General features: G+C 41.6%; 2 protein-coding genes across 2 annotated transcripts; both read left to right on the forward strand.

The window, feature by feature from the left end:
• The first annotated feature begins 15,162 nt into the window (after positions 1–15,162).
• LOC135504090 (insulin-like growth factor-binding protein 5) lies at positions 15,163–19,736 on the forward strand. Its single transcript, XM_064922374.1, has 4 exons — positions 15,163–15,761; positions 16,798–16,832; positions 17,836–17,955; positions 18,229–19,736. The coding sequence occupies exons 1-4, from the start codon at positions 15,431–15,433 to the stop codon at positions 18,340–18,342; spliced, it is 600 nt and encodes a 199-aa protein (XP_064778446.1). The 5' UTR covers positions 15,163–15,430; the 3' UTR covers positions 18,343–19,736.
• A 2,989-nt stretch (positions 19,737–22,725) lies between these two features.
• On the forward strand, positions 22,726–46,531 carry LOC135504062 (phosphatidylinositol 5-phosphate 4-kinase type-2 gamma-like). The gene is made up of 10 exons (XM_064922329.1): positions 22,726–23,100; positions 27,365–27,462; positions 27,671–27,767; positions 30,710–30,859; positions 36,414–36,560; positions 36,886–36,924; positions 40,718–40,831; positions 41,023–41,287; positions 41,491–41,594; positions 45,186–46,531. Exons 1-10 carry the CDS (start codon positions 22,948–22,950, stop codon positions 45,264–45,266), a joined length of 1,248 nt encoding a protein of 415 aa, XP_064778401.1. The 5' UTR covers positions 22,726–22,947; the 3' UTR covers positions 45,267–46,531.
• The last annotated feature ends 6,013 nt before the right edge of the window (positions 46,532–52,544 follow it).

Here is a 52,544-nt window from a genome sequence, read left to right on the forward strand (position 1 = left end):
TCAGTTTCCCAGCAGTGTTTAGGTAAGTTAAGAGTAACATCCTGGGCTGTGTTTGGTTGTGGGTACGGAGATCAGACCACCGTCATCTATAATACAGAGAGATTCAAATAATCCAGGTTACAGATGTTGGCACTAGAGACTGAGACGCACACACACACACACGCACGCACACACACACACACGCACGCACGCACGCACGCACGCACGCACGCACGCACGCACGCACACGCACACACACACACACACACACACACACACACACACACACACACACACACACACACACACACACACACACACACACACACACACACACACGCATCACTTATCTGAAGTTAAGCCCACATTTATTGATGCGTGGAATGTGGCCAAAAGCTATGAGCAACTCTCCTCTTAGTGAAAAAGACTGTTCAACGCTGCCTCAGTGGTCTCACAGTACACTGAGTAACAATGTTTTGTACACTCAGTGTATATTCCACAGCCAATCCTGTCACTACAGTTGCATTTGGGTCCAAATTGCTGGCCCACAGGGTTTTCATTGTACAACCTATAGATAGGGAAGAGGGCATCATCACAGTGGACATAATCACAGTGGAAGATACTGTCAGAAAACAAAATCAAATCAAATTGTATTGGTTGCATACAGATATTTATGCTATTGCGGGTGTAGCGAACTGCTTGTGTTCCTAGCTCCAACACTGCAGTAATATCTAACAAAACAATAACCACAAATCTAAAAGTAAAATAATGGAATTATTCAAATGAGTAATGTTGGAGTCCGGAGTACATACAGCGCATTCAAACTCCTTGACTTTTTCAACATTTTGTTAAATTTCAGCCTTATGCCAAAACGGATAAAAATAATTCTCATCAATCTAAACACAGTACCCCATAATGACAAAGCAAAAACAAGTTCAGATTTTTTTGCAAATGTATTAGAAATAAAAGACATAAATATTAAATGTACATAAGTATTCAGATCCTATACTCGGTACTAACTAGGCTGGATGGGGAGCGTCGCTGCACAGCTATTTTCAGGTCTCTCCAGTGATGTCTGATCGGGTTCAAGTTCTGGCTCTGGTTGGGCCACTCAAGGACATTCAGAGACTTGACCCGAAGACACTCCTGTGTTGTCTTGGCAGTAAAATGGTTAAGGTGTCAGAATATTTTCAGAATGCACTGTATATACTATATAAATGAGATGTTCGACGAGCAGGTACACACACACACTCACACACACACACACACACACACACACACACACACACACACACACACACACACACACACACACACACACACACACACACACACACACACACACACACACACACACACACACACACACACACACAATACCAGTCAGAAGTTTGGACACACCTACTCATTCCGCTGTTTCTTTATTTTTACTATTTTCTACATTGTAGAATAATAGTGAAGACATCAAAACTATCAAATAACACATGTGGAATAATGTAGTCAGTAAAAAAATAAAAAGCTTTGCCTTGATGACAGCTTTGCACACTCTTGTCATTCTCTCAACCAGCTTCATGAGGTAGTCACCTGGATTGCGTTTCAATTACCAGGTGTGCCATGTCAAAAGTTAATTTGTGGAATTTCTTTCCTTCTTAATGCATTTGAACCAATCAGTTATGTTGTGAAATGGTAGGGGTGGTATACAGAAAATAGCCTATTTGGTAAAGACCAAGTCCATATTATGGCAAGAACAGCTCAAAAAAGCAAAGAGAAACGACATTCCGTCATTACTTTAAGACATAAAGGTCAGTCAATCCGAAACATTCCAAGAACTTTGAGAGCTTCTTCAAGTGCAGTCGCAAAAACCATCAAGTGCTATGATGAAATTGGCTCTCATGAGGACCGCCACTGGAAAGGAGGAGTTACTTGTGCTGCAGAGGATAAGTTCACTAGAGTTACCAGTCTCAGAAATTGCTGCCCAAAAAATGCTTCACGGAGTTCAGGTAACAGACATCTCAACATCAACTGTTCAGGAGGAGACTGAAACAATGGAGCAATGGACAGTAGACCGGTGGAAATCTGTCCTTTGGTCTGATGAGTCCAAATGTGTGATTTTTGGTTGCCTTATCTTTGTGAGACACAGAGGAGGTGAACGGATGATCTCTGCATGTGCGGTTCCAACTTTGAAGAATGGAGGAGTTGTGATGGTGTGGGGGTACTTTGCTGGTGACACTGTTAGTGATTTATTTAGAATTCAAGGCACACTTAACAAGCATGGATACCAGAGCATTCTGCAGCAATATGCCATCCCATCTGGTTTGCACTTAGTGGGACTATCATTTGTTTTCAACAGGACAATCACCCAACACACCTCCAGGCTGTGTAAGGACTATTTGACCAAGAAGGAGAGTGATGGAGTGCTACATCAGATGACCTGACCTCTACAATCACCTGACCTCAACCCAATTGAGATGGTTTTGAATGAGTTGGACCACAGAGTGAAGCAAAAGCTGCCAACAAGTGCTCAGCATATGTGGGACCTCCTTCAAGACTGTTGGAAAAGCATTCCTCGCGAAGCTGGTTGAAAGAATGCCAAGTTTGTGCAAAGCTGTCAAGGCAAAGGGTGGCTACTTTGAAGAAGCTCAAATATATTTTGATTTGTTTTACACTTTTTTGGTTACTACATGATTTCATATGTGTTATTTCATAGTTTTGATGTCTTCACTATTAGTTGGAGTGGCAGGTAGCCTAGTGGTTAGAGCGTTGGACTAGTAACCGAAAGGTTGCAAGATTGAATCCCCAAGCTGACAATGTAAAAATCCTTTGTTCTGCCCCTGAACAAGGCAGTTAACACACTGTTCCTAGGCTGTCATTGAAAATAAGAAGTTGTTCTTAACTGACTTGCCTAGTTAAATAAAATATTGAAAATAAAGAAAAACCTACTCATTCAAGAGTTTGTCCTAACTTTTGACTGGTACTTACTATATATAAATAAATATAAATAACACACACACACACACCTGGACACCTGCTTGTCAAACATCTCATTCCAAAATCATGGGCATTAACATGGAATTGGTCCCACCTTTGCTGCTATAACAGCCTCCACTCTTCTGGGAAGGCTTTCAACTAGGTGTTGGAACATTGCTGTGGGGACTTGCTTAAATTCAGCCACAAGAGCATTAGTGAGGTTGGGCACTGATGTTGGGCGATTAGGCCTGGCTCGCAGTCAACGTTCCAATTCATCACAAAGGTGTTCGATGAGGTTGAGGTCAGGGCTCTGTGCAGACCAGTCATGTTCTTCCACACCGAACTCGACAAACTTTTTCTGTATGTACCTCACTTTGTGCATTGTCATGTTGAAACAGGAAAGGGCCTTCCCGATTTTGTGGAAGCACAGAATCTAGAATGTCATTGTACATTGTAGTGGTAAGATTTCCTTTCACTGGAATTAAAGGTCCAACCCGAACCATGAAAAACAGCCCCAGACAATTACTCCTCCTCCACCAAACATTACAGTTGGCACTAGTGTTCTTCTGGCATCCGCCAAACCCAGATTTGTCTGTCGGACTGCCAGATGGTGAAGCGTCATTCAGCACTCCAGAGAACGCATTTCCACTGCTCCAGAGTTCAATGGCGGAGAGCTTTATACCACTCCAACTGACGCTAGGCATTGCGCATGGTGAGCTTAGGCTTGTGTGCGGCTGCTTGGCCACGGAAAACCATTTCATGAATTTCTTGAAGCTCCCCACAAACAGTTATTGTGCTGACAATGTTTTCAGAGGCAGTTTGGAACTCGGTATTGAGTGTTGCAACCGAGGACAGACGATTTTCACGCGCTACACGCTTCAGCACTCAATGGTCCAGTTCTGTGAGCTTGTGTGGCCTACCACGTCGCGGCTGAGCTGTTGTTGCTCCTAGATGTTTCCACTTCAGGATAACAGCCCTCATAGGTGACTGGGGCAGCAATTTGACAAACTGACTTGTTGGAAAGGTGGCATCCTATGACGGTGCCATTTTGAAAGTCATTGAACTCTTCAGTATGGTCCATTCTACTGCCAATGTTTATCTATGGAGATAGCGTCGCTGTGTGCCTAACTTTATACACCTGTCATCAACAGGTGTAGCGAAATAGTCGAATCCACTAATTTGAATGGGTGTCCACATACAGTGTGTGTGTATACACACACACACACACACACACACACACACACACACACACACACACACACACACACACACACACACACACACACACACACACACACACACACACACACACACACACACACACACACACATAAAAGTATGTGACAGGATGTATATACATTATCGACAGTATGTGGATAGAATATGTAGTATATCTGAAGAATACGTAGATAGTATATGTACAGCAATAGTTGAATAGCATGGCCTTGACTGGAATACAGGATATACATATGTAATGGGTAAAACAGTATGTAAAGTGACCAGTGTTCTATCATTAAAATGACCAGTGCTCCATGTCAATGTACATAGGGCAGCAGCTGCTAAGGTGCAGGGTTGAGTAACCAAGCGGTAGCCGGCTAGTGACGGGGACTAAGTTCAGGACATGATACTGATGGGAGACCGGCTAGTAATGGCTATTTAACAGTTTGATGGACCTGAGATAGAAGCTGTTTTTCAGTCTCTCGTCACAACTGTGATACACCTGTACTGACCTAAACAGGCCGTGGCTCGGGTGGCTGACATCCTTGATGATTTTTTTGGACTTCCTGTGACACAGAGTTCTGTAGATGTCTTGAAGGGCTGTCAGTGGGTCCCCGGTGATGCGTTGAGCAGACCGCACCACGCTCTGGAGAGCTCTGCTGTTGTGGACGGTGCAGTTGCCTTGACAGGATGCTCTCAATTGTGCATCTGTAAAAGTTTGTGAGGTTCTTAGGGGCCAAGCCAAATTTCTTCAGCCTCCTGTGGTTGAAGAGGAGCTGTTGCGCCTTCTTCACCACATTGTATGGAACACTTCAGATTGTCAGTGGTATGTACTCTGAAGAACTTGAAGCTTTTCTCGTTCTCTACTGTGGCAGTGGGTCTAGGGTGTTGGATAATGTGGAGGTGATATGATCCTTAGCTAGCCTCTCAAAGCACTTCACGATGACAGAAGTGAGTGCTACGGGGCAATGGTAATTTAGTTCAGTTACCTACGCCTTCTTGGGGACAGGAACAATGGTGGACATCCTGAAGAAAATGGGGACCGACTGGGATAGGAAGAGATTGAATATGTCCGTAAACACGCAAGCTAGCTGGTCTGAGCATGCTCTGAGGATGCAGGACGGGATGCCGGCAGCCTTGGACCGGCAGCCTTGGACCGGCAGCCTTGGACCGGCAGCCTTGTGAGGGTTAACACGTTTAAATGTCTTACTCACGTTGGCCACGGAGAACGAGATCTCACAGTCCTCGGGAGCCGCCCAGGTGTGTGCCACAATGCTGATGTTTCACAATTAGATTGTGAAGTAATGAGATGTACAGGCCTAACAGAAAATCAAACAGTCAACAGTTACTGTGAGAGTTTCACTGAGTCACAATTTTAAATGGAAAACTACTGTCAGGAGCTGCTATTAAATCATTGACTTTCCAACCCCAGCCTCTCTCTCTCTCACACACACACCCTGGCTGGCCCTACCTAGCTGTCTACAGCTGGACAGCCCGACCGCCTCCCCAGCGTCCCCACTGCCCTGGGTAACCACCCCACTCTGCCCTCTCAGCCAGCCAGCCAGCCAGGGAGAGCCAGAACCACAGCTACAGTTAGAGCCAGTGGCCGGCAGGACAAAGCCAAGCAGAATTAGGTGAAAGGTGATCCAGCCCATACAGGAGGGGGTAGTCCTCCTGCGTCTCTGGCTGCTAACCTGTGCAACTATTTCCCCCTCTCAGGCACACATACAGTAACATCTCTTCCACACAGACCTACCTGGGTTCAAATAATGCTTCAGTTGTGATGGATTGAGCTTGCATCCCACAACGGAACCAACACGATAGTCCCAAAAGTGCAAATCCCGCACTTTAGGCAAGCTCAAACACATGTTTAAAACAATTACTATTTCAACCAAGATTCTGGCCTGGATCCCGCATGAGTATTCACAGTTTGAAACTGAACACCTTGGGTTATTCACAGTCTGAAACTAAACTCCTTGGGTTTCCCTGAGTGAAAGTCCAGGGCTCATTCTCCTTCTTTCCTACGTACTCCCAGTTCAGTTCAATCTGTAGGCTTTTACTGTACTGGCTGTATTTCACTTGACAGGTTCTACTGACTACATTAGTAGAAGGTACTTTAAAAGATTATACATGTCTGAATGAAAGATTCACAGATGCACCTGGGCTTCGATAGGCTGATGAAATAGGAATGGAGTTTCAATCGATTGGAATGGAATTCAAATACATCTGTTGAAATAAGTGGAATGCCACAGATCAAAGATGTTCTTCTGCTAGAATCGCAGAGGACAGATAAGCCTAGATTTGAGTACACAGGGGCAGTGTCTGACGGAGGTGAAATGAATCACTTGTGAAAGCGTAATGAGGAAACATGAAGATTCCAGTGACGCATATTCTGACAGGAACATGACCTTTACGGGGAAAGAAAGCTCCCGTACTGTCCATATCTGGGGGAATTTTATAGGATGTGCGTCATGACAACGGAGAATTGATAACGACATCACAAAGTATGGATGTGGAGTTCTTTATTGGTCACTCTAAACTTCTAATGTCAAACTAATTGAATCTTACCTGCAGATAGCTATCAGACTCGCATGTGAGAATTATTGTGTTACCCTTTGATGAAGGGGATTCAGGTTCTGAAAAACTTGCTTGGAAAATGGCCTCCATCTCGCACAAGTACACATCTCACATTGGTCAGGAATATGAGAAACATCACCTTCAACAAACTGTCAGCCCTGACGCTACTGAGAAAGGCTTTCTGCATAAATTGTGCATATAATTACAGTACACTGCACTGTTAATATTCTCATAGTAGGCTTAGTTGCAAATCAGTTGTGAATACTTGCAGGCGTCGCAAATCCTTGCAGGAGGCTATAGGACTATTATGGTAACACTTGACATACTTAAAAGGATTTATAAAGAGGTTATATGTAGGCCTAACATATAAACTTTCCATAATTATCAACTACATATAAAACCTTTATCCTTAAAGTATACCTAATTTTAAGTGTTACCACAAGTTTGAGCTGCTGTGTTGCTCTTTTCCACTAAACCGGAATGAAAAGAAACCAGTGTCTACCCATTCCTTGAGATCTTGGTAGAGGTTTGTGTGCACAGCCTAGGGCCAGGCAGGATAATGTTTAGTTTCCAACTCTAAAACCCAGGAGAGGAAGTCCATCAAGCTTGCCCAACTTGCCACTAGAAGAATACATGCCACTACTCCTCCTGCCTGCCTCACTTTCACTTCCACATTCAGTCTCATAAATTACCGTGCTGCAACCCTTCTCCCATCCTCTAATTTACAACAGAATGCTAGCAGGCTTTCCTGTGCTAAATCACCAGGATACTTTGTGCAAACTGGGTTGTATGACAGAGAGGAGGGAGCTGTTGGTCAGGCTAGGTTATAGCCCTAGCCTACATATGAGCACATCAGCTAAATAAATGCAGAGCAATATTCTCTGACTCAATTGAATAACAACTGCATCTCAAGCAGCAGAGACCTTCAGCGAGCGATGCCCGCCACTAACCCTCCCTCACACACACACACACAGAGTGGGACATTTTTGAGGTAGTGGCTTCACATTGATGAACAGAGACAGCAGGGGGCTCTCAGAGGGAATTTAATATGACTTTTAGAAAATTGTCAGCAATAAGATTCCAGGAGGATAAGATTACTGAGGATGGATGGAAAAGCAATCTTGGGCATGACCATGAATGATGGTATGTAGAGAGAACCCTCTCTCATATTGTGTGTAATCCCCAACATTTCAAAATGAATGATCGGGAGAACCAACATTTTTACTGTTTAAATGCACATAATATTGAAATTCCCTTTAAACGTGAAAAAGATCTGGTTGAGTGGTCGTTGGCTAAATCTTTGGATGCACGAATGACACATCATGGAAAAATACAAAATATGTTATATTTTACACATACTCCAGGTAGACCATACAATAGATTATTTAATGTTTTTAAATGCAGCAAGGCAGACACACAAAGTTAAGATGATGCCTTTCACTTGTCAGTCTGGTACACACACACATGATGCTGCCAGTCTAGTACACACACACATGATGCTGCCAGTCTAGTAGACACATGATGCTGCCGGTCTGGTACACACAGGATGCCATTTACTAGTCAGTCTAGTACATACACATGATGCTGCCAGTCTAGTACACACGATGCCCTTCACTCACCAGTCTAGTACACACATGATGCTGCCAGTCTAGTAGACACATGATGCTGCCAGTCTAGTAGACACACACGGTGTCAGTCTAGTACACACGATGCCCTTCACTCACCAGTCTGGTACACACATGATGCTGCCAGTCTAGTAGACACATGATGCTGCCAGTCTAGTACACACACACGATGTCAGTCTAGTACACACACGATGCCCTTCACTCACCAGTCTAGTACACACATGATGCTGCCAGTCTAGTAGACACATGATGCTGCCAGTCTAGTACACACACACGATGTCAGTCTAGTACACACGATGCCCTTCACTCACCAGTCTGGTACACACATGATGCTGCCAGTCTAGTACACACACACATGATGCTGCCAGTCTAGTACACACACACATGATGCTGCCAGTCTAGTACACACACACATGATGCTGCCAGTCTAGTAGACACATGATGCTGCCGGTCTGGTACACACAGGATGCCATTTACTAGTCAGTCTAGTACATACACATGATGCTGCCAGTCTAGTACACACGATGCCCTTCACTCACCAGTCTAGTACACACATGATGCCGCCAGTCTAGTAGACACATGATGCTGCCAGTCTAGTAGACACATGATGCTGCCAGTCTAGTAGACACATGATGCCGCCAGTCTAGTACACACACACACGATGCCAGTCTAGTACACACACACGATGCCAGTCTAGTACACACACACACGATGCCAGTCTAGTACACACATGATGCTGCCAGTCTAGTAGACACATGATGCCGCCAGTCTAGTACACACGATGCCCTTCACTCACCAGTCTAGTACAGTCTACCTCCCTGTCATAAGACAGTTTAAGACATGGGCCCTAAACTATGTCCCAAATGGAACCGAATTTACCTACTTTATTGAGCAAAATGTACTTACTACAACTGTGAAATGTGGTTGTCTCACCTAGCTATCGTAAGATGAATGCACTAACTTTGGGGTGGCAGGTAGCCTAGTGGTTAGAGCATTGGGCCAGTAACCACAAAGGTTGCAAGATCGAATACCCGAGCTGACAAAGTAAAAATCTGTCATTCTGCCCCTGACCAAGGCAGTTAACTCACTGTTCCCAGGTAGGCTGTCATCATTGTAAGTAAGAATTTGTTCTTAACTGACTTGCTTAGTAAAAATAAATATTTAAGTCGCTGAGAGCTAAATTACTAAAAATGTGTATAGAAAAATAGGGTGCCATTTGGGTAGCAGTCTCCAAAAAGCTACAGTAGAAAAACTTTGCAGAAGTATAGCGCTTCCTAGTGACTGTTACGTACAACAATGGAAGTCAGGAAGCAGGTGCAGAAGGTGAGTTTAAAAATGAATAAATGCAGAACAAGAAAAGCATACAGAACGTGAAACAAAACAGTACTACCTAGTGAACCATGGCTACTGAGGGCTAAATAAATGGAGAGAAATCAAGGAAATAATGATGTCCAGGTGTGGGTAATGATGGTTGCCAGGGCCGGTGGTCAGTTGACCGGCGACGTTGAGCACTACAGTGAGTCATTCAAAGCAAGCCATGAGAGAGACTGACAATGTGTTAAACCAATTCCATATCAAAAACATAAAATGTGATCTATAATGAAATAGAATAGGTCAGTCGGTCTGTCTGTGTACAGAGACCTGTTTCCAGAGGAAAAATGAGTAATCCAGGGAGTGTGGAAAAAGAGAGCCCCCATTGGTCTGGCATGTCTCTTGGATTCTCCTGACAAAACATGTGGAAATAGACTAGCTAGGGCTGTAGCTGTTGTAGCTCACTGATGGGAACATAAGACTGCAGGTGATTTCTGCTCTTAGTGCCAAGATCAATCATCCCTAATAAGAACACCAGGCGGCTGACGACTAAACAGGTTTTCACGAAGTGGGGTTCCGGAACTATTGACATCTTTCTAAATCCTGTTTTATGCTCTCTGAAATGATGTCATAATGTTCATGTTGCCTCGTGACAACAGTATATAAACACAGAATCTTGTCCTTACAGGAGTCTCCTCCATGGTAGTGGTGGAAATGTACCCAATTATCATAAAGGTAAAGATACCTTAATAGAAAATGACTCAAGTTAAAGTGAAAGTAACCTACTAAAATACTACTTTAGTAAAAGTCTAAAAGTACAGTGCCTTGCGAAAGTATTCGGCCCCCTTGAACTTTGCGACCTTTTGCCACATTTCAGGCTTCAAACATAAAGATATAAAACTGTATTTTTTTGTGAAGAATCAACAACAAGTGGGACACAATCATGAAGTGGAACGACATTTATTGGATATTTCAAACTTTTTTAACAAATCAAAAACTGAAAAATTGGGGTGTAAAATTATTCAGCCCCTTTTACTTTCAGTGCAGCAAACTCTCTCCAGAAGTTCAGTGAGGATCTCTGAATGATCCAATGTTGACCTAAATGACTAATGATGATAAATACAATCCACCTGTGTGTAATCAAGTCTCCGTATAAATGCACCTGCACTGTGATAGTCTCAGAGGTCCGTTAAAAGCGCAGAGAGCATCATGAGAACACACCAGGCAGGTCCGAGATACTGTTGTGAAGAAGTTTAAAGCCGGATTTGGACACAAAAAGATTTCCCAAGCTTTAAACATCCCAAGGAGCACTGTGCAAGCGATAATATTGAAATGGAAGGAGTATCAGACCACTGCAAATCTACCAAGACCTGGCCGTCCCTCTAAACTTTCAGCTCATACAAGGAGAAAACTGATCAGAAATGCAGCCAAGAGGCCCATGATCACTCTGGATGAACTGCAGAGATCTACAGCTGAGGTGGGAGACTCTGTCCATAGGACAACAATCAGTCGCATATTGCACAAATCTGGCCTTTATGGAAGAGTGGCAAGAAGAAAGCCATTTCTTAAAGATATCCATACAAAGTGTCGTTTAAAATTTGCCACAAGCCACCTGGGAGACACACCAAACATGTGGAAGAAGGTGCTCTGGTCAGATGAAACCAAAATTGAACTTTTTGGCAACAATGCAAAACGTTATGTTTGGCGTAAAAGCAACACAGCTCATCACCCTGAACACACCATACCCACTGTCAAACATGGTGGTAGCAGCATCATGGTTTGGGCCTGCTTTTCTTCAGCAGGGACAGGGAAGATGGTTAAAATTGATGGGAAGATGGATGGAGCCAAATACAGGACCATTCTGGAAGAAAACCTGATGGAGTCTGCAAAAGACCTGAGACTGGGACGGAGATTTGTCTTCCAACAAGACAATGATCCAAAACATAAAGCAAAATCTACAATGGAATGGTTCAAAAATAAACATATCCAGGTGTTAGAATGGCCAAGTCAAAGTCCAGACCTGAATCCAATCGAGAATCTGTGGAAAGAACTGAAAACTGCTGTTCACAAATGCTCTCCATCCAACCTCACTGAGCTCGAGCTGTTTTGCAAGGAGGAATGGGAAAAAATGTCAGTCTCTCGATGTGCAAAACTGATAGAGACATACCCCAAGCGACTTACAGCTGTAATCGCAGCAAAAGGTGGCGCTACAAAGTATTAACTTAAGGGGGCGGAATAATTTTGCATGCCCAATTTTTCATTTTTTGATTTGTTAAAAAAGTTTGAAATATCCAATAAATGTCGTTCCACTTCATGATTGTGTCCCACTTGTTGTTGATTCTTCACAAAAAAATACAGTTTTATATCTTTATGTTTGAAGCCTGAAATGTGGCAAAAGCTCGCAAAGTTCAAGGGGGCCGAATACTTTCGCAAGGCACTGTATATATATTTTTAAATGTACTTAAGTACAGTGGTAGAAAAAAGACTCAATTGTCATAGTTAAGTAAAAGCACAAAATAAAAGTAAATGCTATACATCAAATTCCTGATATTAAGCAAACCAGATGGCACAATATAACTTTTTATATAATTTAGAAACACAGTATTTGTGTTTAGTGAGTCCAACAGATAAGAGGCAGTAGGGATGACAACACATTATATTGACAGGTGTGTGAATTGGACCATATTACGGTTCTGCCTGAGAATTCGAAATGTAATGAGTACTTTTGGGTGTCGGAAAATGCGTGGGAGTAAAAGTACATATTTTCTTTAGAAGTGTAGTGGAGCAAAAGTAAAAGTTGTCAAAAATATAAATAGTAAAGTACAGATACCCTCCCCAAAACTACTACATAAGTAGTAATTTAAAGTATTTTTACTTAAGTGCTTTAGGCTACACCATGGTAGTAAGACAAACTACAGCACCCAACACAATGACAAATATGCTCTATAGCATATAGAGTGGATGTCTGACCTATGGAGCTCTAACCCATATAAATAGATGAGTCAATCTAATTCTATGGTATATTAGAGTCATTCTAAAGCTATTGAATCATTCTAATTCTATGGGTACATTAGAGTCATTCTAAAGCTATTGAAACATTCTAATTATATGGGTACATTTGAGTCATTCTAATTCTATTGATTCATTCTAATTCTATGGGTTCATTAGTGTCATTCTAATTCTATTGAATAATTCTAATTCTATGGGTTCATTAGTGTCATTCTAATTCTATTGAATCATTCTAATTCTATGGGTTCATTAGAGTCATTCTAATTCTATTGAATCATTCTAATTATATGTGCCATCATATGATCCTCCAGCAAAGGCTGGTTTATGCATTATATTGTTGTTTGATGTATTTGTACAAGACCAATAAAATGTACTCTAATATGCATTATACCCCCATCTATTTTGCTATTTTATGCCTAATATGTGTAAGTGGTATGAAATATGAAGAGTTGTGAGTCTCAGGATGGGTGAGAGTGATCTCTTGAAGATCTCGCCCGTGAAGCAAATGTTGAACGGTTGAATGAATAGATGGATTGCATTATTAGCTGCTGCCTGCCTCAGCCCTTTCTCTATTATGGTCAGTATGTACACTACCATTCAAAAGTTTGGTGTCACTTAGAAATGTCTTTGTTTTTGAAAGAAAATACATTTTTTTTTGTCCATTAAAGTAACATCAAATTGATCAGAAATACAGTGTTGACATTGTTAATGTTGACTATTGTAGCTGGAAATGACTGATTTGCACTATGGACTATCTACATAGGTGTACAGAGGCCCATTATCAGCAACCATCACTCCTGTGTTCCAATGGGACGTTGTGTTAGCTAATCCAAGTTTATAATTTTAAAAGGCTAATTGATCATTAGAAAACCCTTTTTCAACTATGTTAGCACAGCTGAAAACTGTTGTGGTGATTAAAGAAGCAATAAAACTGTCCTTCTTTATACTAGTTGAGTATCTGGAGCATCAGCATTTGTGGGTTCGATTAAAGGCTCAAAATGGCCAGAAACAAAGCACTTTCTTGTGAAACTCGTCAGTCTATTCTTGTTCTGAGAAATTAAAGCTATTCCATGCAAGAAATTGACAAGAAACTGAAGATCTCGTACAACGCTGCGTACTACTCCCTTCACAGAACAGCGCAAACTGTCTCTAACCAGAATAGAAAGAGGAGTGGGAGGCCCCGGTGCTTGTTCTCTTGCTCAGTTGTGCACCGGGACCTCCCACTCCTCTTTCTATTCTGGTTAGAGCCAACTGTGTTGTGATACAAAACTACACATTTTGGAGTGGCCTTTTATTGTCCCCAGCACAAGGTGCACTTGTGTAATGATCATGCTGTTTAATCAGCTTCTTGATATGCCACACCTGTCAGGTGGATGGATTATCTTGGCAAAGGATACATGCTCACTAGTAGGATGAAAACAAATTTGTGCACAACATTTGAGAGAAATATTTTTTTGTGCGTATGGAACATTTCTGGGATCTTTTATTTCAGCTCATGGAACATGGGACCAACACTTTACATATTGTGTTTATATTTTTGGTCAGTGTATTTCAATTGACTGATTTGCTTATATGAACTGTAATTCTGTTAAATCTTTAAAATTGTTGCATGTTACATTTATATTTTTGTTCAGTGTATAATGTGTTAAATACCCAGTCCGACCATCATCAAGCCCTGTCATCCCTGGTCTCAATGATCACGTTCACTATAGTTTGTCAGGAGGTGGGATAGTCCCCCTGTTGGAGCGATACCAATCCATTCAACATTGTTTGATTTGGAAAAAGTTGAGCAAACCAATGGGCTATAGTTATGCACATGCATTACACAAGGTAAGAACAAGATACACCAGCTGCTGAAACATGTTTTTCATGGCAATCCACTTTCAGTTTATATTAAAACACTTCTACTTCTGGGAACCTTTCTTGACTAACGTTTGGCACACGTCTAGGTAGATCATTATTACATTGTACTGATAAAATAAGCTATTTGTTTGGTTATTTTAACTTTCTCCTGTACACGGACAGTTCATTATCCTCTCTGCAATTCGATCAACTTTTGTCGTTTTAATTTGTTTATCAAAGTTATCTTTTTATTTAGTGCCTGTTTTGCAAGATCCAATCAGTACTCTGTATTCTTCTCTGGTCGGGGTTGACAGAGCATTAGAACAAGTCTTATAGTGCTAAACATTGCAGTCCATATAGTTGAATGGAATGCAATAGCTTTGTTTAATTGCTACCATGGAAAATATGACCAGAATGGTCTCACAACCAAGTATAATGGGGAGAAGTGTATGTTGCACAATGTATACTGTTTAATGGGGGGAGGGAGGGGGGGGGGGGGTTGAAAGGAAGAGGTGGGGGAGATTTTGATCATTTCCAAAAGGAAAATAATCCACCCCCACCTCTTCCTCTACTCCCTCTCTGCCTTCCTCTCCCTCATCCTCTCTCTCTGAGTCCCAGCCCCTGAAGGTGTCATAACTGTGTTCTCTCTCTCCCTCTCTATCACCGCCTTTCAGATCTTTAAAAGCTGCTGCTTTGCTGTGTCTCGGTCTCCGTTTGTCTCCTCTAGCACTGCAGAGGACTCCTGGCTGTCTTGAGATTAATCCGGCTAAGCATCAAGCAAAGCTGAAGAGACGGAAAGAAGACGGAGAAACAGGAGAGAAGAAATAGCATTAGCCACATTTGACTGAGAGAGGGAGGGAGAAAGAGAGAGTGTGGAGCTGAACCTGAGACCTGGACAGAAAATGCCTCTCCTTTCTAACTTAACGACTATTATCTTGTTGTTGATTGCTCACTGCGGATCTTCGACTCTAGCTAACCGTTTGGGACCCTACAAGGGTTGTTTCTCGTGTAAAGAACCAGGTCGGGCCCCCCGCGACCATATTGGGCAGGCAGGCAGTACATCAATGTTGGTCCAGGGAGAGCCCTGTGGTGTGTACACCATGAGCTGTGCCAAGGGGCTGCGCTGCGTGCCTCTTCCTCAGGAACACAGCCCTCTCCAGGCTCTGTTGCAGGGCAGGGGCTTCTGCACCAAGCACAGCAGGACCAGTCCTACGGAGAGGCCCCACCCCACAGGTAAGACTGAGACACACACCACCAGCACCTCTAATAGTATTCAATTCAGCACTGTGTTGTGTGTGTTAGGGCAGTTATACTACAGATTAGTTTATTAAGGGGGTAGCTGTGGTAGCATGTAGTAGGACACACAATCTCTCATCATCAGTGTGAATATTGTATGTGATGTTGGCATGCACCAAATAGAAATGCTAGTACTGTATTATCATATGAGTATGACATTTAATGTTAGATGCATGACAAGCACTAAACATGGATTTGAAAGGGCTGCATGGTCTTGATTTCTATGCTGCAGTGTCTCTGGAGTCATGTGACTAGGGTTGCACAATTCCGGGAACTTTCCATAAATTCCCTGGTTTTCCAGAATCCTGTTTGGAAGTTTCCTATTTTCCAACTGGGATTTCAGGAAACCAGGGAATTTATTGAAAGTTCCTGGAATTTTGCAATCCTACTTGTGATCAAAATCTAATTTGAGGGACTTTGGAGCTAGAAGTCTCAAACATTGCCTTGAGCAGCGTATCATTAGTCATGGAATAAATGGAATTTAGGCTACACTATGATGAACAGACATTTGTGAGGATCTGTTAAGGCATATTAGTACGTAGTAGCTTGTGTAAATATGTGTGTGTAAGTATGTGTGTTTGTGTAGGTATGCCTCATGATACATGTGATGTGTATGGTTATGGTACTGTATATGCATTTCAAAGAGAGGTTGTGATCTGTGCGTGTGCATTTTCTTGACAGCACTGAATGAGTGTCACGCTGTCACCCACATTCAGATTATGCTGCTTTTCATTGCAAGCTCTCCACCTACTGTTCAGACTAAGCCACTGCGATCCCTTAGTGAGGACATACTACAGGAACTATACTCATGGGAAATATACACCGGTATCCAGTATATGTTTGATGATTTATGTCTTGCAACAGCTTGAAATAAAATACTTCTAACTTATATAATGATATTAGAGATGGGTTAAGGTTCCTAATAATGCCCTGATTTAATGTATTATTGTTAATATGCTGCTCTCTCCTATAGGTCCACATCCTTCGCATAGTGGTGAAATAGAAAAGGTATGTTTTATCCAAGTATGAAGATAATAATGATTTCTATGTACACTTACTCACACCTGCTTAAATGTGAGAAAATATGTGGAGCTGATTACATAATGTGTTCATATTCATACAGATAGATACTGTATGACGGAAGGAGCCTGGGAGAGTTAGTTATTACTGAAGCTGCTGTGCTATCTGGGTGATACAGTGACAGCATTCTGCAGCCATATGGGGCATGATGTGTATGCAGCTGCGTGGCAGAACTAATAAGCCATGATGTGAATCAGTCAAGTTTAGACTCGACTGTAGTGGCCTTGGATTTTTCACTTTACAAAAGGAGCAACACACAATTTGTTTCTACAATTTAACAAATATAGTGCATTCGGAATGTAATTTTTCACACATTTTGTTACGTTACAGCCTTATTCTAAAATGTATTAAATTGTTTTTTCCCCTCACCAATCTACACACAATACCCCCATAATGACAAAGCAAAGAAATGTTATGAATACTTTCCCGAATGCACTGTACTGTCTATATAGTCACAGTTGCTTCAAACCACTGTCTCAGTGACCTGAAAAGGCACAGCCTTTGTCTAACAATATCATTATATAATGACATGATAGTATGGGATATATAATATGTTTAGCTTCTGGCTTCATGCTCCATCACTGACATACATGTCCTATGATATCTACACATGTTGTAGCTACTTCAATAGGCTACTTAAGGGTTCTCTGCATTTTCTGTCATTTAATAAGCATTTCTGCTTGTGTAGTTACTGTATTTATCAATGTGTAGTTATTGTATTCATCAAGGCGTAGTTACTGTATTCATCAATGTATAGTTACTGTATTTATCAATGTGCAGTTATCGTTTTCATCAAGGCGTAGTTACTGTATTTATCCATGTATAGTTACTGTATTTATCAATGTTTAGTTACTGTATGAATCAATGTGTAGTTACTATTTTTATCAAGGTGTAGATACTGTGTTTATCAATGTATCCTTGTTCTGTTTAGGCACCCTGCCGTAAGCTGCTCAATAGTGTTCTGCGTGGTGTTGAGCTCACTATCTTCCTGTCTGATCGTGACATCTATATCCCCAATTGTGATACTCTGGGCTTCTACAGGAAAAAGCAGGTATATACAGATCGACATGTTTGCTGACGTGAATATTTGCCTGTGTTTGTGTTTATGCTATCCATCTATTTAATTGCATAATATCTCTCTAATTAGTTGCATGCTATCCCTCTATTTAATTGCATGCTATCTCTCTATTCAGTTCAGCCCAAAAATATCTCCACAGCCAGAGGCTCTGGATAAAGAAGACTTTTCTGTCAGGACCTCTGGGCATGTAGACAATAGTTCTGTGGTATGATGACATATCATTCTCTCTCCTGTCACACAACACAGTGTCGTTCCTCCAAGGGTATACAGCGTGGCCTCTGTTGGTGTGTGGACGAGCTGGGTACCGCCTTGTCCTCACGTGCCAGCGAAGACGGCACTTTACCATGCGATGGAGATTGAGGGAGGTCTCTGTCCCACAACTTTGAGCCTAGAGGAGGGGAATAGGAGGAGGAGGAACAGAACATGGAGAGGGGGTGGCTTTAGCTTGTGCTAGACACTGCCTCAACAGGAGAAACCAGGGATTAACCACTTCCTATGGAAATTACCCAAAATTAGGTTACAGTCCTCTAGTCAAGAAACATCTCAACAAAGACACACACCTACAGTACTACAGCAGCAATATCCAGCTTAATGTTAAACTGTTTGCAGCTACAATACCAGTCCTCTGAATCATTCAGTGTGACAATGTGCCATAGCTTACCTAGCTCACATTACCACTTTGTTATTCACTGCCTCAACTAACTGATATCTCAGCTGTATTTCTCCATAATTAATTCCCTGGCTCTTATCCTGGCTTCGTCCATTCATTGTAGATGTTCTGTTTTATAGGATAGCTGACACTGCCTGTGTTTGTTATTGACTCAGTAGGCTGAAATACTGTCACACTGGTGTTGGTGTGACACAATGTTTGAAAACATGTCTACGTCACCATCCTCTCTCCCTCTCTCCAAAGATACACTGACATTAAGATATTTAATTAATACAATATAAGAATATTCCTTTTCTATTTAATTTATTTTGGAATATGTAGTACTGCTTGAATTTGACACTTATCCTATAATCGCGTCAGAAAAACAGTGACGTGAAACAGTCCATTGTTGTTGAAATGACGTTCCGACTGCTCTGATAGCTGATTGTTTGTACATATTTGGGATGTTTGTGGTTGACAGTGTGTTCTGAAGTGGCAGACAAAAGACGCTTATGGCTGTTGTGCTTTTCAAGAAATCCTTAAGCATATTTTTATATACATCAATATAATATTTTATATAGAAATTGTTGGTTTATTTAATGAACTACAATGCCATGTATTTTTATATTGTCAGCATTTTTTTCATTTTTCAAAAAACAGAGGTTATTTTATTTCATTGCTAGGGACAACATTGTGCTTTGGCGGCAGTAGCACCCTCATGGCAAAATTCACCACACACATCTGAGCAATTCAACTGTTATGATTTTTACTTCAAGATTTCTATTTTATTTATACTTTGACCATTTAATATTGGAATGTATCATGGTAATGATTTGCTTTTGGCACATCCTATTTCAATGCTCATTTTCGTAAATGAAGTTTAAATATGTTACAGTTACTTAATTGTCTTTCCCAAGTCCTCACAAAAAAACGTTAAATTGTGTGATGAACTATGTGATTAGATGGTGTCTATTTCCCACCAATCTTGTTGTGCCAATCTCTTTGCTGTGATGCTAGGTCCATGCACAGGGGGCCTGTAAGAGCTCAAATAAAATATAATGATATCAAACTGGATAACAATAAATAAATACATATATTAATATAACAGAGCATTACGGTGTGTTTTATTTGTGAGCTCCACCAGTGCAGTGGCTGTAGTGGGATTGGATTGCATTCATTTTATAAAGGTGCTTAGTCATAGTCACAGTTTGAAGCACCACACATGTGTAGCAGCCAAATGTAGCACAGCATATCTACTCAGCTAGCCACTTTGTTCTCTTATGTCAGAGTTGATTTAAAATCATGGCCTTGATTTGAAGTATTTGTTTTCTGTTCAAATTAAGATCTAATAACTGTCTCTCCAAAAATATCTAATAACTGTACCTCCAGGTCAAGTTACAAATAAATCAACAGGTTAGGAATTAATAGAATGAATAGGCATCAGTATGATGCAGGTTTTCTACCATGTCTAGGGGATACAAAGGACCATTTGCTCTGGCGCTTACAGTACACAAGGACACATGCCTGTTTCCAAGGAAACCGCATAGAATATCCAATTTGTCCATGCATAATAATTTGAAATACAGGTCTCGCAGAAGATGATGAAGGAAAGTAAGCAGCTCTCTTTGTTAAATCACACCACATGTCCTGCTTCGGTATCTAGGGTGGTTACAATTGAGATGGTATGTCAGAAGTGCTAACCGAGAGGAGGGTCTGTGTCTCAAACGGCACCCTATTCCCTAGTGCACTATATATTCTGCCCTGGTCAAAAGTAGTGCACGAAATAGGGAATGGTGTCATTTGGGATGCACACATCTCCCCACTGGGCACATAGTGGTAGAATCAACGTTGTTTCCACGTCATTTCAACCCCCAAAATCTCTTCAATCTAATTTAGCCATAGGTGGTGGCAGTGGCGACCCATCATTAGGGACAGTGATTTAATAAAGCCTCCATACCAACATGGTCTCTTTTTTCCATTCTTGAGTAAGGCAGCTCCAAAATGCAGGTGTTTCAGCCTAGCTCAGTGCTTTCTGTGGTGGTGGTGGGGCAACCAGTGGAAAATAAGGAGCATAGGGGTTGGTAATGTTCTCTAGTTGCGGCGTGATTGACTCAGTGTCCTGTCACTCATGGGGACTCTACATCACTGTCAAATCTAAGGGTAGAGCTCGGAAATTCAAGACCTTTGGATGCTGCCATTGAGTTACATTAGAAGTGCCCATCCAAGAAGGCTCAAGGTCATTGGCCACAGATAAAATGACGTCAAATCACGTTATATCTACAGTAGCTTTGATTGGACTGATCATGTCAACATCACACTTTCAAAATCTTAGCTAGCAGTCATTATCATGAATCAAGTAGACAATCTACTGGCAATCCTTTTTAAACCTTGTCATATGAAGAGAAATAATGAAGATAAATTATATATAAAATGTATCAGTGCTCATCGGCCATAAACATTACACAACAAGTTGGAAATTGCAAACTCAACAATGAGTGGTTTGGAAGGAATCAGTGGCTAACTGCAAGATTGCAAAGCAATCACTAGCCTGCTATACAGTGGAGTGGGTGTGTGGTCCCGATTCTCAGTTTAAGTTTCTCTTTTGCAAGCTTAAAATTATAAACATTCAACATTGGCCATGCTGTCAATCCAGCATGATTTCTGCCATTGTAAGTCGGGAACTCAGGCCTCTTTCAAGAGGCACGACCTGAAGATCACTGACGTCATTATGATTTGACCTTGTTCATGATTCGACCTTGAGTTCCCATTTGTCTTGAAAGCACCATAAATCCAAAGAAGACCAGACTTTGATGACAAAGCTTGATTACAAAATGTGCTCACGAAGGACCATCGCGCCACCTTCCTGTTCAAGTGAGCACAGTACAACAAGGTGAGTCCAAAAATGTATTGTATGCTACTGCATACATGATGTAATATGCCAGGGAGATATGTATACTGTAGCTAAGAAAGTAATACTAAGTGTATGTTGTGTAGTAAGCTGTTAGTAGCCAATGTGCCTCTCCCTAATAATCTGATATTTTTTCGCCTCTAATGTTGCCTACTGTTCTGACTTGGTGGTGCACATGTAGCCTATAACCAGTTTTCAGAAATGTAATCATCGAATATTGTAAGAGCTTTCATTGTCTGCTTATATGCCCCCTTTATTTATCATACAGTTCTGACTTGGTGTACAAGGAGAACACTGTAAGAAGAGCCCATGTTCTGAATTCTGTCGCTGTACATTTCAAAAGTGCTGAACAAATAGTTATATTGACTACATCTGTCCTAGCTCGCTCATTAATGTCTTAATCGGAATTATGGGTTGCCTCTTATCCGCTTGTTGCCCGCTTATGCCATAGTTTGTACATCTCAACTGTCAGGAGAAACCACATTTGTTTAAGCAAGTCAGCCATATCAGCTATGCTTTTTTTAAAGGCAGGAATTGAGGCTGAATGAACTGTTTCGCTGCCAGACAAGGCTCCACTGACAGCCAGGTGGAGCAGTGGTAAGGTGTTGGGACAGCTTTATGTAGGCCCTAACAGTTTATGGGAACTGTTTTTCACCGTAATAGTGTAATTAATGTATTGTTTAGTGTTGTGTTGTGTAGTGGTTTTGCTGGCATGCAACGGCCACATTTTTTCAGGGTTTGCCCCACCAAGATGTACATGCTAAAATCGCCACTGGGTGGTGGCCTATATGGGTTGGCAGAAAGTTCTGCACAAAGCACTGCTTTGAGATAGAGCGCATGAGGGCTGCAATTCCTCTATGATCAATTAACCAAAAAGTACAATTTTGGCTTCAATGGAATACATTAGATACATGACTTAGCTGACTTACTTTCACAGTCTGCTTTTATTCTCTGCATTGCTACAGTAATAGCAGAAATACTGTGAAACGATAGTTATAGTAAGTAAGAACTCGTGAAAGTGGCATTATATTATTTGTAACACATATCTCTGGTTTATCACACCTGGACAGTTGGACTGCATGTCAGTTCCCCATAATTGTTCGAGAATAGCTGGACTGGAATATATATTGAGTAGACAGACTAATTTGAAATCCAAAATGAGTGTTAGAACAAGCACAAATGTTGGCTACAACTAATTTACTAACCTGAATTTAGAAGGAACAGCTACAGGTGTTGCTGAAATTATGTGCGTGGCACGGTTAATCTTTGATTTGCATTACGCGGTGACGAGGAAGTCAGTTTGCAAAAGATCAGAATCGGGAGAAGAGAAAATAAAGTTTGAGTTTGCGGAAGATCAGAATCAGGAGAATTAAAAAAAAAAAAGTTCCCAAGCAAGGCAAGCTTCGCGATGGCCTCTATCGGTAACGCTGTTTCCAGTCCAATGGTGATATTGGCCCCAAAAACCAAAACCAAAAAGAAACATTTTGTGCAGCAGAAGGTGAAGGTATTTCGTGCCAGTGACCCAGTCTTGAGCGTTTTTATGTGGGGTGTAAACCATTCGGTGAGTATACCACGTTATGTTGTCATTGTCCGTTTTGATAACGTTAACTTAGCCTATTAGCTAGCTAATGTTAACCAACCCAGCTAATTTTGACATTCCGTTAGCTAGTTACCAAGCTAACTTATCTAACCTACATAGCTAACGTTCGCTATCACATGTAAATGCGCATTCAGTAAAAATGTAGCTAATATTTACGTGAGCTAAACGAACTGTACCGAGAACAAGCTAGATAGCACTAGGAGGCTAAGTAACATTAGGTTAACGTTAGCCAACTTGCTGCTGGCTGACTATTATTGACCGTTGACTGTCAAGTGTGTGTCACATCATAATGGACTGTGTTATGGGCTTTGCTCATTATATAAAAGTTAGCCAGTGTGGTCTCTAGAAAGCAATGACAGGGCCGTAGACTGCCATACACATGAGATGTACTCAGTCCTCAGACTCATCTCCAGCTTGTTTGCTTTCTATCAACTGCATGTTTACACCTTCCATGTACCTCATGATAAGCTATAGACCACACGAGCTACCAAGAGAATTATCTATATTATTCGTAACTGTCTTTACAACCACAAACCAATGCTGTCTCTAAGACCGCACTCAACGAGCTGTATAAGCCCATATGCAAACAAGAAAATGGTCATCCAGAAGTGGTGCTCCTAGGGACCGGGGACTTTAATGCAGGCAAATTTAAATTAATTTTTACCTCTTTTCTACCAGCATGTCACATGTGCAACCAGAGATGCATACAAAGCTCTCCCTCGCCATCCATTTTGTAAATCTGACCATAATTGTATCCTCCTGTTTCCTGCTTACAAGCAAAACTAATGTAGGAAGTACCAGTGACTCGCTCAATATGGAAGTGGTCAGATTACGTGGACGCTACGCTACAGGACTGTTTTGCTAGAACAGACTGGAATATGTTCCGGCATTCATTCAATGGCATTGAGGAGTATACCACCTCAGTCATCGGCTTCATCAATAAGTGCATCAACGACGTCGTCCCAACAGTGTCCGTACGTACATTTCTCAACCATAAGCCATGGACTGTTAGGCAACATCCGCATCGAGCTAAAGGCTAGAGCTGCCGCTTTCAAGGAGCGGGAAACTAATCCAGACGATTATAAGAAATCCCGCTTTGCCCTCAGACGAACCATCAAACAGGCAAAGCGTCAATACAGCCACTTTAATGATGGGAAATTATGTAAAATATATCACTAGCCGCTTTAACAGTGCTACCTAATATAATGTTTACATACCCTACATTATTCATCTCATATGTATACGTATATACTGTACTCTATATCATCTACTGCATCTTTATGTAATACATGTATCACTAGCCACTTTAACTATGCCACTTTGTTTACATACTCATCTCATATGTATATACTGTACTCGATACCATCTACTGTATCTTGCCTATGCTGCTCTGTACCATCACTCATTCATATATCTTTATATATTACTAAATTATTACTGCCCCGTAGCACTCACGTCGGTAGCCATAAAGTGCTTTGAAAGGCAGGTAATGGCTCACATCAACACCATCATGCTGAAAACCCTAGACCCACTCCAATTTGCATACTGCACCAACAGATCCAAGGATGACCCATCTCAATCGCACTCCACACTGCCCTTTCCCACCTGGACAAAAGAAACACCTATGTGAGGATGTTGTTCATTGACTACAGCTCAGTAGTCAACACCACAGTGCCCACAAATTTCATCACTAAGCTAAGGACCCTGGGATTAAACACCTCCCTCTGCAATTGGATCCTGGACTTCCTGACGGGCCACCCCTAGATGGTAAGGGTAGGCAACAACACATATGCCACGCTGATCCTCAACACTGGGGCCCCCCTGTTCACCCATGACTGCATGGCCAAGCACGACTCCAACACTATCATTAAGTTGGCTGACGACACAAGTGGTAGGCCTGATCGCTGACAACGATGAGATCGCCTATAGGGAGGAGGTCAGAGACCTGGCAGTGAGGTGCCATAACAAAAACCTCTCCCTCAATGCGAGTAAAACAAAGGAGCTGATGATGGACTACAGGAAAAGGAGGGCCAAACAGGCCCCCATTAACATCAACAGGGCTGTAGTGGAGCGGGTCGAGAGCTTCTAGTTCCTTGGTGTCCACATCATCAATGAACTATCATGGTCCAAACACACCAAGACAGTTGTGAAGAGGGCACGACAGCACCTTTCCCCTTCAGGAGACTGAAAAGATTTGGTCCCCAGATCCTCAAAAGGAGCATCCTGACCGGTTGCGTCACAGCCTGCCATGGTAACTGCTCGACATCTGACCACAAGGCGCTACAGAGGCTAGTACATACTTACTGACTTTATTGTCCCCATGGGGAAATGTTGTTGCAGTGTCATGTACACATTTAAAGTGGCGTTTTAAATACAAAACAAAATTGACAATACAACTTTCATAACAGTCACATAATAATATGGCCCAGTACGTCACTGGGGCCAAGCAACCTGACATCCAGGACCTATATACTAGGCGGTGTCAGAGGAAGGCCCAAAAAATTGTGAACGACTCCAGTCACATAAGTCATAAACTCTCCTTTCTGCTACCGCACGGCAAGCGGTGCCAGAGCGAGCGCTTGCCAAAAGGCTTCTTAACAGCTTCTACTCGCAAGCCATGACTGCTAACCATTTAATCAAATGGCCACCTGGATTATTTGCATTGCCCGCCCCCCTTTATGCTGCTGCTACTCGCTGTTTCTTATCTATCCATAGTCACTTTACCCCTGCCTACACTTTACCCCACCTCTTCAAGGAATACCTAGGATAGGATAATGTAATCCTTCTCACCCCCCCCCTTAAATGATTTAGATGCACTATTGTAAAGTGGCTGTTCCACTGGATGTCAGAAGGTGAATTCGCCAATTTGTAAGTCGCTCTGGTTAAGAGCGTCTGCTAAATGACTTAAATGTAAATGATGTAAATGATATGAAGTATGTAGCGAACAGAGCAGCGAAATAATTTAGCTTTAGTCGTTAGGCTACTTATCACCCTCACGGCAATCATGCAATGCATTCCGCCAAGAGTCATTCACGTGGCATCTTCATAGGATGCCACCTTTCCAATAAATCAGTTCACCAAATTTCTGCCCTGCTAGAGCTGCCCCGGTCAACTGTAAGTGCTGTTATTTTGAAGTGGAAACTTCTCAGAGCAACAACAGCTCAGCCGCGTAGTGTTAGGCCACACAAGTTCAAAGAACGGGACCGCCAAGTGCTGAAGCGCGGGGCACGTAAAAATGGCCTGTCCTCGGTTGCAACACTCACTACCGAATTCCAAACTGCCTCTGGATTCAATGTTGGCACAAGAACTGTTTGTCGGAAGCTTCATGAAATGGGTTTCTGGCCAATCAGCCGGACACAAGCCTAAATTCACCATGAACTTTGCCAAATGATGGCTGGAGTGGTGTAAAGCTCGCTGCCATTGGACTCTGGAGCAGTGGAAACGCGTTCTCTGGAGTGATAAATCACGCTTCACCATCTGGCAGTCCGACGAACGAATCTGGGTTTGGCGGATGCCAGGAGAACGCTACCTGCCCCAATGCATATTAATGCCCATGATTTTGGAATTGGATGTTTGACGAGCTTTTGGTCATGTAATGTACATTGTTTTGAAGCGCACGTTTACAAGTCTGTCACAAATGATAGTTCCAATAGCCCCCTATGGTGAACAACATGTGAACCAGAGGCTCGTAGAATCATGACTCTTAAGTTTTCAGTTCATCGTTCGTCAGTAGGGGGTCCAGTGTGCTCTGGGAATTACTGACTCAAATTAAAGAAATTAGTAGGTTTGTTCTTTTGACTGAACGAGTCAAAGATTTTGTCAGTAAAAAGAGCTGAACTTCCCATCACTAGTTTATAGTTAAAGATGGCAGCCCCGTGTGGCTAATGGATTATTTGCATATATGCCTGAGGTATCTCTGATTGGCTATGGTGTAGAGTCTGGTCTTGTCCAGGACCAATCTTTTTATTAGGTTTTATTAAATGCAGTGTCTATTAATTGTCCAAATGCACGGCCGCTTTCCCCCTGTATAATTTTCACATGCCTTACTCTACGTAATTGCAAAACATTCTATGAATGTGTGAAAATTACAAAGTGCTTGCTTGTTGATAAAACACTGTCCCTTTAAGGTAAGGGTTAGATTTGTGGGTAGGGACGTCCCAAGGGTCCCTGATAGCACTAACCATGATGAAAGTCTTCTAGCTAATGGGAGTACTTATTTCTGCAGATAAATGACCTAAACCAAGTGCCTGTTCCTGTCATGCTATTGCCTGATGACTTCAAAGCCAACACTAAGATCAAAGTCAACAACCACTTCTTCAACAAGTAATGTTTTCGCTCACTCATGTTAATACCTACTCTAAATATACATAATACAATTGGCCTATCTACCAGCAGGTCTATGTTACTACTCTGTTTAAAACGCCAAAACGAATGAGGCTTGGACAGAAGTATGGAGGGAGAGAGGGGGCGTTGGAGAAGGAGAGGCTAGTAAACACTGCAAATGTGTGAATTCCACCCCTTTTTTTCGCAGAGAGAATCTACCAGGACATTTCAAGTTTAAAGAATACTGTCCTCAGGTGTTCCGGAATCTTAGGGAGCGCTTCGGAATTGAGGATCTCGACTACCAGGTACGAATGTTGATGTACAGTGCCTTCAGAAAGTATTCAGACCCCTTGACTTTTTCCACATTTTGTTAGGTTACAGCCTTATTCTAAAATTGATTTAAAAAAACTATAAAAATTCATTAATCTACACACAGTTTTTTTTGAAATTGTTCAAATATATTAAATAAAAAAACTGATCACATTTACAAAATTATTCAGACCCTTTACTCAGTACTTTGTTGAATCACCTTTGGCAGCGATTACAGCTTCGAGTCTTCTTGGGTATGATGCTACAAACTTGGCACACCTGTATTTGGGGAGTTTCTCCCTTTCTTCTCTGCAGAGCCTCTCAAGCTCTGTCAGGTTGGATAGGGAGCTTTGCTGCACAGCTATTTTCAGGTCTTTCCAGAGATTTTCAATGGGGTTCCAGTCTGGGCTGTGGTTGGGCCACTCGAGGACATTCAGAGACTTGTTCCGAAGCCACTCCTGCGTTGTCTTGGCTGTGTGCTTGGGCTTGCAACATGTTGCAAGCGTTTTTTGGTACCCTTCCCCAGATGTGTGCCTTGACACAATTCTGTCTCGTGAGTTCTACTGACAATTCCTTCAACTTCATGGCTTGGTTTTTGATCTGACATCCACTATCAACGGTGGGATCTTATAAAGAAAGGTGTGCCTTTCCAAATCATATCCAATCAATTTAATTGACCAAAGGTGGACTCCAATCAAGTTGTAGAAACATCTCAACGATGATCAATGGAAACAGGATGCAGCTGAGCTCAATTTTGAGTCTCATCGTAAATAAGGCAAAAATGTGTTGTTATGGTGTACTGTGTGTAGATTGCTGAGGATTTTGTTTTATTTTTATTTATTTTTTGTTGAATTTTACCCCCTTTTTCGTGGTATCCAATTGTTAGTAGCTACTATCTTGTCTCATCGCTACAGCTCCCATACGCTCCCATAAAGCTGTAACGTTTCTGAAGGCACTGAGCATACAAAACATTATTAAGGACACCTCTTTTCATAACAGACTGACCAGGTGAAAGCTATGATCTCTTGTTAAGTCCACTTCAATCAGTGTAGATGAAGGGGTGGAGACAAAATAAAGAACTATTTTTAAAGCCTTGAGACAATTGAGACATGGATTGTGTATGTTTCTCATTCAGAGGGACAATGGGCAAGACAAAAGATTTTAGTGCCTTTGAGCTGGGTATGGTAGTATGTGCCAGGTGCATCGGTTTGTGTTTCATGCTCAATAGTTTCACATGTATTAAGAATGGTCCATCACTCAAAGGACATCCAGACAACTTGACACAACTTTGGAAAGCATTGTATTCAACATGGGCCAGCATCCCTGTAGAAATCTTTCGACACCTTGTAGAGTCCATGTCCCGACGAATTGAGGCTGTTCTGAGGGCAAAAGGGGGGGTGCAACTAACTATTAGAAAGGTGTTCCTAATGTTTGGTTTAGAGGTCGACCAATTATGATTTTTCAACGCAAATACCGATTTATTGGAGGACCAAAAAAGCCGATACCGATTTAACTGGTCGATATAAAAACTTTTTTGTATTTTTTTAATGTAATAATGACAATTACAACAATACTGAATGAACACTTATTTTAACTTAATATAATACATCAATAAAATCAATTTAGCCTCAAGTAGTTATTATAGGACTATTTCCCTCTATACCATTTGTATTTCATTAACCTTTGACTATTAGATGTTCTTATAGGCACTTTAGTATTGCCAGTGTAACAGTATAGCTTCCATCCTTCTCCTCGCTCCTCCCTGGGCTCAAACCAGCAACACAACGACAACAGCCACCATTGAAACAGCGTTACCTATACAGAGCAAGGGGAACAACTACTAGAAGTCTCAGAGCGAGTGACGTTTGAAACGCTATTAGCGCGCGCTAACTAGCTAGCCATTTCACTTCGGTTACACCAGCCTCATCTCGGGATTTGATAGGCTTGAAGTCATAAACAGCGCAATGCTTGACGCATAACGAAGAGCTGCTGGCAAAACGCACGAAGGTGCTGTTTGAATGAATGTTTACACGCCTGCTTCTGCCTACCACCGCTCAGTCAGATACTTAGATGCTTGTATGCTCAGTCAGATTATATGCAACGCAGGACACGCTAGATAATATATAGTAATATCATCAACCATGTGTAGTTAACCATGTGTAGAAAAGATCAGTTTAATGCGAGCTAGCAACTTACCTTGGCTTACTACATTTGCATAACAGCCAGTCTCCTTGTGGAGTGCAATGAGAGAGAGGCAGGTCGTTATTGCGTCTGGACTAGTTAACTGTAAGATTGCAAAATTGGACCCCCGAGCTGACAAGGTGAAAATCTGTCGTTCTGCCCCTGAACGAGGCAGTTAACCCACCGTTCCCAGGCCGTCATTGAAAATAAGAATGTGTTCTTAACTGACTTGCCTAGTTAAATAAAGGTGTGTATATATAAAAATATATATTTTTAATCTGCAAATCGGCCCCCAAAAATACCGATTTCCGATTGTTATGAAAACTTGAAATCGGCCCTAATTACTCGCCCATTCCGATTAATCGGTCGACCTCTAGTTTGGTTATACTAATTTTGTGTGTGTATAAATATATTTGATAAATCTTGACACAGCGCATTATTCAAAAGGAGTATTCCTCTTCATCCACCCCCTATGTGCATGTATGGATGCCAGTAATCCATCCAGAGCCAAATGACTACTAAAGCAATAGGTTAAATATTAAGATCGTCATCATCAACAGAAGAAAACTGACTGATATGGGGTGGGACTTCCTGAACTTTTCAAATCAATCAGGAGTATTTATAAAGCCCTTTTTACAGTTGTCACAAAGTGCTTATACTGAATCTAAAACCCCAAAGAGCAAGCAATGCAGATGTAGAAGCACGAAAAAAGGTGCGAACTAATGAATACGACCCTGTTTTTCTCTCATCCCTGTAGGTCTCTTTGACCCGTAGCCCTCCTGTAAGAGGTGGGGACGCCCAGGGGGAGGGGATCCTCCTGACCTCCTATGACCGCACGCTGGTCATTAAGCAGATCTCTAGTGAGGACGTGGCAGACATGCACGGCATCCTGTCTGAATACCACCAGGTAATGTAATTACCCCCGGGTTGTGGACAGCTCAATTAACTTCATTTCAAAACCCAATTTATTCATCCCAAAAGGCATATCTCCTTTATAGTGCACTGCTGTTGACCAGAGTTCTATGGGCCCTGGTCAAAATTTGCACACTACATAGGGAATAGGGTGCAATTTGTAATACAGGCCAAGGGAGGGTAAAGTTACCCTTTTTATAATGGTCAAGTGTTGCAATGATCTCTCGTACTGCTGGGTGAAATGAACAGTGCATTTGATAAACAAAAACATTGATTGGTTGCATCAAAAGCATTAAAGCAACATGAGCTTCCTTGAATTGCAAATTAGCATCTTCTACTGAGTCCTGTTGTCTGGTCTGTGTACTCTGGCGGAACTAGTGTTAGGTTGTAGTAGTAGTGGGGTATATCATCTAGGACTGTTCATCCATGCCTCGTGTTTTGCATAGCAAGCCGTTCACTAGGCGAGGAGAGAACATTTTTTTCCACCTCAATACAGTTTCTATCTTTGGAATGGAGAAAATTGAGTTCAATTACACAAGTCTCATTGAACTTGGCGTTAATCAATTTGTGTTCATGAGAGGGAAAACATTTTGGCTACATTTGAATTTGAAAGCCTTACATTTACATTTTAGTCATTCAGCGGACGCTCTTATCCAGAGCGACTTACAAGTAGTGCATTCATCTTAAGATGGTTGGGTGATACAACCACATATCGGTCATAACTATTTTGAGGGATAATGTACTTGCTATCAGCGAAGTCAGTTCTTTTTTTCTTTGTTGGGTTTGACGTTAACTTAAAATGATACGTTTACTTCACCGTATTTCCACAGTACATGGTCACCTTCACACGCCAGCCAGGTCCATCTCCAGTGAGACTACGGAGCAGGCGTACTAATAACAGAGTGATAGCACCGTAATAACAGCAATATAGGGTTATACTGAAAACATGAACTTACCAATCTCCCACAAATAAAACATCAACAAAATAATTAAATGTCCAAAGTATTATTTAAGTTGGGTTGTGTAACAGTTTTTATTTTTATTTCTCAAGCTGCCACTTTCCATTACTGGGTGCCTTTAGGAGCACAAGACCGGATGCTCCCTTTTTAGTCAGGCAGTCAGACAGCTGCTCCTTTGTGGCCAACCTGGAAAACAGCTTTGAGGTGTGGAATCACAGTTGTAGCAAAGGTCTGTGAGCCCAGATGAAGCTATCGACATGACTGGTAAGTACTCCAGTCACATTGCAGTCTTGATCAAGACAATAGAAGACTGCAGGATCCACTTGTGACATTTTCCCACCTGTAATCAGCATTGTTGCCTTGACTTTGTTGTACCAGTAGAGTGATGCATCTGCCAGGCCAAAGAATTTAAAAAAATAAAAGTTTCCACAGTGTCCGGACACGTCGCGTGCACAGGCGTTGCAAAATACATGTACACGTTATTCAATCATTGCACCCACACTGCTCGCAAGAGTCTGCGTGTCCATGTTCTCGTGTCCATGTTCTCAGAATCTCCATGTTCTCTGTGTCCATCAGAATCACATTTGTACATGGACTCAGTGTGTTCTCTTTGTCTAAAATGTTTAAACAATAGCGTCCTGAGGTAGTAAGTTCAAGGGTCACTGGTTGTTTAAACATCACTGCCTTGTGATTTTTTTTTATGTCTAGTACAGCCCCTGCCTTCTTGAGGGAAGCTTTGCTCAAAACTTCTTATGGGTTGGGGGCAGTATTTCAAAGTGGATGAGAAGCGTGCCCAAAGTAAACTGCCTCTAAAGTTTCCAAAACTGTTAAAATAATGTCTGTGAGTATAACTGAACTGATATGGCAGGTGAAAACCTGAGGAAAATCCATCCAGGAAGTGAGATTTTTTTTTATGTGGGTATTTTCAATGGAATGCTTATAGAGCTGGCTGGTGTGTTTACGGACATATTCAATCAGGAGGCTGAAGAAATTTGGCTTGTCACCAAAAGCACTCACAAACTTCTACAGGTGCACAATCGAGAGCATCCTGTCGGGCTGTATCACCGCCTGGTACGGCAACTGCTCCGCCCACAACCGCAAGGCTCTCCAGAGGGTAGTGAGGTCTGCACAACGCATCACCGGGGGCAAACTACCTGCCCTCCAGGACACCTACACCACCCGATGTCACAGGAAGGCCATAAAGATCATCAAGGACAACAACCACCCGAGCCACTGCCTGTTCACCCCGCTGTCATCCAGAAGGCGAGGTCAGTACAGGTGCATCAAAGCAGGGACCGAGAGACTGACAAACAGCTTCTATCAAGGCCATCAGACTGTAATACAGCCACCACTAACATCGAGTGGCTACTGCCAACATACTGACTCAACTCCAGCCACTTTAATAATGGAAATTGATGGAAATTGATGGAAAAATGTATAACTAGCACTTTAAACAATGCCACTTAATATAATGTTTACATACCCTATATTACTCATCTCATATGTATATACTGTACTCTATCATCTACTCCATCTTTATGTAATACATGTATCACTAGCCACTTTAAACTATGCCACTTTCTTTACATACCCCACATTACTCATCTCATATGTACAGTGGGGCAAAAAAGTATTTAGTCAGCCACCAATTGTGCAAGTGCAAGTTTGTGCAAGTTCTCCCACTTAAAAAGATGAGAGGCCTGTAATTTTCATCATAGGTACACTTCAACTATGAAAAAAAATCCAGAAAATCACATTGTAGGATTTTTAATGAATTTATTTGCAAATTATGGTGGAAAATAAGTATTTGGTCAATAACAAAAGTTTATCTCAATACTTTGTTATATACCCTTTGTTGGCAATGACAGAGGTCAAATGTTTTCTGTAAGTCTTCACAAGGTTTTCACACACTTGTTGCTGGTATTTTGGCCCATTCCTCCATGCAGATCTCCTCTAGAGCAGTGATGTTTTGGGGCTGTTGCTGGGCAACACAGACTTTCAACTCCCTCCAAAGATTTTCTATGGGGTTGAGATCGGGAGACTGGCTAGGCCACTCCAGGACCTTGAAATGCTTCTTACGAAATCACTCCTTCGTTGTCCGGGCGGTGTGTTTGGGATCATTGTCATCTTGAAAGACCCAGCCACGTTTCATCTTCAATGCCCTTGCTGATGGTAGGCTTTGTTACTTTGGTCCCAGCTCTCTGCAGGTCATTCACTAGGTCCCCCCGTGTGGTTCTGGGATTTTTGCTCACCGCTCTTGTGATCATTTTCACCCCGCGGGTGAGATCTTGCGTGGAGCCCCAGATCGAGGAAGATTATCAGTGGTCTTGTATGTCTTCCATTTCCTAATAATTGCTCCCACAGTTGATTTCTTCAAACCAAGCTGCTTACCTATTGCAGATTCAGTCTTCCCAGCCTGGTGCAGGTCGACAATTTTGTTTCTGGTGTCCTTTGACAGCTCTTTGGTCTTGGCCATAGTGGAGTTTGGAGTGTGACTGTTTGAGGAGTCTTTTATACTGATAACAAGTTCAAACAGGTGCCATTAATACAGGTAACGTGTGGAGGACAGAGGAGCCTCTTAAAGATGAAATTACAGGTCTGTGAGAGCCAGAAATCTTTCTTGTTTGTAGGTGACCAAATACTTATTTTCCACCATAATTTGCAAATAAATTCATTAAAAATCCTACAATGTGATTTTCTGGATTTTTTTTCTCTCATTTTGTCTGTCATAGTTGAAGTGTACCTATGATGAAAATTACAGGCCTCTCTCATCTTTTTAAGTGGGAGAACTTGCACATTTTTTTTGCCCCACTGTATATACTGTACTCAATACCATCCACTGCATCTTGCCTCGTCCGTTCTGTACCATCACTCATTCATATCTTTATGTACATATTTTTATCCCCTTACACTTGTGTGTGTGTGTGTATACGGTTGTAGTTGTGGAATTGTTAGGTTAGATTACTCGTTGGTTATTACTGCATTGTCAGAACTAGAAGCACAAGCATTTCGCTATACTCCCATTAATATCTATAACCATGTGTATGTGACAAATAAGATTTGATTTAGAGTATCTAATGGGTTCGGACCCAGATTGCAGTTCATATGGCTTCCACTTGATGTCAAGTCTTTAGACATTGTTCAGGCTTGTTTTCTTTAAAATTAAGAAGAATGAGACCTTTCTGTCAGTGGAGTGTAGAATCATGTATTGCTGGTTTGCGCGCGTGACCGATTGCGCCCCCTTCGTTGTTTTTCCTTTTAATTGAATACGCTATTGTCCGGTTGAAATATTATCGATTATTTAGACAATTGACAACCTGAGGATTAATTATAAACATAATTTGATATGTTTTGACGAACTTTACCAGTACTATTAGGATGTATTAGTCTGCATGTTTTGACCGGCTTTGAGCCAGTGAATGAAACGCGCCAACAAAACAGAGTTTTTGGGATATAAAGAGGGACTTTATCGAACAAAACAAAAATGTATTGTGTAGCTGGGACTCTTGATATTTGCAACCATATGAAGTTCTTCAAAGGTAAGTGATCTATTTTATCGCTATTTCTGACTTTTGTAGTTCTTTTACTTGTTTGTATGCTTTTGTAAGCCGTGCGCTGTCCTCAGATAATCGCATGGTATGCTTTCGCCGTGAATCCTTTTTGGAATCTGACAAAGCGGCTGGATTAACAAGAAGACAATCTTTAAACTGATGCATAACACTTGTATTTTTTATGAATGTTTATTATGACTTTTGAATTTGGCACTCAGCAATTTCACCAGATGTTGTGGAGGTGGGTCGCTAGCAGAACGCCTGCGCCAGAAAGGTTCATAGTAAGGAGATCTCTGCAGGGACCACCTCTGTTTCAATTTGACACTTGGTCTGACACATTTTTGTCAGACTAAGTGGGGACATATTTGTAACCTGGAAATAGAGAGAGAGCAAGATAAAGAGAAAATGTAAGAGCAAGCAATTCGGTTCCAGTGTAGAAAAATTTTTCATATTCAACCAGAGGTGAAAGGAGTCATGTGAATGTATAGTACTGATGTGTTCCAGATGGCATCCTATTCCACATAGAATCATTTCCCGGACGCTTTATGAGAAGTTGTGAGCGCAGTTTGGAATCAAAAAGCTCTGTTTACCTAGCAGTGGATATGATCACGTGCAACTTCAAATGCAGCTCATTCAAGTTAAGAAACATGTAATCAGATACATCACAGATTTCATCAGAGGTTTGATTACCTACTGTAGCAAGCCAGCCAGGCAAGGTAAAATATCACAAATAGAGATGGGTATAGCCAGAAGAATAATATACTTGTTGAACAGAGCTATAGCCGTCAGACTTGCATGTTTTTATTTTTAATCACTCACTATTAGTCAAGGTCTCGACTTAAGCTTTAGCTATCCTGCTACAGAGGTTTTTGGTGTGGGATGCGTGTGCATCCCTCAAACGTGACGTTTGCTTGTAAAAATTTTTTTTTTCAATGGCTCTATATAATGCACTACTTTTGACCAAGGCCCTTGGAGTAATTTCAGACACAATCACAGTCTATTCGCCATTAATTTGTCCCCCTCTTCTCCCTGGCTGCAGCACATAGTGAAGTGTCACGGCAGCACTCTGCTGCCCCAGTTCCTGGGGATGTACCGTGTGGGTGTAGAGAATGAGGAGACCTACCTGATCGTCATGAGGAACATGTTCAGCCACAGACTGGTGGTGCACAGGAAGTACGACCTTAAGGTGAGACTGAACGAAAAACACACGCGCACACACAGTACTACATCCAGATGAGAGAGAGACACACCTAGGGTTGCAAAATTCCTGTTACTTACTGAAAATCCCCGGGTTTTCCAGGAATCCTGATTGGAAGATTTATTTCTTAAATACTTTTGGGGAAAGTTACTGGAATTTTGCAACTATAGTCACCTGTTGTATAATGTCACCTGTTGTATAATGCTTGTACACCTGTAGTGTTCTGTAATGCTTGTTCCTTACTCTACTTCATGATTTACACTCGTATAATCCCTGACCTTGCCTATTAAACTCTAATCTTATTGATACTCAGGGCTCTCTGGTGTCTCGTGAAGCAAGTGACAAAGAGCGGGTAAGCCAACTAAGAATGTCTATGTCTCACCCAACCAACCATCCATGTGAAAATTGCCTTAAGGACTTGCTCTGTTAGGCACCCACAGTAGTGTTGCACGGTATACCGAAAGTTCAGAACATTTTATATCCTATAACATTTAAAAAACAGTTTGGTACTAGAATTTGTTACTTTCGCTACTTCTATCATACGCGTTTCACTTTGTCTACTGACTGAGAAAGGATCAAGTCTGTAGACAATATCACCTTATGGCACGAGAGCACCGTGCCTGCTCCAGTTATCCATTGCTAGATCTAGCCTGTATTGAGGAACCACTGAACTCACTGGGAGTCTGGGATGCATCATGTTAGCTCCCCTCTCATGCTGTACAGAAGCAAACAGTTGAATAATGTAGAAATGTTGCAACTGTTAATTACTGTTCGCAAAGCAATGTCCTTTACAGGCTAGAACAATTTACAATGCAAGAACAGAACATACCAGTAGCTTCCAACTTTTTTTGCTATCTTACAGATGACGCTAACATCAATTCACTACCATAGTACTTTGTTTGTGGTACCGTAATGCAAAATGTGCTGATTGTCACCAAAAAAAACACAATCATTAACCAGGTTTCCATCCAACCTTTTAATGTCGACAAAACAGAATACACCAGACAAGGTGGGATCTTTTTGGGTTGGTATTGATATAATAACCATCATATTGAATTAAACTTAGTCACGTGATAACATGTTCTGTGGTCCTCCCTCTACGACTCATCGGGAAAGCATGCAGTTTATTAGGGTACAGAGGAATTTAATTATGAACTAAACAAGGTGGTGAAAGTGCAAGGTGATGAGCTTGATGCCCCTTTCCAATAAATATCAAGGGTCTTATTTTGGTGACATGATAATCGATGCTTGGCTACCATTCTTACTATTTTGTCCATAATATAATCTCGCTATATAAAACAATTGTTTTGTGAGAAACATCAGTAGAGTTGAAAATACGATGGAAACCCATTTAACGATGAGACAGCCTATAGGGAGGAGGCCAGAGACCTGACCATGTGGTGCAAGGACAACAACCTCTCCTTCAACGTGATCAAGACAAAGGAGATGATTGTGGACTACAGGAAAAGGAGGACGAAGCACGCCCCCATTCTCTTCGACGGGGCTGTAGTGGAGAAGGTTGAGAGCTTCAAGTTCCTTGGTGTCCACATCACCAACAAACTAACATGGTCCAAGCACAACAAGACAGTCGTGAAGAGGACACGATAAAACCTATTCCCCCTCAGGAGACAGATCCTCAAAAGGTTTTACAGCTGCACCATCGAGAACATTTGACGGGTTGCATCACTGCCTGGTATGACAACTACTCGGCCTCCGACCGCAAGGCACTACAGAGGGTAGTGCGTACGGCCCAGTACATCACCAGGGCCAAGCTTCCTGCCATCCAGGACCTCTATACCAGGCGGTGTCAAAGGAAGGCCCTAAAAATTGTCAAAAACTCCAGCCACTTTAGTCATAAACTGTTCTCTCTGCTACCGCACGGCAAGCAGTACCGGAGTGCCAAGTCTAGGTCCAAGAGGCTTCTAAATAGCTTCTACCCCAAGCCATAAGACTCCTGAACATCTAATCAAATGGCTACCCAGATGATTTGCATTGCCCCTCTCCTCCCGCGAGAACAATTGCTACTCTCTGTTATCTATGCATAGTCACTTTAATAACTCTGTCTACATGTACATATTACCTCAACACCTGTGCCCCCTGTATATAGCCCCGCTATTGTTATCTACTGCTGCTCTTTAATTATTTGTTATTCTTACTTTTATTTATTTTTTGTATTTTCTTAACTGCATTGTTGGTTAAGGGCTTGTAAGTAAGAATTTCTATCCCTTTTGTATTTGGCACATGTGACAAATAAAATTTGATTTGATTTAACATGTATTTATATTTGGTACAGAATTTTTAGGTATTATGTCACGTGCAGCCTTTTATCTGCAAATCAAAGTTTGTTTGTCACGTGCGCCGAATACAACAGGTGTAGGTAGACCATACAGTGAATTTTTTTACATTTTACCTTTATTTTACTAGGCAAGTCATTTAAGAAGAAATTCTTATTTTCAATGACAGCCTAGGAACAGTGGGTTAACTGCCTGTTCAGGGGCAGAACGACAGATTTTGTACCTTGTCAGCTTGGGGATTTGAACTTGCAACCTTTCTGTTACTAGTCCAGTGCTCTAACCACTAGGCTACCCTGCCGCCAAAAATCCTTACAGGCTCTAACCTATAGTGCAAAAAGTAAATGTGATAGAAACACATCTCTGGTGGGAAAATGTGCATATAGTTGTTATACAGATTTTTTTTAAATATTCGCATGAAAATCTGTCGCCAATTTGATGGGAACCTAGCTATTCCCAAAATCTTTATTAATTCACTTTGTGTCCCTCACCATAGTCACATCTCTCCAGTCCTTTTCACTGTGTGTGTGTGAATGATGTCATTAGCTCATAGATATAGAGCACGCATTTATAAAAGAAGGCATTGCTGCTTTTATGCAAATGTTGTTGATTCCTCTGTAGCCCCATTAAAATCAGCCAAAACAAGCTCAAAACATCAATGCATGCATACACTCTTATTGAATATGCATTCACCTGTGTTGTGAATAGGCCTATATCTTGATATACCTGGTTTATCAATAGATATAGAATTCAAATAAATGATTACCATTATGTTATGTAGCTACATTGGTAAAAATGAAGTCAAATTGATTGTATGATGCAATTAATTCATTAATACAGCGTTTCCCAAACTCTGTCCTCAGGAAACCAAGGGGTGCATGTTTTGTTTTTTCCCGTTAAGACTGCACAGCTGATTCAAATGATCAAAGCTTGATGAATAGTTGATTATTTGAATTAGCTATGTAGTGCTAGAGCAAAAACAAAATGTGCACCCCTTGGGGTCCCGAGGACAGAGTTTTGGATTCTGCATTAATGCATACATGGCTGCATTAATGCATACATAAATGTCAAGTGTAATGAGTTTGAGCTCAAAACATTTGTCTGGATCAAGTGCCATTCTGTGACTTTGGCTAATACACCTTCTTTTGCCATGGTATCGTTCTGGTATCGAGCATCGTGATACTAAACCTGCTATTGGAATTAAAGTCAAAATTCCGGTATTGTGACACTAACCCACAGTACATGTGACCCACCACCTTGACTCGGTCTTATGTAGCAAAATTTGAAATGTATATATTTTTATGTTGGATAAAAGTAAAAGACTCAGCGATATGAAGTTGTATATCATACACTGCAGTTGAGGAACAAGGGGAAAGTAATTCTGCATTGAAAGTTGTATATTGTATATAATGTATCCTACATTATTGCATCTTAGCCACTCTGTCATTGCTGATCCATATATTTTAAACTTATATATTCTTATCCCATTCCTTTACTAGATTGTGTGCATTAGGTTTTGTTGTGGAATTGTTAGATATTACCTGTTAGATACTCCTGCACTGTCAGATCTAGAAGCATAAACATTTTTGCTAAACTCACAATAACATATGCTAACCATGTGTTTGTCACCAATAAGATTTGATTTGAAGAGTAAGTTAGTTGTTTTTTTCCTCATGACGTTGTGGCAATCTACTGCTGGCGACAAGAAACAATTGCATAATATTACAAATTGATGATCCTTGAAAAATTAAAAAAATGTAGTGGAATGGTCTTCGAGGTCCAGAGTTTAGTTTTAGGGGCCACTTGACATGCTTGGGAAAGTTCTCATGCGTTTGTTTCATAACGGTCCCTCAGGTGAAAGAGCTGCCCACCTACAAGGACATGGACTTCAGAAACAACATGCAGAAGGTGTATGTGAACGAGGAGCAGAAGGAGAAGGTCATGGAGAAACTCAACAGAGATGTGGAGGTAATGTGACCCTCAGATTTAGAACTAGAATTCAGTCTCTTTCTATGTTGACCTCTCAAGTTCTAGAAACTGTCATCCTATTCTATTGAGTCTAACACAAGGTGGCAGTAGAAACATTCTAGCTGTTTGTTGCCATTATACCACCATCTCCATTCATAGTAATCATCTGGTGTGTGTGTCCTGTTCTATAGTTTCTTGTCAAGCTAAAGATTATGGACTACAGCCTGCTCCTGGGTATCCATGACTTGGGGCGGGCTGAGCGGGAAGAGGAGGAGGGAGAGGAACCCTCTATTGAGGAGGATGGGGAGACTGAGAATGGCCTGATGCAGGTCCCTAACTCGTGCTCCTACAGCACATCTCCTGAGGGCATCGCTGGCTACATGGCCTCCTGCAAGCCCCTGGGGCCCGGAGAGTTTGACCCCTATGTGGATGTGTATGCCATAAGGAGTGCCCCTGGTAGGTTCAAGGGAAGTTGGGAAATTACAGGGTTTGGATCAAGTCAATAATTTTAAGCCACTGGATTCTCAATTTCCTTACTGAATTGAATGATTTTTAAATGGAATTGACTCTTCCTGGATTTGAAGTTACACTGGAAGTTGGGTCATTTGGGTTTTTAAGCAGTGACTTTATTCAGCATCTGGTCTGTTTTCCCCCCTCAGGAGCCCCTCAGAAGGAGGTGTACTTCATGGGTCTGATAGACGTTCTAACACAGTATGACACCAAGAAGAAAGCCGCTCACGCAGCCAAAACTGTCAAGCATGGGGTGAGTGAAAAGGGTGAAGGGATGAGATACTCAGTGCATACTGTAATGTTAACCTTTATTTAGCTAGGCAAGTCAATTACGAACAAATTCTTATTTACAATGACGGCCTGCACCGACCAAACCCGGACGTCGCTGGGTCAATTGTGCGCCACCCTATGGGACTCCCCATCATGTGATACAGCCTGGTGCATACTGTGCATTTATTGCTTTTTCTAACATCATTCCCTATTAATCGATAATTGAAAGTGACCTATTCCCAATACAATTTCTTGTTTTCCCTGGTTTCAATGTTGTGCTGATCACATCTTTGCGATAAGAGGGTTAAGGCTCTCCCATTAGATTACAGGGCCTTCAGAAAGTATTTACACCCCTTGACTTTTTCCACATTTTGTTGTTACGTCCTGTATTTAAAATTAATTACATGTAGATTGTTGGTCATTGGCCTACACACAATACCCCATAAATTTTAGCATAATTTGTTTTTGAACATTTGACTAATTAATAAAAAATGAAAGTTGAGTCTAAGTATTTAATCCCTTTGTTAGGGCCCAAAAATGTGGCTTAACAAGTCACGTAATAAGCTCACTCTGTGTGCAATAATAGTGTTTAACATGATTTTTGAATGGCTACCTTGTCTCTTTTCCTCACACATACAATTATCTGTAAGTTCCCTCTGTCAAGCAGTGAATTTCAAACACCAATTCAACCACAAAGACCAGAGGTTTTCCAATGCCTTGCGAAGAAGGGCACCTATTGGTAGACGGGTAAACACAAATTATCCCTTTGAGCATCAAGTTATTAATTACACTTTGGATGGTGTATCATTACTCCCAGTCACTACATGTTTAGTCGTCCTTCCTATCTCTGTTGCCGGAGATGAAGGAAACCGCTCAGGGTTTTCACCATGAGGCCAATGGTGACTTTATAACAGTTACAGAGTTTAGTGGCTGTGATAAGAGAGAACTGAGTATGGATTAATAACATTGTATACTGAACAAAAATATAAACATAACATCCAACTGCGTTACCGTTCATATAAGGAAATCAGTCAATTAAAATAAGTCCATTAGGTCCTAGTCTATGGAATTCACATGACTGGAAATACAGCTATGCATCTGTTGGTCACATACCTTAAAAAAAGGTAGAGCTGTGGATCAAAAACCAGTCAGTATCTGTTGTGACCACCATGCTGCGTGACACATCTCCTTCGCATAGAGTTGATCAGGCTGTTGATTTTAGCCTGTGGAATGTTGTCCCACTCCTTCAATGGCTGTGCGAAGTTGCTGGATATTGACGGGAACTGTAACATGCTGTCGTACACGTCAATCCAGAGCATCCCAAACATGCTTAATGGGTGACTTGTCTGGTGAGTATGCAGGCCATGGAAGAACTGGGACACTTTCAGCTTCCAGGAATTGTGTACAAATCCTTGTGACATGGGGCCGTGCATTATCATGCTGAAACATGAGGTGATGGTGGTGGATGAATGGCACAACAATTGGCCTCCAAGATCTCGTCACGTTATCTCTGGTCATTCAAATTGCTATCGATAAAATGCAGTTGTGTTGTCCGTAGCTTATGCCTGCCCATACCATAACCTGATCGCCACCATGGGGCACTCTGTTCACGTTGACATCAGCTAACGCTCGCCCACACGACACCATACACGTGGGCTGCGGTTGTGAGGCCGGTTGGAGGCACTGCCAAATTCTCTAAAACAACGTTGGAGGCGGCTTATGGTAGAGAAATGAACATAACGTTCTCTGACAACAGCTCTGATGGACATTCCTGCAGTCAGCATGCCAATTGTACGCTCCCTCAAAACTTGAGACATCTGTGGTGTTGTGTGACAACTGCACATTTTAGAGGGGCCTTTTGTCCCCAGCACAAGGTGCACTTGTGTAATAATCATGCTGTTTAATCAGCTTCTTGATTTTCCACACATGTCAGGTGGTTGGATTATCTTGGTGAAATGCTCACTAACAGGGATGTAAACAAATTTGTGCAAAATGTTTATGGAACAATTCTGGGATCTTTTATTTCAGCTCATGAAACAAGGGACCAACCCTTTATATGTTGTTTATTTTTTGTTCAGCGTATTTACTACACAATACAAACTTAATTGACTAATTGAAAAAAAAGTCTGTACAGAATAAAACATATTCCAAACCATGCACCAAACCTGTTTGCAACAAGGCACTAAAGTAATACTGAAAAATATACCTTAATATACAGCCTGGTCTAATAAACTAGACATATTAAAAATACATCCGGGACAATCAAAACAGTATATGTTATGTTTGGTATGGTTACATAAGATGGATGGTTGCTTAAGGCAAAAACTAAAGTAGGGTGGTTTGTCGGGAGGGGTGGGCATATAACGTGAATGTCTAGCAACCCAAAGTTTGCGAGTTTGAATTTCATCATGGACAACTTCAGCATTTTAGCTAATTAGTAACTTCAACTTCTTGCTACGTTTTAGTTACTTTGCAGCTACTTAGCATGTTAGCTAACCTTAAATCTAACCCTTTAACCTAACTTCTAAACTTAACCTTAACCCCTAGCCTAGCTAACATAGCCACCTAGCTAGAATCTGTAATATATTGTACATTTTGCACATTCGTAACGTATAATATGGATTGTAATTTGAAAAATATCATACAAAATAGGTGATGGACATCCAAAAATTAATACATACCAAGTGGAGGTACTGGATTTATGTACAGAATAATACAAAATGCTCTGAGACAAGGTTTGAATACAAAGTATTATGTTTGGGTCAAACCCAATATAACACATTACTGAGTACCACTTTCCATATTTTCAAGCATAGTGGTGGCTGCATCATGTTATGGGTATGCTTGTAATTGTTAAGGACTGGAGAGTTTTGCGGGATAAGAATGAAATGGAATTGCATTAAGCACAGGCAAAATCCTAGAGGAAAACCTGGTTAATTTTGCTTTCCACCAGACACTGGAAGATTAATTCACCTTTCAGCCGGACAATAACCTAAAACACAAGGCCAAATCTTCATTGCAGTTGCTTACCAAGAAGACAGTGAATGTTCCTGAGTGGCCGAGTTAGTTTAGACTTAAATATACTTGAAAATCTATGGCAAGACCTGAAAATTGTTGATCAACAACAAATTTGACAGTGCTTAAAGAAATTTGAAAAGAATAATGGGCAAATGTTGCACAATCCAGATGTGGAAAGCTCTTAGAGACTTACCCATATAAACTCACACCTGTAATTGTTGCCAAAGATGATTCAAACATGTGTTGATTGAGGGGTGTGAATACTTGTGTGTGATAGTTTTCCATTTCATTTTCAATGTCTAAAAACATGTTTTCACTTTGTCATTATGGGGTATTGTGTGTAGATGGGTGAAATTTCAAACATTTAATCCATTTTTAATTCAGGCTGTAACAACAAAATGTGGAAATAGTCAAAGAGGTATGAATACTTCCTGTAGGCACTATCTTATTTGTTTAACTTTTATCCGGAAAATGAGCATTTCATTGACGCTTTTCATTCCCATTTATATGAGCTACTCGGTCTGACGTGTACCCTTCTCTATGCCTCTGTCTTCAGGCTGGTGCTGAAATCTCCACTGTCCACCCAGAACAGTACGCCAAGCGATTTCGTGATTTCATCGCCAACATCTTTGCATAGCAGGACATTACAATCACTACTGATACAACCAACCTTTTCCCATTTAGATTGGATGGTTTGTATTTTTCTTTTGTTCTTGGACTTTCTGCCTGGTTTTTCTTCTGATGTACATTTATATCATGAAACATTGACCCAAAAAATCTAAACACACAGATCATTATTTTGATCTCACACTTTACTGTTTCCATTGTTGTAATGTATTACTGACTGATACATATTTATTTTTTAGATTGATAAGATGAATGTGATTCCATATTGATAAGCACTCTTGACTGACTTTGTAGCAAAAGGGTACTGAGGCTAATACTGTTGCTTTGTGTCCTCCGAGAGATGTTACACTGAAAAGGATAAAATGGACTTAAAGGGACAACCTGGGATTGATATATCGACCACGGTGTTGTTTGTTTGAATCCCAGACTGCCCCTGTAACCCAGTCAGGTGAAATCCTGGGTCGTGTCCATTAAGCACCAAACAGAAGGAAGTGGTGGGAAACTGGGAGGTGCTGTACTACCAATGACTACCTGAACTTGTCCAATAAGAAATCATGGTTATTTACGGGCTACTGAACACAACCTTGGATTGGTCTGATGTACTGAATATACTAATATAACTGGACATAGGAACATATCATTGTAGTGAACCCTACAGTAAATATCAGAGCAATTTGTCTCTGTCTTCTGGGATTTGCCATGAACGTCCCTCATCATCATCTCACATTGGATCATGTGTAGCATTATGCTATCATGAGTGGACTTGGAACCAGACCCTGTTGTTGGACTGACAATGTCCTTTTGAATACCTTTTGGTGCCTCAAACTGAGTCATTTTTAAAGGACTTCTCAAGATCATTGTTATGGGGAATATAAGTATAATCATTCCAACTCCCTCTCACACATTGTCATGCCAAACATGTTTTCTTGACAATGACAGCAATGGACCAAGCTAGAATAAAAGATGAGTAGAGGTAGACGATGGTCTATGCTTGGTCAGATTTGACGACAACTATTATTATGACATTTGAAGAGACTCCATAGAAGAGCTAGCTTGGGTATTATGTGTCACTCATAGAATATAGCACTACATTTCAGCTGCTTTATGCAATTTGATTGCCTTAAAGATGTGATGAGTTTTCTAGTATAGAAGTTGAATACATTGACGGGCTGAATAGTTACAGTATGAGTAAGTGAAGCCTTGTAACCATTGTGATTGCACGTGTTGTATTTTTGCAAATCAGCTTTTGGATCAAAATATATTTTCCAAAGATTTTCTGAAATTGTTTTTTTATATAGATTTTACATTATAGCAGTCACACACACACACACATCTCTCTTGGTGTATGGTTAGTGGTACAGTTGATATGGTTGTGAGTTTGGTATTTTATTAGGATCTCCATTAGCTGTTGTGAAAGCAACAGCTACTCTTCCTGGGGTCGACATAAAACATGGAACATGACATAATACATAACATTAATAGACAAGAACCGCTCAAGGACAACTACAGTACATACATTTCAAAATGGCACACAGCCAGTTTGGTTAGCGTTACAGTTGATAGGGGAGTTTGGTTAGCGTTACAGTTGATAGGGGGGTTAGTTTGGTTAGCGTTACAGTTGATAGGGGGGTTAGTTTGGTTAGCGTTACAGTTGATAGGGGGGTTAGTTTGGTTAGCGTTACAGTTGATAGGGGGGTTAGTTTGGTTAGCGTTAGTTGATAGGGGGGTTAGTTTGGTTAGCGTTACAGTTGATAGGGGGGTTAGTTTGGTTAGCGTTACAGTTGATAGGGGGGTTAGTTTGGTTAGCGTTACAGATGATAGGGGGGTTAGTTTGGTTAGCGTTACAGTTGATAGGGGGTTAGTTTGGTTAGCGTTACAGTTGATAGGGGGGTTAGTTTGGTTAGCGTTAGTTGATAGGGGGTTAGTTTGGTTAGCGTTACAGTTGATAGGGGGGTTAGTTTGGTTAGCGTTACAGTTGATAGGGGGGTTAGTTTGGTTAGCGTTACAGTTGATAGGGGGGTTAGTTTGGTTAGCGTTACAGTTGGGGCGGCAGTGTAGCCTAGTGGTTAGAGCATTGGACTAGTAACCGAAAGGTTGCAAGTTCAAATCGCCGAGCTGACAAGGTACAAAATCTGTCGTTCTGCCCCTGAACAGGCAGTTAACCCACTGTTCCTAGGCAGTCATTGAAAATAAGAATTTGTTCTTAACTGACTTGCCTAGTAAAATAAAGGTAAAAAAAAAAATAGGTGGTTTAGTTTGGTTAGTGCTACCACTAGCGTTATTTGAGTATTACGCTGGCCACAGATAACAGGCTGAGCCCAACACACGGACTGGAGGAGGTCAGGAGGCATAATTCTGCTGACAGACTTCTTCCTGTTGCTTTAGGAAAAGAGAGGAATTGACAACTCTTAACAAAGGGATGTAAGCAGGATGGGCAGACTCAGCAGATAAAAAAAATATCAGCCTTAAACTAACAAATGCTGACAACCCAGAGTGAGGTGGAAGTTGAAACACTGCGTTCAGAACATGTCCCATGAGCCTCGGCCAACACAAATGTCTTCTCTGTGCTGCTCCTTATCACGCCGACCCCTGGAAGGCTGTGGTGGCTGTTGCCACTTGAACTCTTCAACAGAACAATAGTGCTGACTGCTCATTCATTTAGTTTGATTTATTTAGCCAGGATAGTCCACTCATTGACAATAGCCAGTGCTTTACAGGGAGCCCTGGGTCCCATAAAATCTATGAAAATAAACAAATTACACAGAAGTTAAATGGAACTGATGGTGAGAACTGAAGTTATATTACAGCAAAAAAGCACCAAATAAGTTGATGTAATGCTATGCCAATGATGTCAAGTGGTTTCCAAATGCTGATATCATGTCCTTTTGCTTTGTCACCTAACCTGACAGGTGTTGACGACTTAATGATCTGACTCACTATTTCAATAGGAAAACTGACTAGGGGTGATTCCCGCCCAAATTCATAGCACTAAGTTCATAGATCGGCCAAAGGATGATGCTAATGCTACAGAGCTTTCGGGAAATACACCCCTTCCAAGGTAGATGAAACAATCCATTGACATGTTGTAAGTAAAATAATTGCCTACAACTGGCTGTACAGAGTGGCTGCCAAGCTACTGTAGTTGAAGTAGTGATTTCAAAGTGAGTGCTGAGACGAACATCACGGACCAGGAGAGATGGAGGGGGGTTCAGATTAAAGGGCTCTCTCACGCCAGTGAGGTTTGATGCTTCCAATGTCCCCCTACTCTCTGCTATTCATCACTCCTCTACGGCTAAAGGGGCTTCCTGGGATTGTCTTATGTTAAGTGGACGTTTTTTTGGTTTATCACACAGCCCCTTCATACCAACTAAGCTGTGTTTTTACTGAAGTTTCATCTTAGAAGACAATTGGTAGAATTATAGAATTGTTGTTCGTCGCAGAATAACTGGACAGAGAAATTCAGAAAGTATTCAGACCTCTTAACCTTTTCACATTTTGTTTTACGTTACAGCCTTATTATTATTTTAAATTCCTCAATCTGCACACACTACACCATAATGACTAAGCAAAAACAGGTTTAAAAAAAAACTGAAATATCACATTTACATAAGTATTCAGACCCTTTACTCAGTACTTTGGGGCGGCAGGTAGCCTAGTGGTAAGAGCGTTGGACTAGTAACCGAAAGGTTGCGAGATCAAATCCATGAGCTGACAAGGTAAAAATCTGTCTTCTGCTCCTGAACAAGGCAGTTAACCCACTGTTCCTAGGCCGTCATTGAAAATAAGAATTTGTTATTAACTGACTTGCAACTGGCTGTACAGAGTGGCTGCCAAGCTATTGTCAAATAAAGGTAAAATAAAAAACCGTTGAAGCACCTTTGTCAGCGATTACAGCCTCGAGTCTTCTTGGGTATGATTCTATAAGCTTGGCACACTTGTATTTGGGGAGTTTTTCACCTTCTCTGCAGATCCTCTCAAGCTCTGTCAGGTTGGATGGGGAGCGTTGCTGCACAACTATTTTCAGGTCTCTCCAGAGATGTTTGATCGGGGCCAAATCCGAGCTCTGGCTGGGCCACTCAAGGACTTGTTCCGAAGCCACTCCTGCGTTGCCTTGGCTGTATGGGGTTGTTGTCCTGTTGGAAGGTGAACCTTCGCCCCAGTCTGAGGTCCTGAGCACTCTGGAGCAGGTTTTCATTAAATCAAGTTTTTGTCATGTGCTGAATACAACAGCGTGAAATGCTTACTTACAATCCCTTAACTTTATTGAACTGCATTGTTGGTTAAGAAAATATTTACTAAATAAATACTAAAAATTAAACACAATTAAATAAAAATAACGAGGCTATATACAAGGGGTACCGGTTAGTCAAGGTAATTTTGTATATGTAGGTAGGGTTAAAGTGACTATGCATAGATAATAAACAGTGAATAGCAGCAATGTAAAAACAAATGGGTGGGGTGTCAATGTAAATAGTCCAGGTGGCCATTTGATTATTTGTTCAGCAGTCTTATAGCTTGGGGTAGACTATTAAGGAGCCTTTTGGACCTAGACTTGGCGCACTGGTAACGTACAGTCTATGACCCGTGTGACTGGAGTCTTTGACAATGTTTTGGGCCTTCCTCTGAAACTGCCTAGCATATATGTCTTGGATGGCAGGAAGCTTGGCCCCAGTGATGTACTGGGCCGTACGCACTACCCTCTGTAGCGCCTTTCGGTCGGATGCCGAGCAGTTGCCATACAAGGTGGTGATGCAACCGGTCAGGATGGTCTCGATGGTGCAGCTGTAGAACTTTTTGAGGATCTCAGGACCCGTGCCAAATCCTTTCAGTCTCCCGACTGGTAAAAGGTGTTGTCGTGTCCTCTTCACAACTGTCTTGGTGTGTTTGGACCATGATAGTTTGTTGGTGATGTGGACAACAAGGAACTTCAGCCCCGTAGATGTTAATGGGGGCCTGTTTGGCCCTCCCTTTCCTGTAGTCCATGATCAGCTCCTTGGTTTTGCTCACATTGAGAGAGGTTGTTGTCATGGCACCACACTGCCAGGTCTCTGATCTCCTCCCTATAGGCTGTCTCATCGTTGTCGGTGATCAGGCCTACAACCTGTTGTGTCATCAGCAAACTTAATGATGGTGTTGGAGTTGTGCTTGGCCACACAGTCGTGGGGTGAACAGGGAGTACAGGAGAGGACTAAGCACGCACCCCTGAGGGGCCCCCGTGTTGAGGATCACCGTGGCAGATGTGTTGTTGCTTACCCTTACCACCTTGGAACGGCCGTCAGGAAGTTCAGGATCCAGTTGCAGAGGGAAGGTGTTTAGTCCCAGGGTCCTTAGCTTAGTGATGAGCTTTGTGGTCACTATGGTGTTGACCACTGAGCTGTTGTCAATGATCAGAATTCTCACATAGGTGTTCCTTTTGTCCAGATGGGAAAGGGCAGTGTGGAGTGGGATTTGAGATTGCGTCATATGTGGATCTGTTAGGGCTGTATGCAAATTGGAGTGGGTCTAGGGTTTCCGGGATGATTGTGTTGTGACCCATGACCAGCCTTTCAAAGCACTTCATGGCTTTGAAAGGAAACATGCTACGGTTCTGTGGTGATTTAGGCAGGTTACCTTCGCTTTCTTGGGGGTCTATTTTTTTATTTTACCTTTTATTTAACTAGGCAAGTCAGTTAAGAACAAATTCTTAATTTCAATGACAGCCTAGCAACAGTGGGTTAACTGCCTTGTTCAGGGGCAGAACGACATATTTTTACCTTGTCAGCTCGGGGATTCAATCTTGCAACCTTTCGGTTACTAGTCCATCGCCCTAACCACTAGGCTACCTGCCGCCCCCCGTCTGCTTGAAGCATGTAGGTATTACAGACTTGGTGAGTGAGAGGTTTAAATTGTCAGTGAAGTGAGTACACGTCCTGGTAATCCGTCTGGCCCTGCGGCCGTGTGAAAGGTGAACTGTTTAAAGGTCTTGCTCACATCGGCTACGGAGAGCGTGAGCACACCGTCGTCTGGAACTGCTGGTGCTCTCCGTGCATGCTTCAGGGTTGCTTGTCTGGTAGCTCGCGTCACTGGGCAGCTCGCGGCTGGGTTTCTCTTTGTAGTCCGTAATAGTTGCATGCCCTGCCACATCCGACGAGCGTCAGAGCCGGTGTCGTAGGATTCAATCTTAGTACTGTATTGACGTTTTGCCTGTTTGAGGGCATAGCAGGATTAATTATAAGCATCTGGATCAAGTATCTCTGTACTTTCCTCCGTTGACTAGTCTACCAGTCCCTGCCGCTGAATAACATCCCCACAGCATGATGCTGCCACCACCAAGCTTCACCATAGGGATGGTGCAAGGTTTCCTCTCAACGTGACTCTTGGCATTCAGGCCAAAGAGTTCAATCTTGGTTTCATCAGACCAGAGAATCTTGTTTCTCTTGGTCTGAATGTTCTTTAGGTGCCTTTTGGCAAACTCCAAGTGGGCTGTCATGTGCCTTTTACTGAGGAGTGGCTTCCGTCTGGCCTATCATAATGGCCTGATTGGTGGAGGGTTGCAGAGATGGTTGTCCTTCTGGAATATTCTCCCATCTCCACAGAGGAACTTTGGAGCTCAGTCAGAGTGACCATCTGGATCTTGGTCACCTCCCTGACCAAGGCCCTTCTCCCCCGATTGCTCAGTTTGGCCAGGCGGTCAGCTCTAGGAAGGGTCTTGGTGGTTCCAAACGCCTTCCATTTAACAATGATGGGGACCACTGTGTTCTCTGGGACCTTAAATGCTGCAGAATTATTTTGGTACCATTCCCCAGATCTGTGCCTTGACACAATCCTGTCACGGAGCTCTTTGGACAATTCCTTTGACCTCATGGCTTGGTTTTTGCTCTGTCAACTGTGGGACCTTTATATAGAGAGGTGTGTGCCTTTCCAAATCATGTTACCACAGGTGGACTCCAATCAAGTTGTAGAAACATCTCAAGGATGATCAATGGAAACAGGATGCACCTGAGCTCAATTTTGAGTCTCATAGCAAACGGTCTGAATACTTATGTAAATAAAGCATTTGTTTTTTTATATTTAATACATTTGCAAATCTGTTTCCGCTTCATCATTATGGGGTATTGTGTGTAGATTGATAAGAAAAACATTTATTTAATCAATGTTTGATTTAACAAAATGTGGAAAAATGCAAGGAGTCTGAATACTTTCCAAATGCACTGTATTTACCACTTACTTTATATGTGAAGGAAATATAAAGGGTTGATAGAGGAGCATACAATATGTGTGATGTACTAAGCAACAATGCTAAGTTTGC

This window comes from Oncorhynchus masou, chromosome 18 (genome assembly GCF_036934945.1).
Source record: "Oncorhynchus masou masou isolate Uvic2021 chromosome 18, UVic_Omas_1.1, whole genome shotgun sequence".
Lineage (NCBI taxonomy): Eukaryota > Metazoa > Chordata > Actinopteri > Salmoniformes > Salmonidae > Oncorhynchus > Oncorhynchus masou.

Coding starts and splice junctions, on each gene's coding strand:
- LOC135504090 (XM_064922374.1), top strand. CDS start 15,431: ATGCCTCTCCTTTCTAACTTAACGACTATTATCTTGTTGTTGATTGCT. Junction 15,762..16,797: donor GGAGAGGCCCCACCCCACAG/GTAAGACTGAGA, acceptor TCTCTCCTATAG/GTCCACATCCTTCGCATAGT. Junction 17,956..18,228: donor GCTTCTACAGGAAAAAGCAG/GTATATACAGAT, acceptor CACACAACACAG/TGTCGTTCCTCCAAGGGTAT.
- LOC135504062 (XM_064922329.1), top strand. CDS start 22,948: ATGGCCTCTATCGGTAACGCTGTTTCCAGTCCAATGGTGATATTGGCC. Junction 27,463..27,670: donor AACAACCACTTCTTCAACAA/GTAATGTTTTCG, acceptor TTTTTTTCGCAG/AGAGAATCTACCAGGACATT. Junction 36,561..36,885: donor ACAGGAAGTACGACCTTAAG/GTGAGACTGAAC, acceptor ATTGATACTCAG/GGCTCTCTGGTGTCTCGTGA.